This window comes from Bemisia tabaci, chromosome 4 (genome assembly GCF_918797505.1).
Source record: "Bemisia tabaci chromosome 4, PGI_BMITA_v3".
NCBI lineage: Eukaryota > Metazoa > Arthropoda > Insecta > Hemiptera > Aleyrodidae > Bemisia > Bemisia tabaci.
The window spans coordinates 44,688,674-44,760,762 of NC_092796.1; the positions used below are offsets into that span (position 1 = coordinate 44,688,674).

General features: G+C 39.4%; 2 protein-coding genes across 2 annotated transcripts; both read right to left on the reverse strand.

Annotated features, from left to right (window-relative positions):
• Positions 1–30,037: 30,037 nt before the first annotated feature.
• On the reverse strand, positions 30,038–51,390 carry LOC109037920 (NK3 homeobox bagpipe). The gene is made up of 4 exons (XM_019052777.2): positions 50,769–51,390; positions 43,210–43,532; positions 32,779–33,128; positions 30,038–31,480 (listed from the first exon to the last, which is right to left on the reverse strand). Exons 1-4 carry the CDS (start codon positions 50,792–50,794, stop codon positions 31,013–31,015), a joined length of 1,167 nt encoding a protein of 388 aa, XP_018908322.2. The 5' UTR covers positions 50,795–51,390; the 3' UTR covers positions 30,038–31,012.
• Positions 51,391–64,667: 13,277 nt separating this feature from the next.
• Positions 64,668–72,039, reverse strand: LOC109037919 (uncharacterized). Its single transcript, XM_019052776.2, has 3 exons — positions 70,121–72,039; positions 68,224–68,315; positions 64,668–66,496 (listed from the first exon to the last, which is right to left on the reverse strand). The coding sequence occupies exons 1-3, from the start codon at positions 70,569–70,571 to the stop codon at positions 66,038–66,040; spliced, it is 1,002 nt and encodes a 333-aa protein (XP_018908321.2). The 5' UTR covers positions 70,572–72,039; the 3' UTR covers positions 64,668–66,037.
• Positions 72,040–72,089: the final 50 nt, after the last annotated feature.

The window sequence follows — 72,089 nt, forward strand, 5'->3', positions numbered from 1 at the left end:
CCTTTAAAAGTACAGATCTTTCCTCGCAAAATAAATCAAGATACTTATCTGAGGCAAATATAGAGGTTCATCCGGTTCAGGTATAACAAGGTGGGAATTTCTTGAAAGATAATTAAGTCCTGTTACACCAAAGAGGTGTAGAGAGTTTTAGTGCATTTTGTCTGATGGAATTGACGCTCCCCCATTTTTAGCAAAACTCTCAACTATATATTATTCTCCGTTGGACCAAACAGACAAAACAAAAAAACAAGCAAACCCTCATTCTTCCAAGACATTATACATTTTCATCCAAAAACGTCGTGAGCAATTGTCGTTTGTTTTTACATGTGGGCCAATTAACTTTGGGTCTCAACTGGCACGTGGACCAAAACTCCCGGACCGAAAAAACGCGTGGACGTAAATTACTGGAAAAAAACAGATGCGCGGACAAAAAATCGTTGACGAAATGTCCTATAACCTGAGGGCATCCTTTGGACATAAATAGTTGCTCTACGAATTTTGTTCAGCGCATTACGATATCAAAACTGAAGCATAAATGATACTCACACCCTACGCTTGCATATACAAGCGTATGATGTAACTATTTGTGGCTTGAAGATATATTTGTAAACGAAGAATCGAAAGCGCTCTGGCGTTAAAGATCCCCGCCGTTGGCGCCACGCCGCGTGTGGAGTGGCGAGCGTCTGGACAGTCAAAACGCCTTCACTTGGATGCGTATGCAACGCGGACATCCATGGAGCTCGAATAGTTGCATCCAGGAGTTAAATCGAAATTTGTACTATTTTCGTCGCATTGCTCTAACGGTAGGCGCTCCGTATATTTCTCTTACTCTACAACTTAATTCCAGCGTTGCCTATTCCGCCAATGAAGTAAACTATTTCTAGTTTAATCTAGTTTAATTATGACTATTTTCTGAAGAGTGCTTTGATTTTTTAAATATAAATCAACGTTGCCGTCCTAAACTGTGGGCTGCAGCCCATACTTTCTCTGATTTCTAAGAATGACGAATGTGGCAAAACCGTTCCATGGTCTGTTCACTTGTTCAGGAAAAATTTGAGCGGGTATCTCAACATATTTATATTTTTTTCGCTGAATAGGTAGTAAAAGTCCAATCAGAAAAGTTTAAATCACTCTACGTTAATTCAAAGTCCTGCGAGGCAGGCCTCGTAGCTTGTACGAAATATTTCTTGTGTTACCAATCGCTTCAGGATCATCGAATCAGATCACTAGTGGACTAAGCTCATGAAAAAACGAGCCAATGATGAAGTAAGAAACTGTCCTGAAGTTCTCGCTTAAAATCCCTGGTGAGGCTTTGCTAAAAATCAAGTAAATGTTTCCTCTCAAGATTTGTTTTATTTAGGTATTGGTGTTTTAAAACAATCCTCACAAACATATCTGATCGAATTTAGCAAATTATCAGACGTGTTGCTACACTCGCAAACAAATTTCGCAAGAATCGATCTGATATATGTATCGAAGGAAAATAGTCTAACCAGGCATTTTGTCAAATGCCTAGGCAAATAGTCAAATATTCTTACTTACATTGAAATTTTGATTTTTTACCCTAATTTTAGGCAAAATAAATCGTTGCTCCTGTAAGAAAGAATTCTCTGTAAAAATATGCGGCATAGAACAGTATCTTAAACGATTTTAAGATCCTGAATGCACATTTAGCATGCAATTTTCATAAAATATAGAATTTTTTTAAAACATTTAAATGTACAAAAGGCATGTAAAAAGGAAGGAACGAGGAGAGTTTGCGGATTTGAAGAGTTATTCTTCCCGAAATATTGAAAACCCATGAACTCCTCGCCATAAATTTACAGAATTCCGTAAACTGTCAAAATTTGACTACCGGCCTAGGCATTTGATAAAATGCCTGATAGTCCAGGCGCCTGGTAAGTCTACCTGGAATTTTGGGTACACAGCGATTTTTTTGGTTTACTTGGTGTTTTTTGGGTCGCTGAATCCGAATCTGAAGTTTCCTACCGCGTATCTGTTGAGCATTTTCCGCCATTTTGAAAAAATGACCTAAAAAGGCCTTTTTTGCGGTTTTTTTATATAGCGGCTACGCATGAGAAAAAAATCCCGGATTTAGCTAATGTTTTGAATAGCTGACTAAATTTGGAAGAAAATAGTATATGAATATGCTAGGTTTGCTCAAAAATCGAGGAACCTCGGATCTCGGAACTTTGGAACGCTTCGGAACTTAGCTGACCGCGGCGAGCCGGATCACGCGTTAACGGGTGCGCCGCGAAAACGTGAATGGGCGCGATGTTCACGATGCTGTATCTTCCTCAATTTTTAAGCAAACCTAGCATATGTATACACCATTCTCTTCCAAATTTTGTCAGCTATTCAAAACATTAGCTAAATCCGAGATTTTTTCTCATGCGTAGCCGCTACATTAAAAAAAAACCGCAAAAAAGGCCTTTTTAGGCCATTCTTTCAAAGTGGCGAAAAATGCTCACTAGATACGCGGTAGGAAACTTCAGATTCGGATTCAGCGACCCAAAAAACCTATAGTAATAGCCAAAAAAATCGCTGTGTACCCAAAATTCCAGGTAGCCTCATTTTTAGCTACCAGGCGCCTGCACTATGATTTGACTAATTGCTTTCGACCTGTGTATATCCAGATCTCACTGGTACGAGAAATCCCCTCTATTGATGGAACCGCCGCAGAATCACCCGATGAATGACGAAGTTCAACTCTAAAGTTCAAACGAGTTCTCGCACGAGGGCACAGTCTGAAGTCTTAAAGACCTTTCATCTGAAAGGTGGGCAGAGCGTATAACCGCTAGCGCCACCCAGCGTCGATGCGGGGAACTAGAAACTATCTTTGAAGCCACCCACAGCGTTAGTACCTGCATTAATCGCATTAGTAACGCGATTTTATATCCGAGTTTCGTGATGTACCCCCGCCCCCCCTTCCCGGCGCCCCCCTCGAAACGACGCCTCCGCGCGGCTGTCCCCTTAAACCAAGATGTAATTTAGCGCTGGGCAATTTGTTATGTTGAGAAATGAAATTATTGACAAAGCCAGCTTGCGGCTCTATCGCCATGTCTACCGTCAAACCGCTCAATTTTCTAACTCTTCACGCAGTCGTGAGACCCCCCCCCCCCCCATCTCCTCACAGCCTCAGTTGATGTCGGTATTTAAATTTTTGTAAAGTATCTCTGAAGTTTGATTTTTTTTTTCAATAGTGGGTCCCGGGTCTCATCTTCTTTTCTAGTCGAAGTTATCTTGTTATTTTTTTTTTGAAAATTCTTGTCATGGTAACCGACGAGTTTTTACCTCAGAGGTAAAATTGTAGCTGGAAATGCAAATAAGGCCTAGAATCTTCTATGACCACTGTGAGAGAAAATATTCTTTTTTCTCATGGACAACGATTGCATGCTTTAAAAAAAAATTTAACTTCTTCAACATGGGAAACAGGTCAGGCCCAGTGGCGTGGCGTGCTTTGCGATGTATCGATTGTTACGCCATTTAAACCTATGGAAAAGGATCGATAAACAGGGTGTTCGCAGCGAACACCTTAATAATCGATTCCTTACCATAGGTTTAAATGGCATAACAATCGATATATCGCAAAGCACGCCGCGCCACTGGTCAGGCCTCGACTCGGACCGGAGTCATTTTTTCTCCGATCGACTCAGGTATGAATTTGACAGCGACTCAGTTCCCATACTGAGAGTCTCCAAGTCAGATCAGTTTTCAGCCTTAGTGTGATCAGTTATACGGAATCGAGATGATACGGACGTGTTTCTGCCAAACGGAACTATGTGCATTATGACGTGAGCCCTGATATGCATTTATTTTTGTGGGTCTCAGGGCTTATGACTTAATGCGCATAGCTCCGTTTGGAAGAAATACATCCATATGCTAAAAATATCCGGGTCAAAACCAAATGGAGTGAGAGAGATTAGTTCGGAGCGAGAAATGACTCAGAAACATACTGACTTGAGAGTGCGAAAAATTCACCGTGTGAAGTACACTAATCGTTCTGTAAACACTTGAAAAAAAAAAACACCACATTGCATCTAGAGTCAAGACTCTTAAAAACATCGACAAGGAAAAGTACTCTTGATTCAATCAGAATCTAGCTTAAATCAAGAACCAAGCCTCTTAATTTAAGCGGATTTCGTTTTGATTCAAGCAAAAATCCGATTTAATCAAGAGTATTTTTTCTTGCCAATGTTTTTAAGAGTCTGGACTCTAGATCCAATGAGTGTTTTTTTTTTCAGTGAATGATTTTTGCGTGATTTTTACTCGATCTCAAGATTTCTTCGGACACCCTTATTCACACGAAGTTAATGTGCGTTTGACACCGTCAAACAATATCGAACCAAAAATAATATCAATTGCATCCGATCATTATTCCAAGTTCAAGTTGCTCTGTTAACGGTCGCGCCTCAAGAGGTTTGCCGCACGACCGAATCTTTGAAAACTGGCAACTTTTCATGACTGCCATGGTGCTTTATGAATCACTGCTTGCGGATGTCAGGAAGATTTCTTAACTGGGAAACCGCTTAATTTATCTAGTTCGCAGCAATCTCTCCGTAATTAGGCAAGCGAGCTATCAGAAATTGCGTTCCCAAAATTTGCAGCTTTCACGACTACATAAAAATGATTTCCTCGTTGATGGGCCTTACGTTGTGGATTCTCAAGCGTTCACTTATCTTAGAAAAAATTGGACTACATTTTGCAAACAGGAACTATAAATTCCGGCCCGATTTAAAAACAACGTATGTGCCATTAGTGTCCCTATGCACGTAAGTGTTTTATCAGATGAACCAGAATATACAGGGTGTTTCAGACCACCCGTACCAGGCCTTTTTCTCGGTTGGTTTAGGTCGTACGAAGTCGGAGACCGCGGGGTTAAATAGGGAATCGACCCCAAGGAATCCGAATTTCGTGGTCCCGAAACCCCCCCCACCCCCCCTTGGGGGGTAAAGGGGGGGTCACGATGCTAAAAGTCACGGTTCCCGACCGAATTGCGAATCGATCGCATCAGAATTGAAAAGCACGTAAAATTTCACGTGGAATTGACCCCTAAAAATCCAATATTGGACCATCCAAGGCCCAAAAATGATACCCTAAAGAGGGGGACAGTACCCCCTCCATAATTTCTCTTTGGTCTCAAAATTGACGTAAATTCTCCAGAAAAAGACGGTTTCCCAGGTAATCGACCTCGAGAAATCCAAATTTCATGGTCCCGAAGCTCCTCTAGCCTCCCTTGGGGGGTAAACGGGGGGGCCCAATTTTAAAAATCGGGGCTCCTTTCCGAATCGCAAATTGATTGCATCCAAATTGAGGAGCAGAACACTTTTACATCTTAAGTGACTCCTAAAAGTTCTAATAGACCCCCTGAACGGCAGAAAGTAACTCCCTGAGGAGGGGGGCTTCGCCCCTGCCTAAAATTTCTCAAGATTCCTCAATGGTCACAAAATTGACGTCGATTCTCCAGAAAAAGACGGTCTCCCATGTAATCGACCCCGAGGAGCTCAGGGAACAAGAAATTTAGAGTTCTCGGGGTCGATTACATGAGAAACTGTCTTTTTCAGGAGAATCGACGTCAATTTTGCGACCAAAGAGGAATCTTAAGAAATTTTTCGCGGGGGCGAGGCCCCCTTCCTCAGGGGATTACTTTCTGCCGTTCAGGGGGGTCAATTACAACTCTTAGGAGTCACTTAAGATGTAAATGTGTTCTGCTCCTCAATTTGGATGCAATCAATTTGCGATTCGGAAAGGAGCCCCGATTTTTGAAATTGGGCCCCCTAGTTAACCCCCCAAGGGGGGCTAGAGGAGCTTCGGGACCACGAAATTTGGATTTCTCGAGGTCGATTACCTGGGAATCCGTCTTTTTCTGGAGAATTTACGTCAATTTTGAGACCAAAGAGAAATTATGGAGAGGGTACTGTCCCCCTCTTTAGGGGATCATTTTTGGGCCTTGAATGGTCCGATTTTGATTTTTAGGGGTCGATTCCACGTGAAATTTTAAGTGCTTTTCAATTCTGATGCGATCGATCCGCAATCCGGTCGGGAACCGTGACTTTTAGCATCGTGACCCCCCCTTTACCCCCCAAGGGGGGGTGGGGGGTTTTCAGGACCACGAAATTCGGATTCCTTGGGGTCAATTCCCTATTCAACCCCGCGGTCTCCGACTTCGTACGACCTAAACCAACCGAGAAAAAGGCCTGGTACGGGTGGTCTGAAACACCCTGTATAGCTCCAAATTGCAAAATGCAGTCCAATTATTAAACGCGCTTGAAGCATCATCTCGCGCACTAGTTACATGCCCAACCCACTTTTTTAATTTTTTGTTCTTTCTCTTTTCGCTTGAAATAAAATAGTGAAGGACAAATGATTTCAAAACAAGGACAGCCTAGAAGAAGCAGAACCTTTTTTCAAAGTTCTATCTCAACAGTTAAGGAAGAAACCACCTGTGGCCTGTGGCATAGCATTCCTTTATCTCCTCATTGCTATGAGTAAAAAATATGTCAGTTGAAATACTGATTACTGCCTCAGGTGTAGTTAAAACATATTTTGGTACAAAAGAACGCAAGGGAATTTCAATACAAACTAGAGTGGAGCTACGTCGCTTTAAAGTTTGCATATAACTCAAAACCGTAATTTAACGTTTTGATTCGCCATGTTCTTAGCCCCAAAGGCTAAGATTTCGACATTTAATTGTAACGTGCCTCCGTCATTTAAACAACAACAAAATCAACCGCTCGGGAGAACTTCTTTAGAATATTTAAGAGAGAGTTCCCTCCAACGAGTTTCTTCTCCTTCTTCCTTTTAATCTTAAGAATAAATAATAAAGAATGATCTCCTAACCACAAATTCCACTTTAAAAATATTTAAACCCTCAGCGGGCTGATTATTGAAATTGATAGACAAAGCTATAGACAAGGAAGACATAGGGGGTATGAAGCGATCCTATTGGTCGAAATGTGTGGTTCTCATAGACTAAAGGAGAAAATGATGGACTAGCTGTCGGGTATCTCGTGGGTTGCCGTTAGTTAGTCTATTACCTACTGCCTTTGTCCATTGCAACCACCAGCTTCCACCAATTTCAATAATCGGCCCGCTGACGTACAAAAAAATAAACGCCTGTATTTAATTTATTTTATTTTCATTTTCAGCGAGCACATATCGTGTTTCCCAACGTACAGCAATTCAGAAAGAAAATTGAATTGCCAAAACCGACGGTGGCGCAGGTTTCATGTCCACACCAAAGGGAAATCGAAACTCTCGCCGTGTTCTATTGGTTATTCGGTGATATGCAAGTGCGGTTTCTCACGTTTGTACAGGTTAATTAATCTGAGATTACGGACGCGCAGAGTTAATCAGAGAATTCGTCTTGCCTGATCGGCAAACATGCGTCACGTCACACCGTGGACCGTCAGTGGTTTTGCATCGTTGCCAATGTAAGATTCATTTTCTCTCAAGAAAATGTCTTGCTTTTTATTTGTTCCCCTCAGTTTTTGAAAATAATCACTGCCTTTATTTGTTGGTTTCAGCATGTTTATTAGTTTGGAGGCTTTCAGTCGCCACCCTTTGAAAAGTCTATTTTGAACTTCAAGAAACAACACAGTGCGATCTATTCCGCTCGTCAATTACATCATCTTAAAAATTGAAAATTAATGGTCGATTTTTTAAATAATGTTCTTGATTGATTTAGGGTCTTATGTATGCTAGAAAGGACAAAAACTTGGAAATACCGTTTTACTTCATGAGGAATAATCCAGGAAACTAAGGAAAATTATAATGTAATGACCTACAAAGGTCCTTTGATACACTGGAAAAAAGAAAACACATTGGATCTAGAGTCCAGACTCTTAAAAACATCGACAAGAAAAAATACTCTTGATTCAATCGGATTTTTGCTTAAACCAAGAACCAAGCCTCTTAATTTGAGCGGATTTCCTTTTGATTTAAGCAAAAATCCGATTGAATCAAGATTATTTTTTCTCGTCGATGTTTTTGAGAGTCTGGACTCTATATCCAATGTGTTTTTTTTTCCAGTGTACCTTCAAATTTTCAATATAATTTTAAGCTACATAACCAAGCAAACAGAGGCATGTGGGTACAACCCACCTTTCTCCTTCAGCGACACCAACGCAGGAGAAAATAAAAGAGGAGATGTAAACAATGCTTTTCTCTTTCATACTAAGAGGCACCGACCCTTCCACAGTCAGTTTGCCTCCAACCCTCTCCATCGATGTTAAGAAAACATAAATCGCCTTCAATTGCGCGAGATACCAAACTGCGCAACATCCTTGCCGTCACAGCCGTTTGTATTCTAGAAGATTTGACACGCACATCGCTCCTTCAGCGCACTCTGCGGTCTGCGACACCCAATCGCCGTTTCTGCTCTCCGAAAGGTCATAGGACAATCAACACAAAATTTGTGTTGGTTTGTGTTTCACTTCCTTTATTAACAGAAAGTAACACAATAATACAAATATTTTTATCAGTGTATGGGAGATGCCAAAAACGCAATAGAGAATTTGCAGGTGTCTGAAATTTGTTGAATTTCGTGTTTAAATGAAAACTACTGAGTGAATTGAACACGAGGGTTCCCATGGTTCATGAATTGAACAATTATTGGAGAAGATAAAAATGACCGAAACCAAATGGACCAAATGACCAAATGGACAAAATTATCTATATATGAGTCGCTTTTATAGCGCTCTTTGGCGCTTTACGACGCCTAATCGCCACAAAGCTCGGTCTTCCCACAGGTCATCAGGGAGTTGACACTCTCATCTCATTTAACACCCCCTGTCGCTTGCCTCTCACTGGGCGTCCCCTACGTCTCCTCCCAGGAGGAACCCAATCAAGTATCTTTTTTGGCAGCCTCTCTTCCGTCATCCTATTGACATGACCGTACCAGACAAGTTGTTTGGTCATGACAAAATTATCTAATCTGCTAAAATACATGTGTTTCAATGGGAAATGCCGCCAAATAAAGTCACTTGGCGGTGCATTTTCTCATTTTTAAATTTATTTTTATACTATTTCCCATATCAGAAAAAAATTATAGAAAATCCTGTGAAATCAGCTCTTTTGGCACCTTCAGATGAGGCAATAACAAATTTGCATGCAAAGTCTCCATCAGGGTTTCTCGCGGGGGTTTGAGCCGGCAACGAGGAGGCCGAGGCGGGAGCGGTGCGATGAGTGAAAGTGGCGAGTTGCGGGTTGCGGCGGCTAATTGATACCCAATACTCATTGCAGTGACCTGCACGCGCCACACCACCGCTCGTCGTTCCTTGCTCTTTCCGTTGCTTGATTGCTCCGTCAACCCGGAGTCCATTTGCGTTTGCGTTTGGGTTGCTTTGTCACACTCTGTCACCGCCACCGCCAGTACCCGTTTCGGCAACTCATTCTCCTACTTTCTTTCATCCACCGTCGCTCTCCGACCCGATTCGCTGCTCATTGCATAAGTTCGTTTTCAGTCGAATCTCAACACCGATCAATTAAACAAACAATCCAACGATTGAACGTTGAATGAACAGCCGTATCAGCAGGGCCGGATTGAGGGGATGGCCACATTGGCCGCGGCCAATGGCGGCAAATTTTGCAATTTTCTTTAAATGTACAGGTATAAAAAAAAAATTTCAAACGAGAAAAAGCGACAAAATCTTTCATTTCCTGAGAGTAAAGTAATGTCTAATTTTGTCGTTTTGCGGTGATACAAGAGACAGCACCTTTAATTAGTCGAGATATGAGAAAAAGCAAACATGCAATTCTGCTTGGAGGGAGCAAAAAGGGCGAAGACTTGAGATGAAAAGGAGAAGCAGAAGCCCTTGTCGCGCCGGTCAGCATGAAACACACATTAGCGCCTACAAGACTCGACGAATACTTCACGCATTGCGTCACAAGGAGTGCGGTGTGCGGTCAGGTCAGCAGCGGTCGGCATGAAACGCATAGCACCTACAAGACTGTAGGGATACTTCATGCATCGCGTCAAACATGGTGCGATCAGCGCGACGATGGCGACGCGGCGGTGGAAGTTAAAATTATTAAACCACATTTATGTTTGTTCTTTCATAATTTTCTTGTTCATTTCTTATAAATGGAAGGCCTTGTCCACACAGAGATAGGTTTACAGAACTTAACTTTTGCGCCAAGTTCCGTGAATTTTTGCTGGTAGTGTTGACAGGGCTTTCGCAAAAAATGTGTCCAACACGAGTAACCGCGTCTTACACACATCTCTCCCTCCGGCACGTTCACTCGATGGTTTTAATTGATGTTTCAAAACGAATGAGAAGGGGGCGGCAAAATACAGGCGGCCCACGTGCGGCAAGTAGGTTAATCCGGCCCTGCGTATCAGAATATCTGGGAATACACTGCCGTTGAAATTACCATGTACGGCGGATACACCAACATCGCTTGTAACGACGTATCTGACCCTAGTTGATTCTTAGGGTAGGTAACCTAGATTAAAAGTGGGTACTCGTATTCCCATATTACCAGGAGAAGCGATCGTCCATTTAAAAAATGGGCTATACAGGGTTATCTAAAAGTCACTAACCACCCCTGTAACTTTTTTCCAAATTGAGATAAAAGTTTGAAACTTTGGCAATGTTCCTCGGTCTAAAGTAGCAACTTTTTGGTCCCCCCAAAATGCTGCCGCGCTAAGGAAGAACGACGTATCAGGCGTATCAGGCGTTGCCAAATTTCCTTTGACAAACTACAAATTGCTGAAAAAAATTATTGATAATTTTCCTTCAATTTTTCAGACAATTTTGTTCTCGATTTCATCTAAAGTATCTGAAAGTGTCAAGGAAAAATATGCATAACCTTCCCCTAAAATATATATTTTACTCGGGGAAATTTGGCAACTCTCAAATGTTTATACGGCGTTCTTCCTTAGCACGGCAGTGGGGAGATCGCGTTGGAATACGCGTTCCGTGAGCTTAACTCTGAATGCTCACGCTGCCTCTCGGAGAGACTTCGAAACTCGATTTCGAGGGAGTCTCGGTAGAATGCGCGGGATGGCTCTCTCTTGGGGTCATGAAATGGAGTAGCTGAATCCTCTCCAGACCTCCTTATTAATGGATCCGTCGCTCAATTGCATTCCCAATTATTTTAATCTCCCTCTTCTCAGAACGATCGTCAGAGCCGAATATGAAGAGTTGCTTACATTCAGACGAGTTGCTGTGAGTAAACAGGAATCACGAGGCATGTAAACATTTCGACCCATGGTTCATTTACCACTCGATGTCAAAATTCTGGAAATACAATACTATTACTTCTTTTTTCTACTCTCAGAAATGAACTGGTGGATGATGTATGAACATCCCTAAGCTCATTTGGATTGCATTTTGCAAAAAGGAACCAAGAGCATTCCAATGTTGATAAGATTGTGCAACATCCTTTACCTTGCAAACGTAAACTGCTAATCAACGAATTAAGTTGTATCTTTAATTCCAAGAAACTATAAATTCCAGAAGAAAATTACCCGGGTGATTTTAATTTTTTGCATGATTTTAGTAATTTTATTGCGAAGAATATAAGTTGCACAATCCTAGTAACATTGGAATACTTTTGGTTCCTTTTTGCAAAATTCAATCCATTTAAGGTGATTCGATGGACGGCATATTTTGTGTCAGAACGACATGCGATATATCGCATCGACTGGTTCCATTTTCTCAGTCACTCGTCATTTTTCTCGAATTTTGAGATCGCAATTCTGTTGTCCGGAGATTCAAGAATTCGTGTACCAATTTTGACAAAGAAATTCAACGTAATGAAGGCGTGGTTTTTTTAAAGGAAAAATATAGCATTCGATACTGATATCGAAACTGCACTCGAATACGATATTTTTCCTCTAAAAATCCACGCCTTTATTACGTTGAATTTTTTTGTTGAAATTGGTGAGTGAGTTCTTTAGTATCCTGACCACAAAATCTCAAAATTCGAGAAAAATGGTGAGTGGCTGAAAAAATGGAACCAATCGATGCGATTTAGCGCATGTCGCTCTGACTCAAAATATAGCGTCTATCGAATCACATAGGTCACATTACAATGTACTCAAACAAAAATTCAAAAATCATCAAAACGCTGTGATTAGCCCCAGCTTTGCCAACCGTCTTTACTTACACAAACTATCGACCGGGGCCCTTCCTAACCCATATGTAAAATACACATCGCATATATAGATTTCACTACACATATATTTTTTTTCATTTCCTTAGGGCTCCTCACATCATAGGGGTCCACATCCAGGCCCGCCACATCCCATCTCGGGCCCTGGTACCAATTGCCTGGCCCGGGCCCCTAGCAGGGGGGGGAGGGGGGGGGGGCGGGTCCGGGGGGCCTCCCCCGGGAAATTTTTGAAATTTTAAATCTATTTGGACGCATTATGAAGCTCTTATGATGGAGATTTTCCATCAATTTCTGCAGAATAATTACGCCTTTTTGTTTACTTTCAGCACCAAAAACTTTCGAATTGTTGCATTCAAAACACCTATAATTTTTTTTTTGAGAGGGCAGATGATAATTTTCAATTCTATGGGGAGCCGGGCCCCCCTGGACTCCCCTTTCGCACGTCTATGGCAAGGGAGTTAAGCCATTGAAGTCGAGGATGTCCAGAAAGGAGCCTCTTAGCATCCGACAACGGAAGAAAATGAAACACAGTTACTAAAAATATCATTCTACATATACTCAAAATCTTGAAAATCTCTAAAAAAGTAAGACAAATTTTATAGTGCCCTAGCGTGTTTTTGAAACTTTATTCACCTTTTGCGGAATTTTTAGGGTAATTTTTTCACTTTTCCCTACGAGACAAGGGTTACACATGAATTCGTAGTGGTTTGTCACCTGCATCACGGGCCCCTCCAGGGCCCGGGCCCCGGTACCAAGGACCCAGTATCCCCCCCCTTGTGGCGGGCCTGTCCACATCATAGGGGTATGCTTCCCCCACCAAAGTTCTCCTGCAAGGTTTAGAGTCCCAACTCAATTGCTTACCTTGCATAGAAGGATGCGTGACTTCTGGATCTCACCATAGAACAGACGCTCGATAACTATGAACCACATGCAGTATTCAAAAAATGTGTTTTTCCAACCACTTTTTCTGACCCAGATCATTGGGAAACGCAAAAATCCCATTGGAACTGGCACAGGTTTTGGGAGGCTCTGGTTTGGAATTTTACGGGTAGAGATGGATAAAAATTCCCTTTAACCACAATTTTTTTCTACTTTTCTTTCAAAACTATGTCAACCCAATCCTGAAGGACTTTTAGTGGACCATTTGTGAAGCACAGCATTGTAGGTGCCAAAATAGGAAAATTACGAACTTTTCTATAAGCCGCCGGGTCTGTTTTGACTCGATTGGTAAGGCTAGGGTTAGACAGACATCACTTCATACCATCAGGAACGTAGATCTACTGCAAATTTTCAAAAACTGATAAAGAAAGTAGTACCATTTATTCGAGGTGTAAATGGCGAGTGTAGCTATGACACCTGTCTTCATAAGGTGATAAGATGTTCATGATGGAATGGATCTTCATATTTTTGCCTATCCATTTTCGTCTTTCCATCATGAAGCACCTTATGCGGATGTTAAAGCCGGTATTGATTCGAATATTTTTCAAAAATATCACTTAATAGCTTCATGTACTGAACCCTTCTTTTACCTTATCGGTGGAGTCGAAGTCAACGCCTGAATGCAACTATTCGTGCCTTTTAAGCTGTACAAAGCTGCGTACGCAATTTATTGAAAGCACATCACATAGTTGTGGCAGCTCTCTTTTTTTTCTTTTTTTTTAAAGTTAATACCTCTCGATGACTATTGGACGAAATTTCATGCCACTGTTTGAATGGAAAATTTCAAACTCTCCAGTTATCTGTGTCTCATAAGCAATAACTGGACGTATTTATGCTGAAAGGAACCATGTTGCATGTGAACCCTATGAACATAGTTCCTTTTAGCATAAATACGTTCAACTATACTGCCGTGCTAAGCAAGAACGCAGTAAATCCATCGAGATTTTCCCTTGTTTTTTGGATCTTAACACTTCATAAAGTACAAACCGTTTTACCCATGCACCTCAAATTTTCAGGTTAAGTTTTTGATGCTTTATGCAAAAGAATTCTGTGAAAACATTGTCCCAAGGTACACAAGTTTTTATGCTGTGATAAATTGTTTCAAAAAAAAATTTGAAATGGTGTTTACGGCGTTTTTGCGTTGCACGGCAGTATAGGTTTGCATCAGCCGATCGCTAAAAGGAGACGGGTAGTGTAAAGTCCATTTCGCTTAGAGCTTGAACGACCAATGGAAATACAATCCAAGGTAGTCATAAACTTTGAATAAATGAGCCAAAATTCTCAATACGAAATTTTATCTTTTTCATGTCGTATTATTACGGTGTACCGAAGCTTTGAATCCGTAATTGGGAGGCTTGCAGGACAAGACGCATAAGTGCAGTTTTTGCTATTTCGAGAAATACTTCTTTGAAGTTTCGACATTACACGGATCCTTATGGCGGAAAGGAAGCTCAAACTGACTTTTTGATGCTTAAAAACTGGAATTTGGGAGAAAAATTTTCATAGAATATGCATTATAAGACTAGTTTTACTTACATTCATTAATACCTCAATTTTTCCAAGACTGCACATATGCGCCTTGTCCTCCAAGCCCCTCAATTTAAGTTTTTCATTTCCGAACAATGAAAAATCCATTCTTATGTGTCTTAATGAGGAGGAATTTTAAACCAGAACTGCTTGAGAAGAATTTTCGATATTTCATTGAGAACATTTTTTTTTCGATGTAGAGTTCATGCTGTCTTTTAAAGAGACACCCCCTAATCCAACGGCAATTGCTCACGTTTTCCGAGGCAATAAATCGAAAGGCAAAGACGCGCTTAAGCGAAACCGAGAGACGTGGAAATCTAGTCTAAGGAGTCTCATTCGAAAGCGGTGAAAGAGGGAAAAGTTGGTGAAAGGACGAAAGAAGAGGAAAGCACGGGCCTCGACGAAGATTAGTGATTTTTTTTCCTCTAATAGCACCAAATTGATCCAATTCACCCAGCATCCGGCTTCGGAAAGTTCCTGAAAGGTACTTATTTTAGCTCAATTTACACCAATTACTCGCTATCAACGGTATATATTTTCCCCGGCCCGGATCGCGCTGGAAACGGAAAGGCGAAAGTTGCCGAGGAAAACTTTTTGAAAGAAGCTCAAAATAATATGAAGGCGTTGATACTGAAGTTTCCACGTCTGAGGTGGAAAAAAATCTTCTTCTCCTTACTTTCCTCCTTCTTTTCTGTTCCTCCACCCATAAGGCTCAGCGCACGTGCTTAAAATCAGCGCTGCTCCGCGCTATTCCGCACGCCGTGTTCCCCTCAATCCTACGATTCTCAAAATTCGTCGCTTGAGTCACGAAAGAACGTAACTTCATTTCAATGTTGCCAAATCTCCCCTCACAAATTGCAAATTAACCAGGAGAATCATGGGCTATTTCAACTAGGAATTTTGTTGAATTTTCTTTTAGTCTTTTGCAAAAATCAGAAAAATGTTGCACAAGCGTTTCAAGGGTGTATTCTTGCAAAAAAATTAATTCTTTAGAGTCAATTTTCCAATCTTGGAATGGAGTAACGCTCCTCCGTCTAGCCAACGACGCATTGTCATGCGTATCAAGATAACGTGTTTCTATGAAGCACGGGTATTTGAATAAAGTTGGCATATAATTGAGAGCAATCCTTCAAAGTGAGTTTAGCAAATTTGAATTTAATTTCAAGAATTCATTACTAAAACTGTAGATTGAATGTTTTGCTTTCTCTTATCATGCAGTAGACTTTGATAAAATTTATTTTTAAAAAATAAAGAAAAGAGAAGCCTTTTTTACAATTTATTATCTCGGAGGAACCCTCCTTGTCTTGTTCCAGCATCTTGTGGAATTGCTGATTCTTTAGCATAGCGCGCTAGTCGCTATAAAACGCAAACGCCTTCATACTTTTGCGTATGCAACCGTGGACATCCACGGAACACGATTAGTTGCATCACCGCAGGCGCTGCCATAAACTATGTTGGTTTTTATATCAACTGAAGATGCCGTATCTATTCTCTCCCTTGACAGATGAGATACTGTATTGTCTTTTTTTCAGTTCTTTGTCCTTCTCACAAGGTCTATTACCTATTACATTTCTCTAAACTCTTAATTCTCCTTTTCAGAGGAACTTTCCGAATGCGGATTTACACTTCAAACAACTCAAGATCATAACATTTTGAGTCATTTATATAGAAAAACTTCACAAAGCCCTTAGAATGGAGCTATGATGATCTGAAGTATGTAGTTTAAAGTAACATAGTTTTGAGAAAAGAAAAAATATATTATAATTGTTATCATGTGCCATGTTCAAAACTGTCTGTTAATGTAATGTTTTGTCATTTACGCACAAGAATGAATTCATTGAATCAAGCTTGCAATTCATTTGGGAACTTGGGAGGTTTTCATTCGAGAATTTTAACTTTTTCAACTTAAATCACTCAACTTCTTTAATCAAACTTAATTTTAATTGTCAATTTTTGACCCAATAACTTGGAAAAAAATTTGTTTTCTTAAACAAGTTGCTTCCGTTCAGTAAGGTGCTTTTTCACGTGGAAGTCCACAGTTGTTTAAAAAATAAAACTATAAATACTTATACTATCGGTTCATATATTATCTTCTAAAGGTAAATATGTTGCAATTTTTGGAAATATTTTTTTCGCTTCCTCTTTCATCTAACTCTGATTGATTTTCATATTTTGTAATATTTTGCCTTTGCCGGAAACTTTAAGCATCTGAACTTTCAGAAATGTTTTTGTCCACACATAAACAGAGAGATTTTTGCGAAGAGCTCTTTTTATGCAGTTGAATTTAGGACAAAGGAAGAAACTGTAACTGCGAATGAGCCACATTAAAAATCTCACGGCTGAATTGTTTGGTTATCTGCGTGATTAGAGTAAATGAAAAGCAAAAGATGGAGATAGACCAAGAAAAGCAAGAGCCGAAGGAATACCAATTAAATGATTGAAGAAAGAGACGCTTGATTAGCGATGAAAAGCAAATAGATTAAAACGCACAGCCAATCGATTTTAGAATTTTAAGCTCCTTTTTCCGTCTGTTTAAATACCTCGTCTTTTTTTGCATGACGTAGCCCGCTTCTACAAATTAACCCACTCAGAAATCTTTGTTTTTACTTCTGAATCCGTAAGAATTTTATAAAACTTGTTACGGTGGTTTTTCTCGGAGCTCTTTAGCAACATGCAAAGAAAATTACAAAGGCATTGAGTCTGCTTACCGCATTTAAATCAAATCTCAAATGTAAATGACTGCGCCGTGAACCCTCTTTCTCAAATTTCACCAACTGCTTGGGGAGGCAGAGAAATATATAAATGCCGGATCTTATCAAAATGAGTTAATTGGGGTATCAAAAAATGAGAACATTGAAGATGAATAATTCTACAAAGACGGCTTGATATTTGCCCGGCTTTTCAAGTCCCTTCTTCTATTGACAGCGATGATAGTCCCGCAATTTCAAATGTCCATGATAAGCCTTGGACTAAACTTCCAAAATTGCTAAAGGGTATTCATTTTCGAATAGTTCTCTATAAATTATTTTATTTTTATAGTGTTTTGACTCATGTTTAATCGTAAGACATTGAGCTAGTAGGCTGCAAGAACTCATAAATGTATTAATAATAATGAGAATTAATGATAAATTTTGTCTTTTTCAGACCAGCACTATTTTACCACTTCGTTGCAGTATTTTTCAATATACATGAAAATGAGCATGCAACGGACCAAGGTAGGAATCAGTGCAAAGGTTTGCACGTGGATCAGGGGTTTGCACTGATTCCTACCTTGGTCCGTTGCATGCTCATTTTCTTGTTTCAATTTTTACGTTTTTTAGCCCTTTTGGCATGTAATTGGTCCGGAACGTCCTGGTTTGTTTTATTTCTTCTCAGCCTTGTATACCCATTTGTATTTGTATTTTAATGTGTTTTTATTGTTGATCTTCAAGTTAAGTTAAATCATAGAGGGCGTTTGGTAAATTTAGCTCAATCTAAATTCTATGAATATGTCTGTCCAATGACTAGAAATTCGACAACATGTTGTAAGTAGGCCCTTCATCTCGCGGTCTCGCGCATGCCGAGCAGCTCTCGAAACTCTTCGCCGTGGATGGCTACTTAAAATACATTTTCCTCTTCAGCCGAGCCAAACCATGCACCATTCTGAGTAGCCAACTAGGCACTAATACTCATGTCTTGCATGACTTATTACAGCTATTGTGTGCTTGTTTTAATCGGTTTGATTAAGAGATTCAAGCACTAAATTGACGGAATGAACGATTGCTAATAGGCAAAATTATACGCTCTCAATGCTAATACATCGAGGTTACTGCAATTTTGTTTTCAGTTTTTCTTTCTATTCTGCTTCTTCCATACCTCTGCCTCTTCCCCCGTTTCCTCTTCTGCTTTTTCATCCGTTTCTTCCTTTGCTCCCGTTTCTTCCTCTGCTTTTTCATCCAATTCTTCTCCTTATTTTATTTCACTTCTTTCTCAGCTTCTTCTTCCTACTATTTTTTTCCTATTGTTTTGCCATTGTTTCTCTTGTATTCAATATTTTGCATTGAATTCAATAATGTGCTGAGTGAAATTTTGGTATGGCAACACTCTTTCAGTTAATTAAATTCTTATCCTATTTACTGGCCTGTCATGCATAAAATGGACATCAGATTTCTAATAAAACGGAGCATATTACGCACAAAGTGTGTGCACCAATAAAATGAAACTATACGTTAGAAATGAGGGTGGTGGTGATGGTGGGGGGAGGTGGGGCTGAGCTCTCGGAGTAATTAGGTTAGAGTTATATGTATACGAGAGAATATTGCCATCTCAGTCCTTTTTCCTCGGGAAAAGCGTGCCTTACTCTGATTGGTCGACAAGTTTTTATCTTTCATGATAGCCCCTCCGCTCGCTGTTGTTTGGCCCAATGCAAGCAAAAAAGATGGCGACAGAGTTCTAAAAATGTTCTGTGAAACTGAAACCTCAGAATACAATTCTTTTAAAATCTGATGGATGTTCTTGCCCAAAATTAACCTTTTAGTGTGATTATCATTCATTTCTCACCCGATAATACCTACGAATCCCTCATGATCAGGTTTGTTTACATTGAGCCGACACGGTGGATCGAGTCAATCGGAGAGGTCGGACAAAATTTGGAAACTTTAAACGCTTATAACTCCGTCTATACAAAACTTTGAGGTTCTGCACGTGGTTTCACTGGTTTTCTAATAAAATTCTTAGCTAGAAGCACCCCTTAAAACTTAAAAAATGACGAAATAAACATCAAAATTGGCAGTTTTAGTAAACAATTCCATGTTCGACCTTTCTGATTGACTCGATCCACTTTGCGAAGTTGGTGCTTCATACATACATAAGAGTCGCTCTCACAGCGCTCTCTGGCGCTCTGCGACGCCTAACCGCCGCACAAAACTCGGTCCTCCCACAGGTCATCAGAGAGTTGGCACTCCCTCATTTCATCCGTAACCCCCTGTCGCCATAACCTTTCACCGGGCGTCCCCTTCGTCTCCTTCCAGGAGGAACCCAATTAAGCATCTTTTTGGGTAGCCTCTTTTCCGTCATCCTATTGACATGACCGTACCAGACAAGCTGTCCGGTCATGACGTCGAAACTTCATGGTCGTTGGTGCTTCATGAAAGCCTGAAACTGAGGAACCAATCAGAGAGTACCGGCAAAGAGATGGTGGTACTCTTCCGTTATGGGTACTCAAAATTGGGCAAGTTAAGACCCGCGAAGTGCAAAATCGCCAGGCGTCGATGGGCGCCACATCGTTTAAACAGCGCTGCCATAATCAGGGTGAAACCGTAGCGTTACTCAATGCTGCCGTGAAGGAAGAACGCCGTATGAACATTCAAGAGTTGCCAAATTTCCCTTGATAGAACATGTATTTTTGTCGACATTTAAGCACATTTTTCTTCGAAATTTTCAGATATTTTAGATTAAATTGCGTACAAAATGGTCTGAAAATTTTGGGAAATCATTTTCAGAATTTTCCTAGTAATTTCGGTTTTTATCGGAGGAAACTCGGCAACGTCTGAAGGCTCATACGGCGTTTTTCCTTAGCACGGCAGAATGATGGTTTTGAACTCATGGTCGGGAGCGGCAGCGGCGCATCAAACTCGGAGCGAGGATGGAATCAGTGGCATAATTGCGGCCGTATTGTCGGCATCACGTCAAGTGTGAACGTCGAGTCGAGACGAGCACCCACCACGCCGCCGCGGCCGAGGCGTGAAATGTATGCACCCTGCAACCAGCCGCGGCCACTTGCGAGCTCAGCTCAACAACGAGGGATTCCTCCAATTATCCCCGCTATTATAGATATGGCCTCGAAGCTACTGGCGCCCTTGGTACCCCACGGCACCTACAACCCAAGTAGCGTTTTTCAATAGGAAAATCGCAGTGGCGTGGCGTGCATTGCGATATATCGATTGCCATGGGACCTATGGGAACCTATGGGAAACCTATGGGAAAGGATCGATAAACAGGGTGTTCGCAGCGAACTACTTAATAATAATCGATTCTTTACCAAATATTTAAATGGTATAACAATCGATACATCGCAATTCACGCCACACCACTGGAAAATCGCGATATTGGGAATTAAGTTACGATTTTTTGGCGATAAAATCGCTATGATCATCAAAATTTAAGCGACTATCCTGAATCATGTCGCAATTTTATCTCCGTAAAGTCGCGTTCGAATGAATCGAAATAACGCCCTTAGTACCCCACAGCACCTACAACCCAAGTAGCATTTTTCAACAGGAAAATCGCAGTGTTTTGAAATTGAGTTGCGATTTGTTTACGATTTTTGGCCATAAAATTGCTAGGGGTCATCAACATTTGATTATTCTCGATTTTGTCGCTAGGTTACCTCTATAAAACCGTCTTCGAATAAATCGAAATAACGTCCTTAGAACCCCACAGCACCTACAACCCAAGCAGCATTTTTCAAAAGGAAAATCACGATATTTTGAAATTGAGTTGTAATTTGTCTACGATTTTTTGGTCATAAAATTGCTAGGGTCATCAACATTTGATGATTCTCGATTTTGTCGCTAGGTTATCTCTATAAAACCGTCTTCTAATAAATCGAAATAACTCAATTCATCACGATTTTTTATTCGATAATATTGCGATAAATTGCCACATTATTCGATAATATTGCAATATTGGGATGAATCGGCTCCTTTTTCGATAATATTGCGATACATTGCCATGTTATTCGATAATATTCCGAAAAAGTGTCGTCGATAAAATCGCGATTTTATTGCAAAATGCAATGAGATCGCAATTTTTTATCCGAAAATATTGCAATGAATCGACTTCGATAAAATTGCGATACTTTCTCCGATCAAATCGCGGTCACTGCTACTTGAGTTATGTGCATCGGAAAACTAATGGTTCATCCGTTGATTCCTATAACTGAAACAGAAATTGTAGTTCCTAGTTGCAAAATGAAGTCCAATTGATTACCACCCCTCTTTGTTCTAAAAATAAGCCCATGAAAGTCCAAAACGTTCTACCCTTTTTGCGTTCTTTTCAATGTTTAGTCCCGTTTGCCTTATCGGTTAAGTTTCTACCTTTTCGAGATGTAAAGTTAAGTTTTCCGCTTATACTGCCAGTGTTTAAAAACACACACAATGGAGATGTTGCACGTGTGAGGGATTTGCGATTTGACCATTGATTCTTATGTAAAAGTTCGCGAAAAACACGATGGTGCCACTGGTTTTCTCTGAAATCAACTCCCAAGCTCAAAAAAACCTCTCAAAGTGAGGCCAAAATGGAGGGGATATCCCACCCTACCCTGAGAGGCCACCTCTACATCAAAACAAACTCTCCATGCAAAGATGGGGAGCAAATACATTAGCAAGGTTGTCGTGTTCTCAATCTTGGAGTCCCCAAATAAAGTGGCAACCCTGCTAATGTATTTGCTCCCTATCTTTGCATGGAGAGGTGGTTTGTTTTGATGTAGAGGCGGACTCTCAGGGTAGGGTGGGATATCCCCGCCATTTTGGCCTCACTTTGAGAGCTTTTTTTGAGCTTGGGAGATGATTTCAGAGAAAACTAGTGGCACCATCGTGTTTCTTGCGAACTTTTACGTACGAATCAATGGTCAAATCGCAAATCCCTCACACATGCAACATCTCCATTATCAAAATTTTACTCCAAGTCATATTACAGTAGGACAAGACAGGAGTTCTGTTCCCGTCCACGGCGAGAATTAAGGAGCTGAGGGCCCTTGGAATGCTTGAGTATGAGCTCTGAAGGTTCCTGCAGTAATTATTCGAGCGGAACCCCTTGTGGCCCTCAAGCGCCGGGTTCATTAACTGAATGGAGCTTATAAAAACATGAATGGGGCCACGAGGAGTTACTCCGCTCCAAGGGTTGTACTCGTGTGTTTATACGGCCGTCTACATGTGTTAATATACCATTGCTCAAACGCTATTCCCATTGTAAACATTTCAATCAGTTCCATGTGAGCCCACCCACACCGGGTCGATCTTAAATCCTTTGGTCTACTGCGTGTGGAACACTTGCCGCGTGAGGCATTTTCTCGTGGGAGCTCTATCCTCAGGAGGCTGATTATTGAAATTGATAGACAAAGCGATAGACAAAGAAGACAAAGAGAAAATGAAGCGATCCTATTGGTTGAACCTCGTGGTTACATAATGGGCGAAAGGGGTGAGTACTAGACAAAGTAACGGCAACTCACGAGAGGATATTGTTAATCTACCATTTCCCCTTGGTCTATAAGAAGCACCTGTTTCTAACCTATGGGAATGTTCCATACTCCCCGTGACTATTTTGTCTGTCGCTTTGTCTATCGATTCCAATAATCAGCCCGCTAAAGTCGTTCAATTACTGAGTAAGCCACTGAGAGGAGGGGGGAGGGACCTCGAGCTTTCCTTATCGGGTCTTATGAGTAGGAGGGAGGTTGAGCTCAGTTTTACAGAAGAAATGACATAATGTTTCAGGACATAGAAAAAATTTTTTTTGCTCTCTCTATTTTTGTTGAATAATTGGAGGAAGAGCTATATAGTTTTACGTTTTAAAAGAGAATATGAGTGTTTGTGTCCACACAAGAGGAATGGGGTCAAAAAGTCGGCCAAAAAGGCTTTCGTAACCCTTGAACGGGCCCCTCTGGAGCTTTTCCCTTACGTTAAAGGAGTGAGAGATGTCGATATGGGCCAAAATAGGACCAACCCTGGATTTCTGCGACTGGTTTTTCTTATAGCAGGAGATTCATGTCCAACAAACATTATTTATTTTAGTCGGTCCTTGAATCTCTTTAAAAGGACACATTGCGGGAAACATGGGTCCAAAAGTCAATTGGGCCTTTTCATGGTTTTCTCGAGATCAATGTCATTTTATTTTTTCATCCATTCTCTCTGATGAGAAGCTGGGAATGGCTTGCAAAATTATCCCAATACTTGTTTTTCTTCGCCTTCTTCAAGCGTGCGGTAGCCGATGAAACCCCAGCTGCAAAAGTGATTTCCAGCGCTCGTCTCGACCTTGCGAGGCACGTTGGCGGTAGGAAGCTAAAAAGAAGTGAGAAATGTGCGTTCTGTATCTCTCACTCAATAACGTAATTATTGACACTCATAAGTGGACCAGTTTTTCGGGAGAGCAAGGGAGAAAAGTAGATCAGTCCCAGTCTTCAGTCTCTGAATATTTTGCGACGCCTCAAACAAGGCGGCCGAATCAACGGCGTTGCCAACTTGAAAGTTTTAGAAATTTTTAAATGAAGCTTCGATCAAACACGCATTACAGCTATATTGCTTATCATTTACACCCAATTTTTACGGAGGTTGAAGGGCAATACAGCTCGAAAGTCTTACGAATTAACACCGATGAACAATTGTTAAGATTGACTATCGCTCGGATTGGTAATTCGAATCCATCTCGAGGATTTTGGGACATTACTCATTCTTCTCCGTCTTTTCTGTTTCAGCTGAAATTTTTTAACTTAAGAAAAATTTCAGCCTGGCCTTTTCATGAAGATATGGAATGATGATACCTTGTTGTGATTAAGATACTTTGACATTCCCTAAATGTGGAGAGTCTAAAAAAAAAGTAAAAACAAAAAATAATAAGAACAGACCTGAGATTTCCAATACAGGATCGTCACTGTAAGCTCTCTGACTCCCTAAATTTTCATTTTTTGTCATAGTTCGTCCCATCATTCTACTGGACCGATTTCGATTATTTTTCTGGCTATCGACGAGTGGTACTCCTTGTCTTTATCATAAGCCTGCTACATTCACAGTTTGGAAATATGGCCCAGGTTTTGTGTATTACATGATAAAGTTGTGAATTTTACCATTTAAACAATATTTACTATTTGTCACAATTATCGTTCTATAAAAATTTACCTGCCCAATTATCATGAATTTTGCGAATATCGATATGAGACGGTCCCTAGATAAACTCCCGGGGGCCCGCTGAGCAGGGCATAGAGGACACATAGCACCCTCTGGAAAAGTCTGAAAAAGTACACGATAAAGTTGTGAATTTTACCATTTAAACTATGTTCACTATTTGTCACAATTATCGTTCTATAAAAATTTACCCGGTAAATTATCATGAGTTTTGCGAATATCGATATGAGACAGTCCCAAGATAAACTCCCGGGGGTCCGCTGAGCAGGCCTTGGAGGACGCATAGCACCCTCTGGGGGTTGGCTCGCGTAGCGGCCAGGGGGGACTCCCTATCTAGGACTGTGCTATCCAGTCGCTTTAAGGAAATATGAAGAATTCAAAATCTGTATCAGGCAACGCTGTTGCACCCATTTGGGGTTCTGTGCCGATCTAGGAGGACCTGATTTGTGTGTTAATAGGGCGATGATGTGCCAACCGCACACTCTCCTGCGACCGCGACGCGGGCTCAAGTGTTGACGTGCGCCTGACTAATGGGTGTCGCTCCGAACATGAGGTGAGCTGGCACGATGGCACGAGGGTGTAGCAGCTGAAAACTGGACCGAGAAAAAACCGACAAAAATCAGGATCGCTTCTTTCGACAATCGATTTTCGGAGAAAACACAACCCTTGTCTGGCTCCATGCTCCACTTCTGTTTAGTATTCTCGCAAGGAATCTTCGAAAATGAGGAGAGATAGAGCAGCGGAATTCTTTTAGGGCATTCGAGTCGAAGGAACAGAGATCCCAACTGAAATCCGTAGCATTAAAATCACTCAACTTGCTATAGCTTGATAAGGAAGATTATTTGCGTGAAATTGTACATATCTGACATATCGACGGTGTGAGTCGGCAATCACACAATTCGGTTTGCGACGTCACAGACTTCCTGTCATACTTTATTTTTCAAACGGAAAACTACTCAAAGGCAATTCTTTAAAATTGCTGAGATTTTTCTCCTCTGTGTGAAGATAATTCCGCAAAAACTTCAGGGAACGATGTCAATATGTTCTTCTTTAGTATAGAGGCGGAGATTTTCTGACACCGCAAACGAAATATGTGATCACGGACTTACGCCGCGCCGCGCCGTCGATATCTGATACATACGGAAGCATTTACCAAAAGTATGAATTGAAAAAATCAAGTAAAATGAAATGAGATTTGCTTTTAATTTTAATTTTGATACAAGTAAACTACAATGTCCTCCCCTTAGGCTTCTATTCCGTTCTCAACATAAATGACTTTTATACTTGAATGTTGTATAGATGTCCGTGGCTTGATCGTATTTCTCGTAAAATTGTATGTATGGTTTAATGGTGGTATTTTTTACTCAAAAAGTGAACCGCACTAACCAAAAAGGAACCAAGCCACATCAGCTGTTGCCAATTTTAATAGGGCAATTTAAATTTTTCTTTCATGAAAATAGTTGTGCGGATTTTGGGAATTTCCGTAGTACGAAGCGAATGCCTTAAAATTTTCGAAGAAATCCGCACAACGTTCTCTTGTAAAGAACTAAATTGCCCAGTTTTTAGCAAAATCTGATATGTGGCTTGGTTCCTTTCTGCTAAACGCAATCCAAATAGTAGTTTCAAATGAAAGTAGTATGATACGTGTCACTGAGAATAGCAGACAGTAATAAATACATCGATATTTCTTGACATGACGCCATGAATTTGGATAATAGAGACTTAGGAATATTTTAAATGGCATGTGGGTATTTCAATTATACGTAAACATTAATTGAAATCTTTAGAAAACTTAGATTTTCAACCCTCTCTTTTTCCTCTTGTACGTTAGCATTGGCACCAAATCCACCGCATGGAAGCTCCAAATCGATTGAATCTGAGGTCGGAGAATGGTCCTTACTTCGAAGTTTCCAACTCACCAATTCTTTTTCCAGGCGACCATCTCTAATCAGAGGAGACAATCCGATTTCCACCTCTTCAGGCTCTTTAATATCTCCTCTCGGCGTCAATCGAAGAATTCGACGAGGACGAGGGCTAGGCGAGGAAAGGGCGAGACCAAACTCGCCCTTCTCTCCGTCCCTTGGCAATCCTTATCAATCCCTTCCGACTTCTTTCCTCCCCATCCGGCCGTTGATTGGTCGTCAATTGTGGGCAATTTTGCGGTAATGAATCAATTGCTTCATTGGAGCTGAAATAAGCTCCTCCGCCTTTTTTCTCTCCATCCTTTTTCTTCGCTTTTTCTCCTTTGGTTTGTCCCGCCACTTTTTTGCGTGGTTTTTTATCTCGAGTTGATTGAAAGCTCCAAGTTATTAAATACAGACCATCCACACTGCACGTTGGGGTGAAATGGTTTTTAATGGAAGAAGAAGGGTAAAAATCCAGTGTTTCCAAGTTTCGAAATCTATCCATCGTAGCTGTATGTGACTGTGTGGGGTTGGGGAGCTTGAAGCCCCTTCTACCGTGCTAGGAAGAACGCCGTATGAACCTTCAGGCGTTGCCAAATTTTCTTGGATAAAACACGAATTTCCTAGTAACTTATGACTATTTTTCTTTCAATTTTTCAGATAATTTTTTTCGCAATTTAACCTTCATTATCTGACAATTTCATGGAAAAAAGTGATGACTCACCTCAAAAATAATCATTTAATCGGGGGAAAGGCAACTATCGAATGTTCTTGCGCCGTTTTTCCTTAGCACGGCAGTTTTGACAGAATTAAGAGCGCGCAACGGCAGTGTTCTTCCTTAAAAATTTCTAAGTCCAGTCCGTCGTTATGAAAAAGTCGCAAAAATTATTCTTTAAACATGCCTATCAATCTCAATGAAAGTTGCACTCTGTTCGGAGAAGTAATCTTTTGCTGTGTTTGCATAAATGACTCATATTAGCTCGATACATTACCTGCCGTATTTTGTTTTACTTAAATGAAGGGGCGAAACTACACTTTCACGCGGCAAAATTTTCACTCCTGAATTTTATTTGTCCTGGAAAACTTCTCCATTGATTACACAAAGATATCAGCCAACTTTTAGACAGAAATTGCAGAAAGTAAAGCTGTTTGAGTCAATCTTGTAGCCTTGAAATCAATGGCGGATGCAGCAATTTGACAACACCGGATTCCTTCCATTTAAACCTATGTTAAATAATCGATTCTTGTCGGAGCACCTGGCCCCTCCAAGAAATCGATACATTTCTATAGGTTTAAATGGAGAATAAAAATGTTGCCAACTTGCTGGATTCGTCAATCCTTGGAATGGTGGAGTTACGATTCCTCGTTGGGGAGCGACGATTGGCGACATTAAATCTTAATCTAGTTTGTCGTCATTCGCGACTAAATATTGGGAAACAGCAGATTCTACAATCTAGGAAATGTTCGGAGGTTTTGTTGTTCCGTGTTCGTAGGATAATGTAAATGTTCTATTCTGAGTTTTTTTTTTTTTTTGGGGGGGGGGGGGGGGGGGGTTTTGTGGCTTCTATTCCTTTGTTTCTATTCTGAGTTGATACTGGAATTGTCAAAGCTTGTGTTGCTGACAAAATCAACACAGAAGAACACAGAGTGCATAATACAGTTTTTTTTTTTTTTTTTTTTTTTTTTTTTTTTTTTTTTTTTGACATCATCTCTTGGAATCTATTCGTAATTAATTAACTGTGGCCTCGTATACTATAACCAAAGCTATTAAATATCTTAGAACGGAAAACAAGTGTCAAGTGGTCATCATTCTCAAAACCAGAGTAATTTTTCCAGCATTTACCACGCCCTTTTCACCGACGGATTCTTTAAAAAAATTATATGCTTGGATTTTTTTCATGGCATTTTTCAATTTGAACCTTGTTTCTCGTTTTTTCCTAATTTGTTAGCCTTCCCGTTATTCCGCTCATTTGTGGAATTTTCCTCTTAAAAGTTGAGAAATATAACGCTGTAAAATTAAAATTACGCGTCTGTATTAGATACAAAAAACTGAAAAGAACTCTTATGCCGAGAATTTTTACATAAAAAATCTCCCAAACCCCTTGGACAAAACCCGTTTATTCGTTCGCAAGTGCAGTGAATCCAAGAGCGCTCCCCAGAAAAAGCAGGGAACGCTGAAAAATTGGGGGAAACGAGAAAAGAAGGTTGAAAACGAGGTGCAACGTGTGCGCCCGGAGGGATGATCGTGCGGAGGGGGTAGGGCTGCGTCGCGTCGTCGCCAGCTCCCCCTACTCCGAGAGGCCACAGCTAGGGGTTGAAAATTGAACCCGTTGTATCAGGATAGCAGCGGTGCACCGGCGGTGTTCCCCCGGTGTGGGGTAGGTCGTAAACACGCTCTCAATCTACGCTAGAAAACGCCTGCATCAGCCACTTAATTCCTGCAAGGGTAGGTTTATACAGGTTTAATATCAATTTAAGCATACGAGAGAATCGGACGGAAAAATGAGTTTACTTGAATGATATGTCTTGAAAACCACCCAACAAAGGAAAAATGAAAAATTCATTTTATGGCGGAGAGATTATTTTATTATATTTCAATGATTTTATTATTTAATAATTTTTTTATAATTATTTTAATTACTTTTAGAGTCCCATGTATTTGTTACTTCTCGCTGTGCCGCCGATTTTTTTTTTTTCTTCATTATTCATTCAACGATAGCCACGACTTTTGTTCGTTTCGAGAAGTACCCAACTCAAAGGTTGGGGAACATCCACATTTTACTCTAGAAGGATCAACAATTTTCATGTTTTCTGCTACGAAGTTTTTTTGGCAGTAAATAAAATTCGCCAAATTCATTCTCTATTCACATACAGTTTTCGGCTAACTTTAGCTTTTTCCGATTTCCGGATATTTTCCCCCAAAGTTGTTCAAAAAAAAAAACTATTAAATGCGTATGAGGACAGTGACAGGGTTGATACCATTATGCAAAAAGACCATCCGGTGATATGCTCATATCTGACACCAATTTTACGTGCGAACTTGTAATACTTCGTAGTTATTTTCTTATTCAAGTTTGGAAAAGTGAACGATTCTGGAATCATACTGATTTAAATTTCTAATTGCATCAGACTGTTTGCTTTTTTACGCCCAGAAATAATAATAGTTCATGTTTCTACTACGCGCAACTACGGTATTGTAAAAATGTTGCTTTTTCATAAGTATCCACAAAGTCTCTTAGAATAGTAAATGGTTTTTGCTTCCTACCAAAAACTGTTAATTTTAAAAGAAAAGAACTGTGCAAATTTTAATACTGTACACATATTAAGTATTTTCGAAAGAAAAGAAGAAGTTGCACGATTTTGAAAACTCAGTAATCATGCTGGCTCCTTTTTGCTTAATGCGATCCATTTGATCCCAAATTATATATTTATTTTCTCTTCTGCATAGTATACCTATAATCTTTCCGAAAAAACTGAATACGAAACATTGATGATTGTTTTCTATATGCCTCATAAGAAAGCTGCTTATTTTTTTTGTAGATAGATACCGTAAAGTCTAAAGTTAGGCGTAACATTCATTTCAAGTTTTTAAAAAGTGAAAAAGGAAGAAACATTAGGAAAGTATTTGCTTCATGATATCATTTATTCATTCTGCAAAAAACAGCTAGTTTAGATTACAACTTACAATGAACATAACTTAAAATTTATTAGAAAAACAAGAGGAAAAAACTATAACAAAAAAAAATCAGAGATCAACCTCTATTTTGTTTAAAAAGAAAACTTGTTACAACTAAATAAAAGCTTTTAACCATACTCTGAGGCTAGTCAATCACCGTCAATTTGTATTTTAGTAAGTGCCTCCTATCTGACCTGAGCCATAGGCAAAGAAAAGATTATAATAACAGCGTTTCATTGACAGTTCTTTCCGCAAAAAGGCAGAGCCCTTTACATTCTGATTAGAAGAGGTTTTAAGAGAACTCTACCACAGTCCCAAGAATGGACCACTAAACGAGGTACGAATTTCAGAATTCTGATACATGTTTCTTCACCAAACTTTCACGTAAAACACGATGCGCACAACGTGTATTACCGAAATGAACTCCTTCCAAAGATATTAATGATTCTTGGTGCGTGAATTCATACCACCCGCTCATGAAAACTCAATGCTCTACGTGATTCACATAGCTCGTAAACGTTATGAACGTCTCTGCGATAAAAAAATCTGGCAACCTCAATCTTGACACTTTGGCTCAGCTATAGCAAATTATTTATAGTTTTAAAAACACATGGTGGGAAATGAACATTGCTCGATTGAGAAGATAGCTGAAACCGTTGTAGTGCGCGATTTGACTCACGTAGAGCTTTGAGCTTCTTGTGAGCGGGCAGTACAAATTCCTCGTAACCTATGTACAATAAGAACGTTAATATCTTTGTTAAGAGTTGGATTTAGTAATTTTCGTTGTGTGAAATCGTGTTTTACGTGAAATTCTGGTTAAGAAACATGTATCAGATTGCTTAAATTCGCACCTTGTTTAATGGTCCATCGTCCATAAGGAAATGTAGAATCCCTCGAAAGTAAAAGTTTCTACCTGTCGTCAAGAGGCCAGTAGAAGGTCTGTTCCTCTGCCTTTACTTCGGAACTTTCTCTCAATCCTGGTATGTGCACGATGAGTTCTCATCGGTGGAGACCGAATCCGCCACATTCCTATCATCTTGCCCATCACTCTTCGCGTAAGGGCTGTTCCTGTGCCCGACTCCGCTGTACAAAGATGGGTAATAACAGTAGCTGGACGGAAAAGGCAGTAGCCCCGGTCCGAAATAACTGGAAAGCGCATCTTCCTTGGTCTTGGGCGGCCCGAAGCGATCCCGTTTCTGTTTCGCAAAGTGAAGGCTGTTGAGGTGCAACATTAGATCGCTGGGAGCCTCTGAGTCAAGATCATAGTCCAGGAGACCTTCGGGGCCTAAAGGTACCGGTTGGTCGTTCCGAACCAGGATTTTCACAGCGACTTTCTTCCCGTTTGAGTTGGAGCTAGCAGTGGTTAGATTCGAGTTTTCCAACTGTTGCAGCTGTTTCCGCTTGGTTTTGTAACGCCGATTTTGGAACCAGATTTTCACCTGCAACAATCAGTGAATTCAATCGATTACTCTCACAATTTATTGTCAGTGTGTTGAATCTCAGTTTAATGAGGGGCCGCTCGTAAAATACGTAACGCTCCAAGGGGAAAAGACTGGGAGGGTGGCAGGGGTCTCGCCCAGTGGCGTAGAGTGAATTACGATACATCGATTGTTATGCCATTTAAACCTATGGAAAAGGATCGAAAAATAGGGTGTTCGCAGCGAACACCTTAATAATCGATTCTTTACCATAGGTTTAAATGGCATAACAATCGATATATCGCAATTCACGCCACGCCACTGGTCTCGGCCCTCATTACAAGTGCGTTACAGGTACAAAAGGAGGGGAGCGTTCAGGACTGGGCGCAGAATGCGTGCGTAGCGCCAGCTTTTTCGAAAGTCTAAGCAATGATGATAATAATAATTGTAAGGTGGCAATTAATTTTCACTCAAAATGGATCATAAAACGACAATTTGAGGGGGGGTCACATACAAAGCGTTATCGATTTTTTTTTTTTATTTTATTATTTTATTAGAGGAGTGTGCACCTTGTTACGGATGCGTTACAAACGGGTGAAAGGGAGTAAAAAAATCCAACTATCAGCGTTACTTATTTTATGAGCAGCCCCTGATGAGCAAATGAAACTATAGATAGCTTTCAGGAAATATTACACCGCGATGTTTTTTGCGGTCGGAAAATGCAGGAAACATTTTGGACTAGAAACACAATTTTAGCGATTCCGTGCCTTTTGTGCGTCCATATTCACTTTTCTTTAGATTTTCAGAAAAGTAAGAACTTATTTCAATACGAAATGCTCAGAGAACAGTATTCCCTAAAATTCGTCGTTTGCAAGTTTTGATAAAAAACATATCAAGTGACCGACATGTTGAGCTATCAATAATAATCATTCCTTTCACGGAGTTACAGATTTATCAGTAATACAATAAAAAAAACAATTTAAAAAGCTAGTAACAAGGCTAACTTACACGAATTAAACCGAAACGTCTCGGCTGAAAATTCAGCCTTCCTCACTTGGAGTAATAAAAATAAAAATGTTAAACAATTTAAAATAGCAATTTAAAGCGAGAATGTTGTCATGACCTAGCCTGTGAAGTTTTAGCCTCGTTACCCCCTTTTCAAATTGTTTTTTTTTTATTGTATATCTTGTCACGGGCTGCGGAGCGTCTATCATATCTTTTATCAATAATTCATACTCAGAGTGATTTGCAACTTGCATGAGGTCACTCGGGATACACAAGTGGTTAAACAGGGTAAGTTCAATACTTCATTTTCTCACCTGCGTCTCCGTAAGTTTAAGAGAGTGTGCCAAGTCTGCTCTTTCGGGGCCGGAGAGGTATTTCTGCTGGTTGAAGCGTTTCTCGAGCTCGTAAACCTGCGAATGGGAGAAAGCAGCCCGTGACCGTTTCTTCCGGTGACTGGCACTGTCCAGTAGAGGTCCCGATTTACTAATCTCCTCAGGATGGGCTTGTGGAGCGTACTTGGCCGAAAATAGCGGAGCAGTTGAATAGAGGCTCTTTGGGGACTTATGATGATACTGCATGAAGTACTCTGGATGCCGGATGAAAAATAGACTTGAGGATTGGAATACGTCACCTTTCAGCCGACTTCGGTGCTGCGAAAATTTCTCTGTAACATTTAAGAAATGTGAAAAATTAATACTTTTGTAGGTTCAATCAGTTCAATATGCACGATTAGACTTTTCTTCTCATTAAATTATGATAAAGTTTATTCAATTGACGTTTTTGCGTAGCTCTTAATTGGACCGCGTTAGGCAGAAAGGAACCAAGCCGCATCAGCGAATGTCAAATTTTACTGGGAACTTTAATTTAATTAGTGGAAACAGTTGTGTGAATTTGTTTCTACAATCAGTGGATATTCTGCATAGTACGAAGCAAATTCCTTAACATTTTTAAATAAAATTCGCACAAATGTTCTCTTGTAAAGAAATAAATCGCTCGGTTTGGCAATGGCTGATGTGGCTTGGTTCCTTTCCGCTAAACGCGATTTATTTGGGGGTTGCAAAATGGACCCTTGCATTGAAGTTCACATTCACGTCCAAAATTGAATCTCATGTCTGGTGTTAGACACGGCTACCTAATTTTCTCATACATCTAGAATCTCTGTTAGCTTATTGAGAACTGGCATAACTCAATCATAGAGAAAAAATAGGATGTGTTTGCATTTCGGGCATCTTGGATTTTTCCGATGACGTAGGTCGGTACGGGCGATTTTTATCGTCAATTTTCTATAAAATGGTGTAGTTTATGGAACAAAGTCATTCTGTATAAAGTGTTTGAAACTATATCATGAGTTGACTTAAGCAATAAAATTGGACGTTATGATGGTCCTTTCTTCATACTTCGAATTTCGGATTTTGCTGAGATATCGACGCCATGTTGATCCGACCTATACGTCACGGGGTAAACAATCCTCAAGATGCAAACATCTCCTTTTTTTATTCTATGTAACTCTATTTTCCAAAAATGTTAGTTATAGATAGAACTCTTTCGCTCGCAGCAAATGATATTATTCGGGATTCCGTGGGTTTACTGTATCTTTGAGTATGAAACCACAGACCAAGCATAGATTTTCTCGTAACGGAGTTAAATGAAAGCAGAAGTATTGAACCACTGCAACCGAAATAGGTGTTCTCTCAAATTTACCATCGATCTTGCAGCTGTCGATTCCGTTGTAGCTTGTAGCACTCACGGTCGCTCCTCATCCGTCGCACAACGGAACGAGTCTTTCCAAGAAGTCGAACATGACATTTGTGTCGAAAATCGTAAAAATTTACATTTTACTCGTCGCAATTTAAATTTCAAGGGGTGTTTTTCCTAGAAAATTTAACGAGAAAACCAATGAAATTACTTTTGAAACATGAACATTTCTTATCAATGAAGCTGTACGCTTTCAAAGTTTTTAAATCATGCCCGACCTCTCCCATCGAATCGATCCACTGAGCGACGGTCGGTCGAGGACGGTGTCACCAGGTACGCGCGCGATTTAAACAAACGGAAAAATAATAAAAAAAAAGAAGAAGAAGAAGAAGGGTTGACGGGGGTGAGGACGACATCACTCTGGGCATCCACAATTACTAAAAGTGCTCGGCAATCAATCAAAAGTGAGCGGTTAACGGTGAATAGAGTATCGGGCTAAGAGACTGGCACCTTCGCGACAAAGCTCGCCCCATTGTTTGATGCCCCGCGATCGGTATGCCACACTACCGGCTCGGAATCTAATGTGACGAGAGATGTGCCAGTCCGTGAGGTAATATCCTTTATAACGGATGTAAAATTAGTGGGTTGTTGCCTTTCATCGGCAAGCCTGTCTGACGAGCAAATCTTCAGACGCTGCTTTTACCGTTGTACTCGCTTCCTATATCGATATCGAGTGACCCAGTGGCGTGGCGTGCTTTGCGATATATCGATGGATCTGTCATTTAAACCTATGGTAAAGGATCGATTGACAGGGTGTTCGCAGCGAACACCTTGATGATAGATTCTTTACCGTAGCTTCAAATGGAGAAATTTCGATAATCGATCATTCACGTCTCGCCATTGGAGTGACCTTGATCGATAAAAAGCATTGCTAATATAAGAATTTATCGATCAGGATCATTGTCGATTCAAAAATCGATCCGCTGGTTGTCACGTTACCCTTGGATACCTTTCAGCGCGTCCTTAATACGATTAATACTTCTTTTATGGAGCAATTGAACGGGGAGTGAACAGGGGCTTACCGGAGCTACTGTTTCATATTTTACTATCATGCCTATTTTGTGACGTTGTCAACGGTAGGATGAGGTGGGGTTGGCATTGGCGCAAAAGAAAAACGTGCCGTGATTATCATCTCCATCTCCTAGACGGTCGCTGCCTTGTTGTAAATGAGACAACCCACCTCATGAATTTTGGGAGAAGGCGCAACTATTATTGTTTTGCTTGCAAGGTCAGCTTGCAAGTTCAAGCGATTTTGTAGTGGAGAAGCATTTTCGGCAAAAACGGTCCGAGATTGGGATTTACAATATTTTTTTCTGTCCTCGCTAGGTAGTGAACAATTAGTTTTAACAGAGGAAAATCAATTTTTGGGAGAGTTGAGGAGAAAATACCTACACTCTAAAAGCTATCTGTATAATTCAATGTTGTCGATCCCATTCTCAGCATTTTGAACTTCGAATCAGCTGTTCAATGGTCGAATCCATCCGATTTTTGGTAGAGGTAAAAGTAATTTGAACGCTGATAGAATAAATCAGAAATTACTTATTGCGATTACTCTGCGGTTGACGCTAAAATCAGTCCATGACACGCTGAACCCATCTTTTTTATTTCCTTGGGTGGTCCATCATCATCATCATCATCATCACTTTGAAGAACACAGTGTGGGGAAGAAACAGTGCTCGAGTGAATAGTCTGCTAAAGCCGTTGTAGTGCGCGATTTGACGCGTGTAGGGTTTTGTTTTTCTTGAGACCAGGCAATGCGATGTTCCCGTAACCAATGGACATTAAAAACGTTATTGTCTTAGCTACAAGTTGATTTCAGTAGTTTTCGTTGCGCGAATCGTATTCTACGTAAAATTCTGGTGAAGAAGCATGTATCAGAGTGTCTAAATTCGTACCTTCTTTAATGGTATACATTCAATCTGAGAAAGGGACACAGAGAACAGAACTTTCCTAACTTTTCTCAGAAAAAATATTTTATCGGGGAAAACGAGGCAACATTGGAACGCTCACACGGCGTCGAAACACAACATGGGCCTATTAAGCCCCATTGGTTGATGCCGCGATTATTCTAACGCGAGTTCGAATAATCGCGCCAAACATAGTTCGGCCGACGTTAAACACCTTTCAACGCCTGCAAGACTGTAGGAATACTTCTCGCATTGCGCCAAACAGTGCGGTCGGCGCGAAACGCATCAGCGCCTACAAGACTGCATAAATACTTCTCGCATTGCACCAAACGCAATGCGAGAGATATTTGCGGTAACTATTCTACTACGGGTATAGCCACATTGCCGCTAGCTGGATTGAGGGCGCATCACACTGCGAAGATGACTCGACACACGACCGCGCTCCCTTCCCTAGCTTGCGCGATGCTAAAATCGCCGCAAAACTACTGTTGAAGAAAATATGACAAAATAACCGAGTCTGCTAAAATACATGTGTTTAAATGGAAAATGCCGCCAGATGACGTCATAAGGCGGCAAATTTTCTCACTTTTAAATCTATTTCCCTCCGGTTTCCCATGCCAGAAAAAAATTATGAAAAATACTGCAAACTCAGATCATTTGGCACTCTCAGATGAAGCAACACAATTTTTGTGTGCAAGTTCTCCATTGGTGAAAATGTACTCCATAGTCCCGTTTGTGACACTGTAAAGGCCTAAAATACGGGAACCAATCAGAAATGGATTCGCAGGTCTTACATCTCATTATAAAGGGACTCTAGTCCTGTATACGACGCGCAGAAACACTGAAAAAAAAATCTCGGTGTACTTACTAAAAAAAGGGTAAAATTACCAAGAATTCAGAGTTCTATTTGATCCCAGTTTTTTCTTGGTATAAAATTACCATTTATGGAATTGGTAATTTTACCGAGAATCTCGGTAAAATTATTGAACCTTCTCGGTAATTTTACTGGACCTTGGTAAAAACGCCAATATTTTTTATCGACTGTGGTAGAAATTACCGAGATAAAATGGCAAAGTTACCGGGAATTGATTACCAATAAAAGTGGTATTCTTACCTGAAAAAAAAACAGTAAAAATACCGGTTTTTAGGTAAGCTTACCAGTTTGTCTCCGAAAAATTACCAATAATTAGTAAAAAAAGTGAGATGGTAAAGGTCCTTGGTAAAAACGCAGAGAATTTTTTTTCAGTGTATACGACGCGCAGAAACAAGTGCAGGGGGCGCACGCGACACGCAGACGTATGAAATGAGTCGTGGGAGGGAGGATTCTCGTAAAAGTGGTTTTATTATGATTACTCGTTAGCTGCCTTAATTCAAGTCTATTTACACGCTTTTACAGCGGGACTCGGATTAGGCGAACGGGAGCGCGAACGGAGGGCCCGGCCCGGGCCTCGGCCCATGCGACCGATTTTATTAGAATGTAAACATCATCACCGGCGTGTTATCATAATTAGCGGTGAAGTCTTGAGTCTGACACTTGAACCCCGGCCAGATCGCTTCTTCCTGGCCTCCGCAGACGTTTCGGCTTTCCAGAATCCTAGTGCACCCCCTTCCGCCCTCTCCGCCTTTTTTTGCGGTTCCAATCGATGGAACGGACAGCGATGTCGGATTCACCGCTACTTTTACTCGTCCATGCAACGCTCTAGAAGCTTTAGTTAGGGTTAGAGTACCTGTTATTGAGAATGGAGATGTTGCATGTGTGAGGAATTTGCGATTTGACTGTTGATTTATATGTACAAGTTCGCGAGAAACACGGTGGTGCTACTGGTTTTTTCTGAAATCAACTCCCAAGCTCAAAAAAAGCTCCAATCTAGTTGAGGCCAAAATAGAGGGGATATCCCACCCTACCCTGAGAGTCCACCTCTACATCAAAACAAACTCTCCATGCAAAGATAGGGAGCAAATACATTAGCAGGTTTGCCGTGTTTTCAGTTTTGGAGTTCCCAAATAAAGTGGCAGCCCTGTCAATGTATTTGCTCCCTATCTGTGCATGGAGAGTTTGTCTTGATGTAGATGTGGACTCTCAGGGTAGGATGGGATATCCCCACCATTTTGGACTCAACTTGAGAGCTTTTTTTGAGCTTGGGAGTTGATTTCAGAGAAAACCAGTGGCACCATCGTGTTTCTCACGAACTTTTACGTTATATAATTAACAGTCAAATCGCAAATTCCTCACACATTCAACATCTCCATATGGACAGCTTGTTTCATGCAGGGCTTATCGGCTATAGGGCCCAAAGGGTAGGGGCCCTTTATCACACAAAATTTCACTGCCAATCTTCAGATTCCAATTCAAACCAAAATGGCCAAGAATGTTCATAAATGTATGTTCTTCCGTAAAAATGAGTAAATTTCTAACGAGTAACTAGTTCAAACATATGCTTTGCAAATGACGGGTCGTAACAATTGTGAAAGTTGCAATAGAGAAGGAGAGGTAGAATAATATATATATTAATCATTAGCAATAGAGAAGGAGAGGTAGAATAATATTTACATAAAGTAATATAGTTATCAATATTTAAGTGCTGACATACAACAACTATAATAAGTTCTGGATAAGTTGAATCCTAGTCCAGTCTCGGGTGTACAAAAAAGATGATTTGTCTGCAGTATTGTGAGAAAACTGTGTTCTATACATCAATCTTTTCGTCTTGATACGTAGAATCAGATTTTCGATGGTGTCAAGTTTAAACATCAATCCGGCGCCCCTTGTTCAAGATGGCGCCAAAAGGGGCGCCAGGGGTTAAAAAATTATACATTTTCCTACGGAGTCGACTAAGGTATCGATTAACACATATGTATTTAGTCGTAGGATCCGAAAAATTATAAATTTTCCTACTGAGTCGACTTAGGTATCGATTAATACTTATGTAATTTTAGTCGTGGGATCCGAAAAATTATAAATTTTCCTACAGAGTCGACTAAGGTATCGAGTAATACTTTTGTAATTTTAGTCGTAGGATCCGAATTTTACATTTAAAAAATCCTCCGACCTGAGGGGGACCCCAATTCCAAGATGACGGCCAAACTGGACCCCCCAATGGAGAAATAGCCTTTTATGGCTTTAAATACTGTATGAAATATCCGCAAATAGGTTTTCTGGGTCGGATATTACAAATGGACTGCATTTTGCAATTTGGACCTATGAATTCCGACCCGGTTTAAAAACAACGTATGTGCCATTAGTTTCCCTATGCACATAAGTGTTTTTTTCAGATGAGCCAGAATCCATAGGTCCAAATCGCAAAATGCAGTCCAAATTTGAGATCAGTACGATATTTACCTCATTTACGATAAAAGGTTCAACACTAAATCGTTTATTGTAAAATCTCCCGCACGATCCCATGTTTTTAGTGGCTACGTCATTCGATATAATATCGAACCCTTGGCTCAAATGTAAACAAACACTGATCCTTATTTCTGATTTGCGCCCTTTGCGCCACGGTGGTAAAGTGTTTTTACAATCGAAAATTCTCGACCTCAATAAGCCCTTCATTGATTTATGACCGGTCAATGACTACAATTTAATAAATTAGGGCAATTCATTCATGAAGAATTTGTACATGAGGTTATGTTAATTTGTCTGTGTTTGAACCAAGAGTTCGATATTTTATTGAATGACGTAGTCACTAAATCAGTCTATTAAGGTTATGACGAGAATAGCAATAGATTGGATAGGCCCACTCCTCACGCCCGCCTATCGAACGAACATATGGCGCATATGTGTGACTTTCTTCGTGGGCCACCATCAATCTAAAGTTTCTAAAGTTTCTAAATCGTTGGGTCCACAAAATAAAAAAAAACTCTCGACTCCATTGATCTGGATACGACGGATATTTGCTCAGTTCGAATAGCCGACCACAATGAATCGGATTTCTGCGTGTAAAAATTAATTGAATATCAAAGCAGGAAATGTGTTTTTCGGATTCGCTTCATAGTTTTGTCTGATGTAATTCATCTGTACATATTTCTTTTAGCATAAATAGGTCCAATGGACTACGAGACAAGGAGCGAACTCAAGCACGCTATAAGACGCTGGCGGTGATACTACCAAACCATGTCTTTCGTTTGCAATGTTTAAATGCCGCCCACTTAATTTTTTCTTCTTTGAAGGAGAACAAATCAACACCGTTCTATGAAACTTCTACGGAATTTTTTACGCACAGGGGAAAGAAAACCATGACAGTTGTGAAGAAGTAATGTTGAGTTATGGTTTTCCATTTACAAATTAAAGTCTGGCAGGAGGTTTGCAATGCCGCAAAGCGAGACATGGGGCTTAGGAGCTCCTCCATCAGTTTTGTGAAGGAGTGACCCTCAAATACATCACCGAATCGAGATTCTCATCGAAATTTAATCGGTGGAGCTTGTTCGACGTTTTATATTGCTCGGCTGCATGCGAATTGAATTGATATACTTATTGCGTGAAGTAATCATCGCAAATGCATGCATCCCTGCATGATAGATAACGCGGATGATAATTTTATGCACAGTTTTTCCAAACTTTCAAAAATGTTACTTTTCGCTTCATTACTAAAGTCAGAAATCTGGACCCTACGACACAATGAATTGACTTTTCTGATTGCTGCAGTAAAATTGTTCAATTTTTGAGATGGCAAACAATGAGTATAGAAACGGTGCTCAAGTTCAAGTATAGGTAAACACATTTTCCGCAATATCCGCACCTGAGAAAGTTGGGCAACTGCAGCCAAGATTTCGGCCCGGACAGTCGAAATTTGATACACGCGCACTGAAAAAAGAGGGTTGTATACGGGGATTGGGAAGGAAACCCAAATTGGTGTAAAAAATTTGTACTATACAGCAAATTTAATGAAATTGTACTCCATCTGATCGAATCAGCACAAATTAACTGGATTACAACTCCAATAAGTTAGAGGGCAGTGCCAATGAGGTTTTGTACCACACCAATTCGGGTTAGATGATCCGAAATTATACGACCCTTTTTTTTCAGTGTACGATTTCCAATCATTCGGCATAATACAAATATACGGCGAACAAATAGCAATTTATGGTAATCTGCAAGCGGTTCACGTGTTTTTTCGGTAGATCGCAATGCGCATTGGAACAATGAGGATTTGACGGATAATGACCTTCAAAAACATGACCTCAACTTGCAGCGCCTTCATCTTGTGTGATACTTTACGCTTCGTCCCGGTGTTAGTTTAGTTGCTTGGGCGATCTAAACCCAACTAAGGTCACGTATCTCACTGCACGTCCTCTGAAGAGTACCTGCTACTACCATTTTTTAACGAAGGAAAATGTGTCTTCTCACATTAAGGGCAGAATAATCTCCAATCTGCACTTGTTCCTTTATTTCTGAATTATTTTACGCGTCCTCTTTTTATTCACTAGTAGGTTGCAAGTTGCCAGCGATTGCTGATTGCCTGCTACTTTTATCGAGGTTTCAGTAATTTTACCGATTTCCGGCAGCCAATATCGATAATAATCTAGGCTCCGACTGCCGAGATTTTCGGAAACTGAGCAACAACTTTTTTCCGTGAAGCGCGGAAAGATGCCTCACTCTTCGCGACAGAATTCGGCAGCCGCGGAAAGAGGCTAAGCCAACACGTGGGTTGGATCGTCCCAGGCCTGTCTCATCGCATCGCATATAAAAGTTGCCGAATATTGCATCACCACGCTATTAATTTAGTGCGTTCCCGCGTGAAAAATTCGATAAAGAAAAAGCCTCTGTGGCAACTAGGTGCTTGCCGATCAAAGACGTCCATTCATTCCCCGGTGAAGCTGTTTGTTGACCGACTGTAGCCATTTGACTGACAGTTAACCGACCAATCAAATCGATTTTTCTGCTTATAGCCCAATTATAGCTCCGTCTGGATCCGGCCGGGGCACGGTGTGGGCAAACTGTCGTCAAATCGCACATATACAATGGACCACCAGCCAAGATGCAAATTTAAGCATTCTGATACCCGTTTTTTACCACAATTTCACGTAGAACACAATTTGCGCAGCGAACATTACTGATACAAACTCCGTACAAGAGAGTTAATGTTTCTTGATGCGTGAATTATTTATTCTTGCTCATGAAAAAAACAAAAGTCTACGTGGGTCAAATCGCACGTAAACGTCACCGGACAGTCTCTGCGATGGACGAAAAAATTGCAACCTCAATTTCGGCGCTTCGGCAAAGCTGGTGCACGCTATGGACACTTTGAACAACACAAGGTGGGGAGGGAACGTTGCTTACCTAAGAGGCCCACCAAAACCGTAGAAGTGAGCGATTTGAATCAAGTAGACTATTGTTTTTTTGGTTTTTTCTTTTTGCGAGCGGAGGATTCAAAATTTTCGTGACCAATGTCAACTAACAACGTTAATATCTCAGTTCGCCGTTGATTTCAGTAATTTTTGTTGCGCGAATCGTCAAAACGAAAATTCGGTGGTCCACTGAAGATCAATTTATTTCCCAGGCCCCGAGTCGGTTATTAAACCTCAATCGGTAGCTTGTCAAGACTTGGCGATTGGTAGATAATTTCGTAAGGTTAGTATTTACCGACGAAGCCACGCCCAATAGAACAATGAAATCTTAATACTCGACTTTCAGGTGTGGAGGAGAGTCGGCATAAAAATAGGGCCGGGAAGGAAGGTTAAAGCATTCGTTGTCCGGAAACAATTTGTTCAGGGGTGGATTTTCAGAGGTTTAAACAATTTAAAAACACGGGAGAGCAAATTAAGAAAAAAATTTCCAAAAAAATCATTTCAGTGAAAAAAGACAAGAAATTTAAGGAAAATTGAGATAAAAAAGAGGCATTTGTTGAGTAACGAAAGTCAGAGAGCAGAGTCTGCATATGTGAGAAAAGAAAAGTGCGTATTGCCAGCTTATTTGCTTATATGCGATTGTTGCTTGTTTTCACAACGTGTTGCGAGTGTTGCCTCTGAACAAAATACGACTAAATTTTCTTTGGGAGAGTTTTGTTTTTGGCCTATGGCGGTTGGTATTTTCAATCACATTCAATCGCAAAATTTCGCCTATAGAGGCTTATTTTCTCTTACCTGGTGTCATTCGGATGTCCGTCCTGGTTGACATATCAATGGCGGTGTCCTCGTAAGAATCTAGTTCCTCTCGACGCCCAGTTCTTGCATCCTCCTCGTCTGCCTGATCACTCTCGGAGCGGCCTGTGACGTCTGCATCTGCTTGGGCATGGCTCTCGTGAGTCGAGGAGTCCTTCCTGAGGATGTCCACGATGGAAAAAGGAGTGACTGCCGGCTGATTGGCCTTCTCCTCTACAGGTGTGTCACTTCTTAATTCATTTTGTTGGCAATTTTCATCCATTTTCCTCGAGGTTTGAAATTGCTCACTATCGAAATATTCACATCTGAAAACAAGCGTGACAACGTGTTTTTAAACAACTTTGGTGTGTCCGGAAATTGACCATATGCACCGATAAAAACATCGTAGAGTGCATAAGAAGAGTCGTAATGTGAATGGGAGAGGTGGCGCCATGCTCTGGTTTACAAATTCCGAGCCAGCTGTACGCCGAGTTTCGGTCACTTTTTCGATACTTTTTCGATCCAAAATGGCGTGAAAATACGTAATAATTCTTATCCTCTTCGTTTACATCGGATGACCGGGTCTTCGTGTCTAGAAAACAATCGATTATGTATCGGAAAAGTGACCCGGCGTGATACAGGAGTCTCGGAATTCGGGACCTGGAAAATGCTTAAAAATGGCGCCACCTCTTCCATTTTCATAACAACTGTACTCTATGAAAAAGATTGGTGTTCATGTGTTATACTCTTGGTTAATATGGGAAGTAAAACACAAACGAACACAATTTTTGTGTTGATTTTTGCAGAAAACAATGGAGGGACTGGGAAAATTTATACCTCATAGTGCGACATTGGTATTCACCACTCGTTTTTCTTAAATTTCCTCGAGGAAAATAGCGGCATTTTCTCTTGAAATGTCAACCGAAGGCTAGGATTATTTTGTGTTTTACTCCCCGTACTGACCAAACATTTTGTGTGGAAATTTCTCTCTGTATACCTTAATAGAGATCTATGTTCAATACATTACAAACAAAACAAAAAAATACCGTTTTACCAACTCCTGAGAGTAAAGAATTCATTAAAGTTCATAATATGAATTGACAACTAATCTAATTTAAAGCAGAAATCAAGAGTCAGCTAACAAGGTGTCATTAAAGAGGCCGGCAGTTGATTCAAAGCGTTTTTTAGTGTTATTCATAATCTTCATAATCTACTACATCTATTGTCTTTAGTTTCATAGAGAACGGCTCCAGTAAAGTGAGAGTAATAAAGCGATATAAATTTATGATGATAAAAAAAAAACAATAAAAAAATCGATGAAGTCAGGTGAACATCATGTTTCCGTTTTGAGTTTTGCGTTAAACTCCATTTTAAAGCACGTTTCATCGATGGTTAAACCAGAAAAGTATCTTTCAAAATTCAGTGTCTGGACGTTTCTGGACGTTTTTGCAAACACGCTTGTATGTTATTTTTAGAGCAATAATACCACTTCTTTAAAGAGCAAAAAAATTAATAGAAAAAATACTGCAGTACATGTGGGGTTGCGCTTAATAAAAGAAGTGAAACATCAAGGAAATATTTAAACGTCGTAAACGGAAAAAAAAATTATTCTAGTTTCACCATCGATATCCACTTAAATCAAAATTATATAAAAATATCAGTGGAGTCGTAGAATATTCAAGTAATGTAAATCATGTCCATATTTTGACCATTTCCGCGTTATCTTATGATATAACGAAAGAGTGAAATTTTGCAGGTTCAAAGTCAAAAAAATTTGCAAATGGTCGCGTCACGTTGTTGTCTTCTGCATTATTCCGACTGCTGGTTTTTTTAACATATATGAATACCGTTTATATGACGCATTTTAGAAACCAAAAAATATTTCAATAAAATAGATAGTTTTTCTGTTGTGCTTTAATTGTATTTATGCACCATATGTAGATACATTAACATTAAAATTTTTGTTCGCGTAAGCAATTAATTTCAAATAATTGAGTTCTGACAGTCGACTGTCAGTGGCGTGGCGTGAATTGCGTTATATCGATTGTTATGCCGTTTAAACCTATGGTAAAGAATCGATTATTAAGGTGTTCGTTGCGAATACCCTGTTTATCGATCCTTTTCCATAGGTTTAAATGGCAGATCAATCGATATATCGCAAAGCACGCCACGCCACTGTCGACTGTATGTATTTATCCTTGTGATGAGGGAGGATAAGAACGGCACAAGCTAATCTTGAATGTTAATTTGTTGAAAATCCAAAAAAGAAAAAAAATCAATGTGGGAAATACGGAGTGAGATTGAAAAACTGACGAGAAAAATGATGTGTTCTGGCATAGAATTTTAGACATCTCAGACCTAAATGCTAATCTAGCTAATCTCATGATCGATTTTACCTATACTTGAAATTTAAAATTAATTGTTCGGGCAGCTAGCAGTTGGTCTCATTAGACACAATATTGACATAAAAAATGCTGCCCAGATTATTATTTTATCCTGTGATCGACAGCTTTGCGACTTTGGTTATTTCGGATTGCAGATCTTCATTCTTGCTTTTGAGCGTCACTCTCAAAATAATTTTTCCATTTATATTCTCGAAGATACCAGAGTCCAAAATACTTCGAGTGAACCACTAAAAAGCATAAGCTTTCAGCTTGTTAATGGGATTTCTTCTTGTTTTTGCAACAAAATATTGCCTTAGAAATTGTACTTCTCTGTGAGAAATTATTCACGGAAAAGTGCAATATGCCGCCATATTTTGTGAAAATTAATTTTATATTTTCAATAGTTACGAATCATTAGCGAATTTTTTAATACCTTTAAAATCTCACGTTTAAGCTTTTACACTGGATATCAATTTCCGTTATTTAATAAAAAAATTGCTTAGAAATTGAATTCCTCCACGACCATACCTCAAAAATTTACCTCTTCTTGAGTAAAGTTTTACAAGTGAGTGAATTCCTCTGTTTCTTCTCAACACTTAAAAAAGCCACCAGCACAATAATTTCAAGGATAGAAAAGCATGGTCGTTAACAAACTCTCATTTACTCAAGGCCGAGATTCAAAACTGCTCATAGAAATAAAACTCATAGTCTCAGCAATAAAGTGCTAATCAGATAAAAAATTAGGCGATGTAATCAAATTGCAGGAAAAGTAAAGCTAACCCTGACAATGCTATTAATGCTTTAGAGCCTAGTTTTAGTATACCACTACTAATTTTTTTCTGTTCTCTTTGTCCGCATTTCTCTTTCGTGAAAGGTTATGATCAATTGAATCATAGAAAAAGGGTAAATGTATTGGGTATCATAGAAACATGAATTATATGTAAAAATCAGTGAAATCTCTCAAAATTATTTCTTCAATTAAAAGGTACAAATTATTGATTTTACATTCTAATTGAGTAATGAATTGCAATACTACGATTCAATTCTTGTTCACAGCTTGGAGTAAATTTTCTCTTCAGTCATCAAAAAAGTCTCCGGGGAAATAAGTTCAGAAAATAGTCAGAAAATTAACCACGGCGTCTTGAGGTAGAGAAATAAGAAGTTTTTTGTGTAGGCAAACTCTTTCAAAGAACATTGTATCCTGAATTTGAGTAGGCACATGCTTCTCACTTTTTCCGTTTTTTTTTTTTTTTGACAAGGTTCGCACGGGATCGCGATCAGTTCCGACCTGAAGATGAGCTAATAATAAGTTAGCTCGAAATGATAATCGTCAGAGAAAACCCATCGAAACATATCACATCGGGACAAAAAAAATTAGTAAGTAAGTTCGTACATCAATTATAACGTCTCACCACAAGCATTTGCAATTTTACGCTTAACCCTAGTAACATACCGACTGATAAGTTATATCTTGAGGAAATCCTTAAAAAGATATTAGTTTTGATTTTTGGTGGGACATCTTAGTAACATCTTCAGAATATTTTTGAGATCTCATCGTCTGATATCTTTACTAGATATCTTCAAATACTCTAAAAATAATTGTTAAAATATCATCAGTGAAATCTTTTATGACATTTTCAAGTTCTTAAAAATGAATGTTTAAAGTTATTTTTTAGAGAAATTCATACGACAATCAAGAATGAAATTTCAAGTATTTGTTTAATGATATCCGGTGAATGTTCAGTCTGAATGTCAGCCTTGATTTTCGGTGGCAAATCAGGAGCTTATCTTTCAGATTTCTTCACTGATGTTAAGAATAATTTCTCTGAGTCAATATTAACTGATATTCTAAGAAGGTTGTACAACGATATCTTTAAGATATCTCCTGATTTTGTTCGAACGTAATTAGTGAGGTCAGCATGTAAATGTTAGTGTTTTAAATCTCCGATGATGTACTTCAAGAATAACGAAGTCATCGTTATGATGAAATCTTAGGTATCAATAATTATTTCTTCAGAATATCACATTACGATATCTACCAAATTTATTCATGATTTTTTTTCAAGACATTTAATAATGCTATTTTGAAGATAAATTCAGAAACATTTGGAAGTTATCATTAGTTCATGACATGCTCGTTTTCGCCAATAAGCCTACAGGTCATTTTAGGAACACCCGCCACGAATATTTAGCAAGATTTCTTTTCGTTATTTTAGAAAAAGAAAAATGTAGACATCATTGACTGATAACTCATTGATATTCAAAATGGCATATTATGATGAACCATCAGGAAAGATAACGTACTTATCACTTCACACAGATTTTTTCAAACTATCGCACGCAGATTAATTTTAAAAATTTATTGAAGATATCGACAAATGATATTCTGAAGATAACTTTAGAATTATCTTAAAGTTACCATGTAGTTTCTGAATTTTCCGCCAGGGTTCTCTGCAGTCTCTTTTTTCAGGAAAATAAAAGTTAATGCTTTTGGACCCTACCATGACGTTTTTTAAGGATTTTGCACATCTTAAATTAAAGAAAGCACCGTTCCTCTGGTTTTGAACATAGTTTCAGATAAAAAAATTGAGACTAGCATAGTGAAGTGGGGTACCGAAACGGTGACTCTCCGTAAGAGATGCCTTTTTGCAGGGCCCTAGAGTAATGGTAAGCTCAGGGTGTGAGTAAGGCTTAAGTAAATGCACCCATGACCTTAATAAGGAGCTTCTGTTTGGCGAGTGCTTGTAGTACATCAATCCGCTGGACCGATTCATGCGGAATCAACTCTGGGATGCTCACAGAGATTCTGGGAGGAATTTTTCGGAGTCCGGACCAAATTGAGGACAGCATAAAACTGAGATGTTCGGAGGAATTCGTTTGAGATATCCGGAAGAAATCTAACGAATTATATTTTAAAGGCGTGGACAAAAATATGTTCTTGAGGATATCTTGAGGATGTAAAATTTTGATACCCTCAAGATATCGTGATCATATCATTTTTTTACTAGGCTAAGACAACATTGTATGATAGTGTGGAAAAATCATGACCAGGTTCCTATGGAACAGCAGTAAAATTTTTCTGGCGGAAATCGTGTGAGATATCCGGAGGGAGATCTAATGATTTTATCTTAAGGGCGTGGACAAAAATATATTCTTGAGAATATCCTGAGGATATCATATTTTTTCATCATTCAGGAATTTTGATATCCTCAAAATATCGTGATGATATCATTTTGTTACTAGGGAAGCGCCTTTTCAAGCACAAGGGGTTTATGATTGAGTTGTAAGATTTCTCAATTATTCAAGGAAATCGTGTAAAAGGCTGATTGAATGTGTAATTTCAAAAAAAGAGTTTTCTATAAAGGCCTTTTTTCTCATATCTAAAGATAAAATAAAAAAATAAATTTAAAAAAAAAAAAAAACTAGTCCGCACTAAAACTATTACTTGCGATAAAAAAGACTCCTTTCCGCACTTAATAATCAAACATAATTTTCCCTTCTCCCTCTTTCTCAAGGTGGTTACTTTCAATACTGAGAGTTAGTAAATTCTGTTGACACCCCATCATTGATGTGATTTCCAGATCTCTCATAATAAGGAATAATCACAAGTGGACGGATTTATCGAAATCAGCCTAACTATACCATACGTTGCTTAATTTCTTTCCATGCTCAATTTTTTTTCAACAGAAAAGTAATCATCATTCTAACTAGAGATTTCGTGAGGATCATTTTTAAAAGCCCGGAGAAATGTGTAGAAAATTACAAGGCGTTATGGGATTCGGCACTCAGTTGAGAAAAAAAAAATGGTGAAGATGTTGTTCTCTTTCTGTTTTCAAGGGTCGAGGGGGAAATTTGCTCTAAGCTGCACCAAGTGGAGCCGCCGTTAAGAGATTATTAATCAACGTGGCAACGTGAAATGTAGTTCGGTTGATTCCAGTTAAATCGGTCCAAATAATCAGCCTAAAAGTTGCAACTAATGGAATCTTCATTCGGGGAAAAGCTGCAAAGAAAGAACATTTAAAATTAGGACTTTTTGAGTTGTTACCACCTCATGCCTAATCGACAAAAGAAGAAGATGAAACCAAAAGGAAAGCAAAAAAAATAAGCCATCGATCGCTGATACTGTAAAACCGAGAAACCCCCTAATTTTTAAACAATTTCTCGATGAAAGCTAGTTAAAACACGGAGATAGAGGAATGATGCTGTCCAAAGTAAAAACGCCGTATCTCCATTCAACACTTTTTCAATTTCCGTCTGACATAATGCTGTTTTACAAAATACCTAACGAATGTTCATCCTTCATTTTTTTAATACAACTCCGTCTCCCATCAGGACAAAGAAATTAAGAAATGAACCCTTGTAGCAATCGCATTTTCTTGTGTTAGAGCAGTACGTGCCGGAGAAAATGAAATTATTTTGAGTGGACAAGGAAAAAAAAAGACAGGGGTCAAGTCCCAACTGTTGGATGATATGGACATTCCCAATTAATTGTCGTAATACCCCGATTAATTGTGGTAGTATCTCGATAAATTAGGTTACCAACCCGAATGTTGCGGTACTACCCCAATTCGAGTTGCGGTGCTACCAAAAGTTATTGGAAATGTCCATATCATCCAACAAATTGGGGGAGTAGAACAATTTTGGGGGATAGCACTGGAAAAAAAACACATTGGATCTAGAGTCCAGACTCTTAAAAACATCGACAAGAAAAAATACTCTTGATTCAATCGGATTTTTGCTTAAATCAAGAACCAAGCCTCTTAATTTGAGCGGATTTCCTTTTGATTTAAGCAAAAATCTGTTTGAATCAAGAGTATTTTTTCGAGTATTTTTTGCCAATGTTTTCAAGAGTCTGGACTCTAGATCCAACACTGGAAAAAAAAAAAACACATTGGATCTAGAGTTCAGACTCTTGAAAACATTAACAAGAAACAGGACTCTTGATTCAATCAGATTTAAGCTTGAATCATAAGGAAATCCGCTGAAATTAAGAGGCTTGGTTCTTGATTCAAGCAAAAATCCGATTGAATCAAGAGTATTTTTTCTTGTCGACGTTTTCAAAAGTCTGGACTCTAGATCCAATGTTTTTTTTTTTCCAGTGACACTTTTTTTTCTGTGGAGTTACGGTTCTTTCGCTGAGGACAGCGGAACGAGGGACCAATATGAAATGAGACTCACCTGCAGCAATGACCAAACAATCGCATAAAATCCGGGCGGGATCGCGTAACGACAAACACAACTCAACGGAGCGAGGGGGCGCGTATTTGCTCAGATGCACGAGCCGCGGCTGAAAATCAGGAGCTACTCGCCTTGTCGCACCCCTCGCGTCCTCTCTCTCGGCTCTCTGCGGAAGCACCCTCGAAGCTCTCAGCCGAGGGACCAATCACAGGCGCCCTCCGCCACGCACACTCCGCCGCCGGCCAATCACCGCCCTCGTGTCCCCCCGCGACGTTAAGTTTGTTTGCTCAACATTATCCGGGCTATTAGAAATCATAACGCCCGAATGTTATTGCGGACGCGGCTGGCTCCCGGCCAAGGATTACTTGTCGAGTCAATCTCGACCCCCTGCCCTCGCTCTCCTTGCCCGTATGATTTATCTGAATCCTATTTACCTTCTTCACTCCGGGTCGTGCGTGTTTTGTTTACGTGTCCGGGCGATGTGAGCTCCGGTACCGGCCGCAAAGAGTACTGCCGTTTTGCCTCGCTCGTTTTAAGTTCTCATCGCCGAGAGAGCGGGATGGGGTTCTAGAAAAATTTGATGACGTCAGGAAAAGGGCCCTTAAGGTGGTAAAAACATAAATGAAAGGAAATAACTGTAGCTGAGAGCTGCTAATTGGAGACCAACCAAGGGAGCGGGATGGGGTTCTAGAAAAATTTGATGACGTCAGGAAAAGAGCCCTTAAAGTGGTAAAAACATAAATGAAAGGAAATAACTGCAGCTGAGAGTTGCTAATTGGAGATCAACGAAGAGAGCGGGGTGGGGTTCTAGAAAAATTTGATGACGTCAGGAAAGGGGCCCTTAAGGTGGTGAAAATATAAATGAAAGGAAATAACTGTAGCTAAGAGCTGCTAATCGGACGTTTGTAATCTGGAAGGAATTATGAGCAGTGAATTAAATCCTACGGAACTATGATTCACGCAAATCCCAACTGCATAGTTCATCAAGATTTCGTTATTTAGTGCGTCATTTTCGTCCACCTCTGCATTATCTGGTGCAGAAAGCATCTTTAAATTCTAAATGTGACCCTTTGAAAACATGCCCTAGTTTGAGGAAGAGAAATCGCGACTATGAGAAAAACGTAGATGAAGTTTGCCAGTGGTGTTATCAGCATGAAGCGATTGACTTCGAACACTTATACCGAAATCATTGATTCAAATTGTGGCTTTACTTATTAGCCCAATGTTTTAAAGACTAGTAGAAAATTTAGGAAAAATATTTGATAAAGTTTTTTAAGGAATTTAGATATTGGTCATTTTCAAGTGCACCCTCACTTGAAGTTCATACGAAAAATTTTACTTTTATATTCTAGTTTAAAGTTTATTTGTCTCATAACCCTCCTCAAAAATTTCAACCTTAAACATACGTTCTCCTCGAAATAATTAAAACGTTGATTAACTTCCTCATCGGTGGTCCTGCTTTCAAATATCCGTAAATGTTACCATCTCCATCGCCAAATGTTTTAATTCATCCTCGGCTCAAAATCTCTGTACTCATATCATCTCGACACTCATACTCTATCATTTGGACGTATTTCTATCAAACGGAACTATGTGCATTAAGACATGAGCCCTGAGACCCATAAAAATACATGTATAACAGGGCTCACGTCATAATGCACATAGTTCCGTTTGACAGAAATACGTCCGTTTATCAAGCGAGTGTATTATTTTCTCTTATCAGTATGATCAATTTATTTTGCTATCTCATACTATCGCATGAAATCCTGTACCTCTACTTTAGCTTTGTATGGTGAAGTTTCACTGTTTTGCTTCCTGTCGTTCATTCAATGGCTTTGTCCTTGAGAAAACGGGATCTGGAAAAAAGGGGGATGGCAAGTATCACGGTGAGCAATCGATTTCGCAAACACAGTAATCCTGATCTAATGACACTCTTGATGAAAAATTTGTCGAGGTTCTGGTTTTCCTCGCTCATTGACGACAATTTTCTCGCCTGTTTGATGCGATTGCCCTGTAAATGACAGACCAGCCAGCATGAAGCAACTATTCGATCGTCGAATGTATTTTGTAGCATAACCAGCTGATTGAAGGCTAAATACTCACGCTTACAACTGATCTTATGAGGTGATACTAATACATGCATGTGAGCATTTTATGTTCATGGTCCATTTTACGCATTATTCGATAACGAAATGAGAAAAAATGAATCAGTAATGGAGCATGTATTATTCTGAGATTTTATATACTATCTTTATTTTTGATGTCAGGGCTACTCACTCACAGTTCACAGTCTTTTCGCTTGATGGACTATTCACACAGACGTCTCCGCCCAAGACTCCAACCCACACCTCTTTTAACTTACAAGTTTCTTTACCTACCAAAATTTTCATAAAGATGTTAATAAAAATATCATCAAATAAAAGTGATTGAAGTCGATATTACACTTACACGGCTCAAAAGGAGATGCAAAATCCGCATACTTTCAAGAATTTTGACATCCCTTGTCCTTCTTCCTTGTCCTCCTCTACAGTGTCTTTTTTATAAGATTCATAAGCCTCACACATGTTCTTCAAACGCATATTATTGTCATTCTTGTATTTGTTTCTGAGGAGGACGAATTTTTCCCTTAAATCCAGGTCTTCCAACATATACTCTCCATGCCGCGCCACTTTGTTGAAAGTTAAGCTCTTCCAGAAGCTGAAACAACGTGTGGTGGTTTTTTCAAACAACTATGTCAAGACGCTTATGAACTACGTTTTGCAAAAAGGAACTAAGACGATCACAATGTCGCTATGGATGCGCAAATTGTTTCTCCTCGCAAATATAAACTGATCATCCAAACAAGTTTTATCTCTACTCCTAATTGACTATAATTTCAAGAAGAAAGTTACCTTTGTAAATTGAATTTTTTGCGTCAGAAGAAAAAAAAAGGAGTTGTTTGCATTTCGGGCATCTTGGAATTTTTTCGATGACGTAGATCGGTACAGCGACGTTTATCGTGGATTTTCTTGAAAATGGTGTAATTTATGGAAAAAAGTCATTCTATAAAAAGTGCTTGAAATTATATCATGAGTTGATTTAAGTAAAAAAATTCATGGTCCGGACATTCTGGTCCGTTTTTCATATTTCGAGTTCCGGATTTCGCTGGCCAGGTTGTACCGACCTACGTCACAGGGTAAACAAACCTCAAGATGCAAACACCTCCTTTTTTTCTCTATGACTGATATGATCATCCACAAGTTCAAGAGCTACAACTGATTCAATTGTAAAAATAATTCGTGATAGTTCCCTATCACTTAGCACTCTCTCTGAGAAAGTTGGTGTGAAGACCAGAAGACGAACTTACGGGGTGCCCCGCCGCGGCCGCCCTAAGGCGTCATTTCACCCGGTCCCTCCTCTCTCCCTCCCCTTCCTCCCCTACCCGCCTGGTATCTAATGACTCGTCATTGTCCTCTCGACGGTCGCACGTGGCGGCCCGACGCTCGGAAGGTGCCTTATAATAATTTGTCCTTCTCCCGTCCACAAAATTTAAACGCATACCCCGCGGCTCTCCCTTAAATAGGTGCTTTTTTCATCGAATCATTTCCCTAATCGCGCACTTAGTCATCAAAGAATCAAACGCATGACGTGAGAAATCGAATGACCCTCCGACGCGCAGACTATACCAGTCACCGATGTTTCAGAGAGGGGCTTTCGCCGGAATTTCCAGGCGACCCCTCCTCTTTGCAAGGGGCCAAAAAAGGATACCGCTACTGTTGGGAACATGTATACCATAAATAGCTATTGTGGCAGTAAAGTCTTCGAATTTTCATCGAGTTCGTGTTACGCAAGATAGAAGTACGTGGATTTGCTCTACATGATTGTACGGTTACATTTCGAACACACAGCGAACGAATTTTAAGTTTAAAAACAGTCAATTAAGGGTGTCATTTTACGCGAGACAGTAGTAAGTACAGCTTTCTTGCACTGGGAAAAAAAACACATTGGATCTAGAGTCCAGACTCTTGAAAACATCGACAAGAAAAAATACTCTTGATTCAAGCAGATTTAAGCTTAAATCAAAAGGGAAATCCGCTTAAATTAGGAGGCTTGGTTCTTGATTTAAGCTAGATTCTGATTGAATCAAGAGTACTTTTTCTTGTCGATGTTTTTAAGAGTCTGGACTCCAGATCCAATGTGTTTTTTTTCCAGCGTGCAGAATAATGTGGACTTGGTGATGTTTTGTCTGAACTGACGCACAATGAAACGAGTCAATGGAAGAAGTCGGACTAAATTTCGAAACTGTAAAAGCTGTTAACCCCATTATTACAAAACGTGGAGGTCTCAAAAGTAGCCCCATTGGTTTTCTCGTAAAATTTACCTTGCTGAGCACCCCTCAAACTTTAAATTTTTACGAAATAAACATCAAAATTTGTAGGTTTAGTAAAAAAAATCATGTCCGAACTCTCCCATTGACTCGATCGATCCACTGTGCGACCTCAACTTTTGCGCACAAATTCTGCCGCGCTAAGGAAAAATGCCGTATGAACCTTCGGGCATTGCAAAATTTCATTCAGTAAATCACGAATTTTCGAGAAAATTTGCAAACATGTTTCCTCCAATTTTTCCCATAATATTGTTCGGAATTTCACCGAAAGTTCCCGAAAATGTCAAGGGAAAAGTTCATAGCTTTCCTCAAAAATGAACATTTTATCAAAGGAAATTTGGGAACTCTTGAATGTTCATACAGCGTTTTTCCCTAGCGCCGCAGAATTTTTCTCTCATTTAACTTACATTTCTTAACAAACCAGACAAGTTCACTGTTTCAACTAGATCAGTCCGTCCATTTACACCAGACTACAGTCAAATCTTGAGGAAAACTCGATTTCGAAAATTTGACGGTTACTGCTCATTGTGGTAACACAATTCACTTAAATTTGGTATTAATGAATTACAATTTTGTACAAAATTTAAATTTTGCAGTAATTTTCATTCGCACCACTACAAGTGCTGTTCAAAGTATATCAAGTGCAGCTCAAGAATAAGCAGCAAGGCGACAACATCGCGCTTAAGGCATCCCCAAAGAGGGGCCGAAAGCCAAAACATGACTGATTAATTACAAGGACATTCTATTAACTATCAAGTGAACGATGAAAATGATATCCGGATAAAAGGGTGAAGGGGCTGAATGGCTTATTAAGAGGTAAGAGGCTGTGCTCTAACCCCGGATGAATGGTGCGCGGGCCGATGTGATGCCTCAAAGCTGCCAGTCAATACACTTACCGAAGCGGGTTCTGCTCCGTCTCTCGCAGCCCCCCTCCCCCCCACTCCCAGAACTCGAAATCCCTTGAAATTGAATACCAATATTTGCTCCATATCCACAGCCACTCACCCGGGGGAGCGCCCCAGGGTTACCAATGTGTGAAGAAAATAGTGAGCGATGTAGGGTCGCAGCTGAAAGCTGTAAAACTGAATTTAACACTGAAAAAAAAAAAATCTCGGTGTATTTACTAAGAAAAGGGTAAAATTATCAAGAATTAGGGTTCTGTTTGATCCCAGTTTTTTCTTGGTAAAATTTCCATTTATGGAATTGGTAATTTTACTGAGAAATCTCGGTAAAATTATTGAGCTTTCTCGGTAATTTTACTGGACCCCGGTAAAAACGCCAATATTGTTTATCGACTGTGGTAGAATTGCCGAGATGAAATGGCAAAGTTACCGGGATTACCTGAAAAAACAGTAAAAATACCGGTTTTTAGGTAAGCTTACCAATCTGTCTGGGTAAAATTACCAATAATTAGTTAAAAAAGGAAGATGGTAAAGGTACCAACGGACCTTGGTAAGAACGCCGATAATTTTTTTTTAGTGAAGATTCTCCTTTTTTAAAAATTACCTAAATCTACAACGTATTTATGTTATCAGGCATTTTAGCCGTTAAAATATGTATAAGATTTTAAAAATCACACAGGGGCTTCAATTATTATAAATTAATTTTGTTGACTTACTTTTCGAACGTCATAAATTATTTTTTTTCCTCCTTATTTTCCTTATCTCTCCTTCTCTCCCCTCCCCCTCTCTGTCCTCCTCATTCATTTGGCTCTTCGCGGCAAAATCAATATAGTGCTGAGCACTAACCGTTTAGATCAAATGGAGGCAGCTAGTATGGCAGTAACGCTGAGCCCTGAAACTTTAGGGTACAGCCCCACAGACTGTAGGTCTCATCAGCACTGCCATATCAGCTGCCTCCGTTTGATCTAAACGTTCAGCACTATATCGTTTTTTCCGGGTTGATCGATTTTATGTACTTTTCATTCGATTAATTCATCTATTTATTTATTCATTTTTAGCTACAGCGCCACGGTGTTTTAAATTGGAGTTGATCTAAACTAAATTTAAGTTTTCAACAAAGAATAAATGACCTACCTTTCCAAATAATAATTCAGAGGTTCAGAGTGGAACTATACAGTGACCTGACTTTCATGGATCCTATACATATTACCGCGACTAAGCCTGTTTTCTGCAACCCTCTTACGTGAACATTGGTCTCAATCAGTAAATTTAGGGATTAACCATATGTTTAAACTGAACAGTACGAACGAAATCAAACAGGAAATAATGAAATTTAAGGGAGAATCAACTCCTGTGACAAACAGGAGTCCTAAACAGTAAACATGTCATACCTACGGCAAACTAATCTGGACCCTAATCCAGAATCCCCAGTGTATCCATTGCAAGTCACTGCTAAGTATGTAAACATGTGCGAATGAAGGGAAAATACCTTTTTCCTTGGATATGCAATTCAAGCAACTTAGACGAGAAGTACTTAATCGAATAGCGCAATCACCATTCAGCTCATTAGTCAATAAAAATCGGATGTGTAGGATACAGTGAGTGCACGATGCAATTCTGAGACGGCGCGGCGGTCAAGAGGTATATAGTTAATCATTTCCAAAAAGAAACCATAAAGAAAAACACATTATTCCGTCGCCTTCCTGACATAAGAGCGTAACTGCACTCGACGATGAACCCTGTTGTCCATATAACTCAGTGCTTTCTCAGGCTCATCTCAAATTGTAGTTACGCCCTTACGTCAGCCAAGCTACGATTTGAGGGGCTTGGAGAACAAGGCGCTTGGGTGCGGTTTTTGAAAAAATTGAGATAGCAATGATTTCAAGTAAAGCTAGTCCCAATGCATCTGCTGCGGAAAATTCACTCCTAAATTCCAGTTTCTAAGCATCAAATGTAATACCGAAACTTCAAGTACGCGTTTTTCGAAATATCAAAAACTGCACTTATGGTGCCTTGTCCTCCAAGCCCCTCATTTAATCATTCTTTAAAAGTTTTTGTAACTTTACGGGTAATTATTGTCATATCTTTTTATCATGCTGCAAGGAGCAATTAATATATTTCTGAATCATTTATAATATTTGTAAAACGCTATAGGCCACTCACCTCATTCGAGCATGTCGGATTTAGCTTAAAATAATGTTCAAGAGGCAAGTGGTCAAAATACCAAGAGGGGTCAATTTGGTCATATCATCTGGGTCACCTCTTCTTTTCATCTTTCAAAATTCATATAATCATGAGATATAAAAAAATATTTGGATCTCTAAAGTGAGGAAAAGTATAAAATTGATGTGACTACACATTTTCATTGTGCATAGCGGTAAAATACTCTTCATTTCTCTTCAATAAAATATATGTAAAATTTTGAAAATATCTTGCAAGTTAGCATGCAGTTTGAAAATTTTGACAAAGACAAATATTTGACGCTCACTAAACTGTAACGGTTTGTTTTTGCGTAAGTGTGTGTGCTTTTTGAGTGGGATTAAAATGAAGAACCTCTCTTCGATGCCGCACATCATAAAAAACGCCTTCAAACAGATTTGATACTGTAGATGTTTCATCACTACACTTTTGCCTATGCTCGCTTTGAAGGAGATTCTTAATAAGTCAACGCTCAACAGTGGCAAAGAGCTCTATCCTATCAAATCTCCTGGGGCGTATCAGTTCTCAATTATTTTATTGTATATACTGAAGAATAATTAAAGTTTTGTGCCTGCCTTGAATTATCGAAAGAGATGGAATATTTACAATCCAAATAAGATGTGGCACAAAGAGCGTCTCAATGTCAATCGTGTTCGAATAGGAACCAAAAATAGTCCAATTGAGCTGAATAGGAGCTCATTTCGTCGCTTCTCTGACGTAAAGGCGTATCTCAATTTTCACGTGAGCCTTCTTTACGTATAAATCCATGCTTTCTGGGGCTCATGCGGAGATCGAGATACACTCTTACGTCAGAGGAGTGACGATTTGTAAGCTTACTTTCATACAATTACGGCGATTTTTAGTTTTCTTTAAAGATTTGTACTAGTTATTCTTACGGCCTCAATTTTACATATAATTTTTTTAGCATCTGCCCCCTCGTCTGCTCTGCTGAAACCTTCAGATTTTACGAAAAAGTTTTTTTTTTTTTTTTTTTTTTTGAACGGTTCAGTACATTTTTAGGACATTATTACTAAATAACACCAAAAGAACTGTATTCATCTGATCATTCTAATTTGCTGGTATTGGCAGAGAACAATCGTAGTTTAACATATTGATGGCTAAAGTGCGACACCACGTGTTGCGGTGTTCCAAAAATTTCCGATCCTATTTTCTATTTTCGAAGAGGAACAGGTCAACTTCATAGCTTGAAATTTTTACAGAATGTTATACTGACAGAGAAGAAAAATCAAGATTTTTTTTAGAGAAGGAAGGAATTTGCAGGTGTCTGAAATTTGAGGAATTTCGTGTTCAAGTGCAAACTACTGAGTAAACTGAACACGAGTAAGTCTATAACGTCGCAATGGAGGTACGTGGTTTCGCATTTTATAGCCATCAATATATTTTTGTCAATGTGCTTCTTCTCTCCATCTGCTTTTCCTCCCTTTTTACTTCCTTTTTTTTCTTTCCGTTTAAAAAATAGGGCATGCTTCCGTACCTCTCCCCCGTATCCTACACCGAACTCGGCGGTATCTACAGTTTGCCAATAATATGCATCATGATTAAACTCGCGGTTCAGTAGTGTGACTTCATCTTAATTAATTTATTGATCTTTTCAAAATGAATCTGGGGTTAAGCACAATTTATGATTTGAGTTTCACTCGTTATTTTAAAAAAGCCTGATCAACAGGAGATAAATTTATGCTCCAATCGTAATATTGTTAAATTTCAGAGTTAAGTAGCCCCAAAATTAAGTTTAAAGGTTACGGTCGAAAAAAATCGTGGATAGATAACGATGATCGATCGCTGGAATTTGTAAGTCATTACCTTTGACTTTTCAGGATGATAAACATCAAAATTTATCATATGCTCCTCGCATAAATTTACCACCTTTCGTTCCAATTTTTTGAAAATAACCCGAGTGAACTTATGATCAGTCATCAAACGAATAGTAATTTCGATGCTCTGTACTACTGTACAACTCTGTGATACTGTAGAGTGCGATATCTATGCTCACACTACTACTGTCTGTTATTAAATAATTTACCCCTGATTCACCACAAATCATATTTCCCATGTAATGACTTTCTCAGCGTGCACCCTTGAAATATCACCATTTCTCTTGGAGACAAAGATAATGCAAAATTAGCATAGCCCGAAAGTACAAGTACAACAGAATGAAAGTTGGAGAAATGGGTAAAACAAGGCGAACATTATGCAACACTAAAATACAGAACGTTTCCAACCGTCACAGGCTCATTTTAAGCTGAAAAAACAATCAAAATGCGTACAAAATTGAGTGGAGATCTGATCTCAGCCGATATCCTGCTCTCACACGATTGCATTTAGCGTGATGACACCTGGGATCAGGTTGCCCTTCAATTTTCAATCAGTATTGATTTTTTTTCAAGTGAATTGGAAACGGCCTGTGCCAAGCGTCCTTCCTCTTTAACGTTTTAAAATTCCAGCCTTAGTTTACCCATTTTTCCAATTTTTTATTCCGCAATGTTTACAGATACATGTGCCCAGTATTTTGAAGATCCTAACGATCAACACTTGACGATCATTTGGGAGCTCATTATTCTCAACAAGTGTTTGTCCACATGCGAGAGCCATCGCTAGAAAAAATAGGCAAGAAATATGCTGATGGCAAAGACCGATGGGTCGTTCAAGTATTTCCATTGGCGAGGCGTGAATGATCGATTATCGATGTGCCCCCATTTGCAGCTATGGTAAAGAATCGATTATTAAGTGTTCGCTGCGAACACCCTGTTTATCGATCGTTTTCCACATGTTTGAATGATAGATCAATCGATGTATCGCAAAGCACGCCACGCTACTGAGCATTACGTAAGGCATTTTTGCCAACTTTTTGACCCCCCCCCCCCCCTGCAAGGCACCTGTAAGAAACCTCTGGCCCCCCCCTTTTGAATTCCGCAAGATTGGCCGGGACCCCCCCCCCCCCCAATTTTTCAGAAAAAAACGGAGAAAGCCTGGTATAATAACTAGAATACATTTAAGGCTTTTGTAAAGGTGTTTTGATGAAAATCGGTAAAAAAAGAAGCAAATTATTGAAATTTAACTGAAAGGGTGTTTATTAGTTATAAAAATCAAAATTGGGGACTCTCGGGGACCTTTAGGGGTGTTTTTTTAAAAGAAAATCGGTTTTTATTTTTGAAACAAATAGCCTTTTTTTTACAGCGGAAAGCTTACGTAAGACTCGGCTTAACCCCCATCCCACCTTTGGGAGGCCCCGTAAGACAAGCTCGGATTCCTCCCCGCTCCTAAGTGCCTTACGTAACAATTGGACGTATTTCTGCCAAACGGAACTATGTGCATTATGACGTGAGCCCTGTTATGCATATGTTCTTATGGGTCTCTGGGCTCATGTCTTAATGCGCCTAGTTCCGTTTGATAGAAATACGTCCAATTGAACGGCCCCCGAGCGGGTATTTCGGCCGCCTGATTTCCGCGATGAGCCGCACATTCCTGCGGATATATGAAGTGCGAGCGCTATCTGGGTTGCGATCCTGGCCATAAAACCAATTAATCAAGCCAGTAATCGCTTCGTGCAGGAGAATAAGCCGGACTAATGGGCTTGATTTATTTTGGGGAACCTCTGCGAGATCGCCCCCCTCGCCATCCCCCTCCTCATCCGTGCGGTGGTGGGTCCCCCTCTTTCCATGATGGACGAATGGGAGCGTGTGGCCTGCAAGCGGCTCGTGCGAGCTGGTGGTCAGGACTTTGACGTTCGCCATGTGCGCTATCTGGTTTACTCGGCAAAGTTGCCTAATTTATCGAATGAACTTATTTTGGGGAATGAATCATAATGGAATGGTTTTAAAGGGCACTGGAGGATCTAATCCTGATTGGCTCGGCCGTATTGGGCTTTCTGGAGCTCCAAGAAGGTAAAAAAAATGGCCGACGTTTTATGCAGATAATTTGGACGGAGTTAAACAGAAAGGAGCCAAGCCACATCGGGATCGAACCGAGAAAAAGAGGCTTAAAGTTTAGCTCCTGCATAAGACTCAATGTAAAAGTTAAACTTCGAGTTCAATTTCTGCAAATTTGCTCCAACAAAAACTTTGAATTTTTGGCGATAGTTATAGTAGAGCAGTGGTTGAGTTCAAAACCACTCATAACTTAATTTTTTCCAAAATGTAGGTTGGTTCCTTTCTGCTTAACTCAGTACATTTAACACCGAGAAAAATCATTGGCTTACAAACCAACTGGTTCTGGTTCATATGGAACACCAATAGCGGTAAAGGCAATGTGCAATAATAGCATGTATACCTAAGTGATGGTACATTGTATACCTCTACCTGAAGAAAAAAAAAAAAAAAAAAAAATTCTCGAGATATTACTTTGACTTAAAGCGTCATTTCTTGTCGGCAAAATTTGGTTTTTTTTCCGTTAAATTCGCGCGGATGCCACTCAAAATCAGTTTTTTTATTTAAAAAAGCGTCGTTTCGTTATCGTTAAGTTTAAGTTCAGAAAAAATGATAGCTAAACAACGTTTCTTTAACTCAAAAAGTCTGACTTTAAGTTAAATCCGCGCAGATTTAACCGGTAAAAAACCCAAATTTTGTCGATACGGAACGACGATTTAAGTCAAAATAATATCTCAAGGTTTTTTTTTTTTCAGTGCTCCTTCAATCTAAATATGATTTATAAAGTACATCAAAATATCACGGAAAAGTAAGGGGAAAAGGCTTTTCCCCTGAGCACGACAGTAGTTTGTTGGACACGAATCATTAATCTAGGTTTAAAAGAATTCCGCTTAGTTATTTTTCTGCTTATAAAATCCACGCTGATTGTCTGGTGGTCTACCCGCCTTCAGTGTTCCAGTAAACCCCATGTTTACTCTGGATAAGTCTTGAATAATTTTTTGTGGTCGTTCAGTTTCTGTTCCTGTACATTTTTACACGCTCATTATAGTGATCCTCTGCTCTTAACAATTTATTTTTGAACTCAAGGCGCCGGTTAAACTTTGGGTCACAAAAATGAAACGAGAGAAAAGTTAATTTTTAGAAGAATAATCAACACTTCCTTTGCGTTTTATGTTTCGATTTTTTCATTTTAATTTCTTAATTTAACTTTTTATTGAGGAGCTCAACAAAAGAAATCTTTATTTGACTTACCTTTTTTGATGTCATCCTCAGGGTCTCTTCAGGCGATGAGTAGTGCAGTAGTTCCACTTCAGAGTGAATTCTATTGCTCTTGCATTTTTTTTTAATCGACAGGATAAACACTTCACTTTGCTTTCATGCGTACTATCTCTATGACTATTTTTTAGGTATGAATAGTTCAATAGGGATCTTGGTCCCTTCGATCTTGGTTCATAATTCCGAGAGAATGTGCAAACCTAGTTCCCTCTCTTTACATTGCAATTATAGACTCATATTTTATAACCCTTCGTACCGTTAATTTTATCTTTAAAATCCCAATTTAGTCCTTCGCCTATATATTATTTACCTTAGGAAAAAAACTAATAAACACTTATCCAGTTTCATGAAAAGCAGCTTGGGTCGGTTGTAAAGTCCACCTTTTTTTCGTGAAAAAAGTCCCCTTTTTCCTGCATGTGATGTAGACAAATATTGTTTTCCAAATCGCGTTTTATGACGTGGATCAAAGTTGGCTTGCTCTTTCTTTTCTGTGCTAATTTCTTTTCATTTTTAATTAGTACATTTATTCACTCAGGTTTATATACTTAGTAACTCTTCGGAGGGAGGACTTTTTACTCTGTTACTTATGACTAACGGACACGCTTTATTAAGTTCCGCCCGTCGCACAGTAGATCGAGTCGATCAGAAAGCTCGGACATGAAATTCTTTACTAAAACTTCAAATTTTTATGTTTATTTCGTCACATTTTAAAATTAAAGAGGTGTTTCCAGAAGAAAATTCCACGAGGAAACATATGGATCCACTTTTAGAGGCTCAAAATGTTGTATAAACAGAGTTATAAGCGTTTAAAGTTTCCGAATTTTGTCCGACCTCTCCTATTGACTCGATCCACCGTGCGTCGGTCAAAAAATTTAAAAGATATTCTCCTCCTCTTAAAAAAAAAAAAAAAAAAAAAAAAAAAAAAAAAAAAAAAAAAACTCTTCAGATAATTTACTAAAAATATTCAACGTGCCTCTATATGCTTTCTTTGAATACCTTATTATATTTTAAGCTGACAGTAAGTTATTACAGGCTTAAACTGTTATTGTGGTAAATTCGTTTTTCCTCCGTTTATGGAATGAGTCGAAATTTCTTTTAGCAAGTCAATATCTCTCTTTTTTATGCTCAGTCCATTCATGAAAAGGGAAGATAATATTAGAGCCAAACCTATGCATCATTTTTGTGATCATTTTGGTCTATCTGCATATGTATGTATACTTCTACAAAGGGTGCCTATGTCTAGAATGAATTTATACATATGAAGAGTATGGCCATTGGAGGATTGAATTTTGATTATCTCAACTTATGAAGTTCTCTAGACCCAAAAATTGGCGGATGTCCCATGCAGATGATTTTAAAGTGCAGATATGCAGGTTTTATTTGCTTGTACAAATACTACAGACATTTTTCACTGACATCTTGGCATAATTTGTTCACGTTTTAAAACCAATTTTTTACTTTAAATTTGACAAATTCTTATTAACTTGGACCTCCACAGACTGTGTTAAGCATGTGATAAACGTCAAAGGTTAGCAATAATCCCCTCTCGCCTGCTCTCACGTAAAGTCCCGACAATTTTTAATTTCATCCTTATAGAGTCTACGAGACCCAGAGGTTATTCTCTTCCTGTAAAGTAATTCTACCCACTAAACTACGTCATATACAGAAAGTATTTCTGATGTTTCATAATAATTAGTAATGATCGTGATTCTATGGTGCGGTTTCAATGTAATTCGAAAAATGTGGAAATTACTATACTTTTTTTAAATGCTTTGAAAAAAAATTGCTCCTCTAATATTGACTCAGAACTTCGAGTTTCAAATTGTATTTGAGCTAAACATAATCTGAAGATTTGATTATTGTGAATTTGACCTAAATTTTTAATCTGAACTTTTCCTGTTTTTCCAATTCTATTGCAATGTCGACCCTAACGGGGAAAAACGTAGTAGTAGTAAGTAAGTAGTAAGTTTTTAAAAAAAACGTAGCCTAATGTAAGATGTATAAAACGAAACAATTTTATTTTTTACAATATGCTTCAATTATCTAGCCTGAAATAATAGAAAAACTAAAAACAAAAACACACATTCATTATGGAATTTACATCAATGTTTTCTTCAAGTAACTCAAAAAATATGGCGTCTAATTCAGTTACCTACTTTCAAACATAATAGGATGAACTGCACATTTCACGGTCCTGAAAATGGTAGAAACACACTGGAAAAAAAACACAATGGATCCAGAGTCCAGACTCTTGAAAACATTGAAAAGAAATAGGACTCTTAATTCAATCTCAGATTTAAGCTTAAATCAAAAGGAAATTCGCTCAAATTAAGAGGCTTGGTTCTTGATTTAAGCTTAAATCTGATTAAATCGAGAGTATTTTTTCTCGTCGATGTCTTTAAGAGTCTGGACTCTAGATCCAATCTGTTTTTTTTTTTTTTCTAGTGCAGACTTTAAAAAAATTCGCCTAGACTTGGTTGACCTTCCACCCAACCTCCCCCCCCCCCCTCTCTCTCTCTCTCTTTGGATGGAAAAAAGAAATAGTCAAAACCAGGGATAATTTTTTACATCTCTGAATTTGATTCAGACAATCAGATCCAGAATCGGATCATCCGAAGAAAAGCCACGCGCTGAGAGTAGCTAGCACTTTACGTGTGGGACTTGGAACGCAGGGTTCGCATCGACAAAAGATGAATCGATGGATGGATTGCATGCATAATCATAGTCAACATAATTATTATTTGGATAGCTTTGAAAATTGTTCTGATAAGAAAAATCAGGGAAACCTGCGAAACCTGAGTCCGCCGGAGATTCTTGTTGAACGGCGAATCGAATGACGGAGAGAGGCGTCTTAGTTTTCGGAACTTCGGGAACTTTCCGCGGAAAAATGTTCTTCTTTTGGTCGGAAACAACCAGTTGACTGCAAGGACTCACGCTTGGATTGACGCTGATGTTTTTCTTCGCTTTGTAGCGGCGATTCTGAAACCAGATTTTCACCTGAGACGGGGTGAGATTGATCCGCTCGGCCACCTGCTCGCGTTCCTGAGCTGAGAGGTATTTCTGGCTGTTGAAAATGGTCTCCAACTCTCGGACCTGCGCCTAAAAAAGGGTTTCAAAACTTTCAGATACGTAGCTTTTGTTTTCAAAGTTCAAAGTTCGGCAAAATGGAATTTAAGGTGATTCGATGGAGGCCATTTTTTGTGTGTCAAAGCGACGTGCGATATATCGCATCGATTACCTCCATTTTTTCAGCCACTCGTCATTTTTCTCCAATCTTGAGATCGCAATTCTGTTGTCAGGAGACTTAATCACTCACTTACCAATTTTAACAAAGAAATTCAACGTAATAAAAGAGTGGTTTTTTCAGAGAGAAAACATCGCATTCGATAGTGATATCGAAACTGCACTCGAATGCGATATTTTCTCTCTAAAAAAACCATGCCTTTATTACTTTGAATTTCTTTGTTAAAATTGGTAAGTGAGTGCTTTAGTCTCCTGACAACAGAATTGCGATCTAAAAATTGGAGGAAAATGACGAGTAGCTGAAAAAATGGAACCAATTGATGCGATATATCGCATGCCGTTCTGACACGAAATATAGCGTCCGTCGAATCACCTTAAGGTGATTCAATGGAGGCCATTTTTTGTGTCAAAGCGACGTGCGATATATCGCATCGATTAGCTCCATAATTTCAGCTGCTTATCATTTGCTTCAAATTTTGAGATCGCACTTCTGTTGTCACGAGACTGAAGAATTCATGTACCAAATTTGACAAAGAGATTCAACGTAATAAAGGCATAGTTTTTTTAGAGAGAAAATATCGCATTCGAGTGCAGTTTCGATATCAGTATCGAATGCGATGTTTTCTCTCTGAAAAAACCACTCTTTTATTACGTTGAATTTCTTTGTCAAATTTGGTATCTGAGTTCTTAAGTCTTATGACAACAGAAGTGCGATCTCAAAATTCGAAAAAAAATGACAAGTAGCTGAAATTATGGAACGTCGCTCTGACACAAAAAATGGCCTCCATCGAATCACCTTAACCAGAAATCGGTGCAAATATAATAACGAACGGATTGCGGTTCGATGTACGAAACGTCCGGACAGATAGTGGGAGATTTTGGCGACGTGCGTTAAATTTCAGTGTAAAAATGAAATTCTCTTCATGAAAATTTCATTCTTGTACTGAACTGTAACGTACGTTGCCAACATAACCAAACATCTGTCGAAGAACTGCATGTTTCAACATGCATTATGAGCTGAAGTAAATATTCCGATTTTATTGAGGCATTATTGATCTGTGACAGACTACAAAGAAATTGAGCTACTCAATGTCAAGAATCATAAAAATACGATTGTCGTGTAGTCAGGGCGAAATTCTCGTTTTCCAGAAGACTTCTCAACGTATTATACTTTCGATGGGTAATACGTCTTCTTGAGGCCAGTTTTTTTTTTTTTTTTTTTTTTTTTTTTTTTTTTTTTTTTTTCACTGATAACGTTCATAATTGAGGTGAAAACTTTTTTAAGATTCAATTTTTACTAAGGAAGAGAGATCTCACGATTGGAGAAGCTTTTCGTGACGGCCAACGAGAGAGACAAATTAGCTCAGTGGAACTTATGACTATGCTAAATACAGCCTGCTTCCAAACTACACTGCCATCAATTTTAGAAAGGGATTTTATGAATTTGAAAGTACTGGACAATGGTCATGCTTAACCTCTAAATAACACAGTGCTGTGCGGCAGGATGAAAACTCGATGGATTCTGTTCTCTCTATAGTAACAAAACAATCGATTCGATGAATACAAAATATGAAAAAAGGTACCTGCGTGAATAATATCCTGGGTTTTCTTTTCGTTCTTACTTTTCGGCCGGAAGATTTTTTAAGATTATTAGCACTGGATCCAAACTCTCCATCTGCAAATGAAAGTAAGATCTCAGAATGTAGAATCATGTTACCACCTTAAAAACCCTGACACCACTTAATGGCCTTAGCTTTTTTGAAACATAGAATAATAAGCTCCTGATAAAAATAGTCTGATAAGTAAGTAAACTGGATTTGGCTCGGAGTATTCCCAGAGGTGGATCCAGCAATTTGGCAACAGCGGATTTCCTCTATTTAAACCTATGCTAAATAATCGATTCTTGTCGGAGCACCCCCCCCCCCCAGAATCGATATTTTTCCATAGATTTAAATGGAGGTAATCAGGTGTTGCAAAATTGCTGGATCCGCCAATGAGTATTCCTTGACTGATGCCTAGATTTAGGTGATTTAAAGCCAGGCATCCTCCATTAGCCTATACAAAAATTAAATTCCTATGGCACACCCAAACGTACCCGAAATTGTGCGTTTCCATTATTTGCGGTCATAAACGAGGTATAATGCTTGTAATTATTTGCAAGTGTACAATGTTTTGTAATCACATGCTCTCTAATTTACATGCTTTGATGTTGCGAATTTTCAAATGGTTCGCCATTAAAGGATAAATCTTGGGGTGCATCATTACATTAAAGAAAATCTGAAAAGGCAAGTCAATAGGATTCTGGGGACACAGAACGACATCCTGGCAAGAAAAGTCTGGCAAGGGGATGAGAATTGAAACGTCTCAGAGGCAATTTAGAGTCGTCCTTGCCGAAAAATTGACTAATATACAATTGAAAATATGATAGCAATGTCATGCAGTAATTTCGCAACATAATTTCACATTTTCTGGAAAAGGTCAAGTAGATTTCTTCGAAGGCCATACCCCCAAACTCCCTAGTCCCGCTCAGGGACGCTAATTTTCGAATCAAATTTGTGATTAGAACAAGTAGCGTTTTAAGCCTCTTAATTTAAGCGGATTTCGTTTTGATTCAAGCAAAAATCCGATTGAATCAAGAGTATTTTTTCTTGTCAATGTTTTCAAGAGTCTAGACTCTAGATCCAATGTGTTTTTTTTTTCCAGTGATTATTAAGATGTTCGTTGCGAACACCCTGTTTAATGATCTTTTCCATTCATTTAAATGGCAATCAGATACATCGCAAAGCACGCCACGCCACTAAAGATCGTCCATTTTTAAAATTACAGCAACTCTCGATTCAAGGCCTCTCAGTTTACATTTTTTCGCATGGATTTTGTTCATGCTCATGAAACCGTTTCAGAAGTCAATGCAACGACAACATGAGCATACACAAAATATTGTAAAGGCTTTAGAACCTTCTAGTTCTAAAAAATGGCGCTAGATTTGAAACTCTCGCGTGAAACGGCGGGGAGTGCTTATTACGAAGGAATTATAAGTTGCCGATTTATCATTTGGAGTGCGCTCAAGATCCTTCGGCACAACTACTGACACAGCTTCGAATCGACCAATGAGCGAAAGTCATAAAAAGTTACCAGTAAATACGAAATGCTAATGATGATCAAAATATTTTGAAAATCACACAAAATGTTTCATAACATTTACACTGGGCATTTAAGCACAAGTAATCTTTCCTTGAGGGTCTGAAAGATATAAAATTTGTCACAATTTGTATTCCATTTTTATTATTCCCTGCGAACTTTCCCCAGCTCGCGTAATTCATAATGAAATAAAGCTGTAGATAATGCACTAGTACCAATCACGCTCTAAATTCATGACGAGAAACTCAACTCATTTGTACAACGCCTCCCTCTACTAAAGCTCGCATCGGAATTTGACTTGCTTAACCTCGAAAAGTTTACTTATCACAAAAGCAAACTCACCTCTTCTAAGCCCGTCGTAGAAGTTTTCAGGCCTATTATGGAGCGGTGGAACCAATTCTCGAAGTTTTTGCATGGATGATGTCTCCAAGTTAGAGAAACCGTGAGTTTGTAGACCTTCAATGGCTGGTTTTTGATCAAAGTCGGAGCAGACTGCTGGTATCGATTGCAACTGTTGTTCGCCGGTAAACTGGTTTAGGAGGCGAAATTCCTGCCGGGAGAAAAGAACACTCTCGGAAAAGCGACCGAAATAGTTGCCGCAGGGCGCAGGATTTTCCAAGGTCACTTTCGGACTCGGCACATTAAAATTCAACTGTTCTCGATAAAGTCCTATATCCGGCTCAATTTTCGGGAATTTGTATCGAAAGGGGCATGCAGAGTCGGCTGCAGGTGCCTCGTAATAGTCTCGTGGATCGTAGAATAGGGTTTCCGTGAGCTCCTCTTCCATTTTCATGTTTGAATGCTACGACACGTCAACAGCCACTTTTTCTAACCATTCGTTCAAGTCTTTTCGAACCGTCAGCAATTCTATAACATTATAACACTTTGAACGCAGTCCGTCGACACCGTCTGAATTTAAACCAATCAGAATAGTCCAAAAGTCAATTTATAACGACTATCTCAGTTTTGTAAAATTTTCAATATTCAATGGAATGTATTGGATCCCGATGCAAACGTCCAAAGTCGATGAGAAAACGAGTGGCAGATAAATTTAACTCAAAATAGAGGGCACAAATATGTATTTTCAAACTAATGTGCAAATTTGATACGGTTCCAAATATTCACAACAAACATAGATTGACCCGAACTTAACAGAACACCATTAAATCAATTTTGCGCAAACATTTAAAGGCCGTCTGAGCAGGATTCAGATTAAACTACCATCAACCCGATTCTTATAAATGAAAAAAGTAATGTAGAGCTCGATTTGGTAAAATGCGATAAAGGACAGTATTTTTTACCGATTCCGTCCAAATGCACTGTTAAAAATACGCAGAACAAATGAAAACAGTTCGAAAAAATATGCTGAAACGCGCACAACACAAAGCCAAGTCTTTGCCCGGGTTTGCACAATCATTCAAAATCCATTCACAGCAACTTGGCAAATTCTGACACGAAGGGTCACAATCAGTCAAAAGTGAACACAGCCCCGGAGGAAATGTTAAAAAGAGCTCATCGAGCCTTTGACCTTGCGGCGGAAGGGGAAGCGAAAATAAGAGAGCAGGTTGATATGAATCCGAAGAGCACTTGAAAACGGCGCGAGACGCGGCCACACGCTTCAGCGATGAATTAATTGGGGATTAATTTTCTGGAGGGTAAACAAACTGGGAGTATCGTTTCCACTGGCTCCGCCCATGCCATGACATCATCAGCCAGGCAAAGCAGCGATGCTTTCGAACGCTGGATATTCCGGCTCTCTCTCCCTCTCCCTCCCTCCCCCTCCCCTTTTCCACTCGTTCTCCTACTAAAATTTTAAAATACTGGAGGGTCCGCCCCCTGACCGCTCCGTGGCCCAACCCCCGTAAATTTGTGTCACTGCCAGCCTGATTAGAACTATCGAGAAAGTTTGAAAAAATGCTAGTCAACAAAAAAATTAAGAGCACAATGGGATAATTATGAGAAGATGATTGAACGATTGAACTAAATTTTCCGATAAGGGACTGATATTTTAAGCTCTCGTCATATCCAAGTGAAGTGGAATAAGTATTTTTCCAGTCTTTCTCTTCGTCAAAAAATTATTTTATTTAACGCGGGTTTCTTTTCATTCAAAATTCATGTGTTCATTTTCCATAGCCCCTTTGGGATGATCCACTAGATAAGGTGAGGATTTAGCAATGTGATTTATGTTTTTTAGTCAAAATTTTACGTAGATAAAACACGATTGTTGCGACGAAAATTACCGTATTTAACTCCTACCTAAGATGTTTGCGGCTCCCTACAGCGTTTGCATGATGTGAGCTTAATCATTGAA

Coding starts and splice junctions, on each gene's coding strand:
- LOC109037920 (XM_019052777.2), bottom strand. CDS start 50,794: ATGCGATTGTTTGGTCATTGCTGCAG. Junction 43,533..50,768: donor TTGTTTGGTCATTGCTGCAG/GTGAGTCTCATT, acceptor GCTTGTTTTCAG/ATGTGAATATTTCGATAGTG. Junction 31,481..32,778: donor TTAAACTTACGGAGACGCAG/GTGAGAAAATGA, acceptor TGATTGTTGCAG/GTGAAAATCTGGTTCCAAAA.
- LOC109037919 (XM_019052776.2), bottom strand. CDS start 70,571: ATGAAAATGGAAGAGGAGCTCACGGAAACCCTATTCTACGATCCACGA. Junction 68,316..70,120: donor CTACGACGGGCTTAGAAGAG/GTGAGTTTGCTT, acceptor TTTCATTTGCAG/ATGGAGAGTTTGGATCCAGT. Junction 66,497..68,223: donor CCAGGATATTATTCACGCAG/GTACCTTTTTTC, acceptor ACCCTTTTTTAG/GCGCAGGTCCGAGAGTTGGA.